This window comes from Pristiophorus japonicus, chromosome 27 (genome assembly GCF_044704955.1).
Source record: "Pristiophorus japonicus isolate sPriJap1 chromosome 27, sPriJap1.hap1, whole genome shotgun sequence".
Lineage (NCBI taxonomy): Eukaryota > Metazoa > Chordata > Chondrichthyes > Pristiophoridae > Pristiophorus > Pristiophorus japonicus.
The window spans coordinates 15,379,246-15,451,334 of NC_092003.1; the positions used below are offsets into that span (position 1 = coordinate 15,379,246).

The window sequence follows — 72,089 nt, forward strand, 5'->3', positions numbered from 1 at the left end:
AACCTTGAAATTCTGTGCTGGTGAAGCACGGACCATTGTCACTGACCAATATGTCAGGAATTCCGTGCGTCGCGAACATGGTTCTAGGGCTCTCCACAGTGGTGGAGGTGGTGCTCGAGTTTAAAATGGTGCACTCGATCCACTTTGAAAATGCATCGACGACTACGAGGAACATTTTGCCCATGAATGGGCCCGCATAGTCTACGTGCACCCGCGACCACGGTTTGGTGGGCCAGGGCCAGGGGCTGAGGGGGAACTCCCTGGGGGCATTGCTGAGTTGGGCACAAATGGTGCACCGCCGGACACAGAGCTCCAAGTCCGCGGCAATGCCAGGCCACCAGACGTGGGATCTGGCTATGGCCTTCATAAGAATGATCCCCGGGTGCTCGCGGTGGAGCTCCCGGACAAACGCCTCTCAGCCTCGCAAGGGCATAACTACTCAGCTGCCCCACATCAGGCAGTCTGCTTGTAGTGATAGTTCATGCATGTGCCTATGGAAAGGTTTGATCTCCTCGGGGCAGGCATCGCGAGCCTCTGCCCAGTCACCGGTTAAAACACATCTTTTGACTAGGGATAACGTGGGGTCGCTGGTCGTCCAGGCTCTGATTTGGCGAGCCGTCATGGTGAATCTGTGGACTCAAAGGCATTGATTGCCGTGACCATCTCAAGTCCTGTTCGTCAGACCCTTCCGTGGTCGCCGGGGTAGTCTGCTGAGCGCGTCGGCACAGTTGTCTGTGCTTGGTGTGTGCTTTATTGTGTAGTCGTCAGACGCTAGCATGAGTGCCCACCGTTGAATGCGCGCCGAGGCATTGGCGTTTATTGCCTTGCTCTCGGATAGGAGGGACATGAGGGGTTTCTGGTCAGTGTCTAACGTGAACTTGGCCCCGAAAAGGTATTGGTGCATCTTTTTGACACCGTACACGCACGCGAGCGCCTCCTTCTCAACCATATCGTACCCACGCTCCACCCGCGAAAGTGACCTGGAGGCATAAGCTATGAGTTGTAATTTACCCGCACTATTGACATGCTGTAAAACGCACCCAACCCCGTAAGCTGATGAATCACATGTAAGAACTAGCTTTTAACCTGGGTCAAAAAAATCCAAAACACTGTTGGAACACAAAAGGTTGCGTGCCTTATTGAAGGCCCCCCAAAACCAATCGCACCTCCTCCTGAGTAGCACGTGGAGAGGCTCTAGCAGTGTGCTCAAGTTCTGCATAAAGTTCCCAAAGTAATTGAGTAGCCCGAGAAAGGCGCGCAGTTCTGAGACATTCCGGGGCCTGGGTGCCAGGCGAATTGCTTCTGTTTTGGATTCTGTTGGGCAGATTCCATCAGCGGCAATCCTTCTGCCCAAAAATTCAACCTCGGGCGCGAGAAACAGGCACTTGGATTTCTTAACTCTTAGGCCTACCCGATCCAATCGCTTTCATACTTCCTCCAAATTACGGAGATGGGAGTCGGTGTCCCTGCCCGTGATGAGTATGTCATCTTGAAACACAACCGTCCCCGGGATGGACTTGAGCAGACCCTCCATGTTGCGCTGGAATATAGCAGCTGCCGACCTGATGCCGAATGGGCATCGATTGTACATGAAAAGGCCTTGATGTGTGTTGATGGTGGTGAGTAGCTGAGACTCTTCGGTCAGTTCTTGCGTCATATACGCAGATGTGAGATCTAGTTTCGAGAAAAGTTTTCCTCCAGCCAATGTAGCAAATAGGTCCTCCGCTCTGGACAGCGGGTATTGGTCCTGTAGGGAGACTCTGTTTATGGTAGATTTGTAATCCCCACAGATTCGTACGGATCCATCAGGCTTCATGACTGGGACGATGGGACTTGCCCAGTCGCTAAATTCCACGGGTGAGATAATGCCTTCCCGCAGAAGCCGGTCCAGTTCATGTTCAATCTTTTCCCTCATCACATAAGGCACAGCTCTAGCCTTGTGATGGACCGGTCTAGCATCCTGTGTGATGTAGATTTTGACTTTAGCCCCTTTGAAGGTGCCCACACCTGGCTGAAAGAGATGTTCAAATCGACTTAGAACTGTTGAGCAGGAGGTCCGTTCCTCTGACGACATGGCGTGAACATCATCCCATTTCCAATTTAGTTTTGCCAGCCAGCTTCTCCCCAACAGTGCTGGGAGATCTCCGGGGACAATCCACAGGGGAAGTCGGTTCACCGTCCCTTTGTGTGTGACTGAGAGCATGGTGCTGCCAAGGACTGGGACGATTTCTTTGGTATAGGTCCTTAGTTTGGTGTCGACCCTTGTGAGTTTTGGTCTGTTGCTTTTGTGCGGCCACAGCTGTTCAAATTGTTGGACGCTCATGAGAGATTGACTAGCTCCCGTGTCCAGTTCCATGTTGACAGGTATCCCGTTAAGTAGGACTCTCATCATTATTGGAGGCGTCTTGTTGTAGGAGCAGTGGACATTGATCGTGTTGACCCGCTGTACCCCGGCATCCCGGGCACTGTCCCCACCGTCTTCTGGTCCGCTTTCCGACCCTTCCGATTCGTATATCAGCCGAGCTGCTGTTTTTCTGTACATGCGGGCCAGATGCCCTGTATATTTGCAGTTTCTACAAACAGCATGCTGAAATCGACATCCCCTTGTTGAGTGCCTTCCCCCACATCTCCAGCACAGACCGCTTCCATTGTTTCCGAAGGATGAGCTGCGTCTGGCTGATCTCTCTTGAGTTCCTCTCATTTGTAGTTGATTGCTCACAGTGTGGGTTGAGGAGATGTGAACAGCCGTTCATGTGGCCCTTGATGGCTTCTGGCGCCACTGTCTGCTGTTGAAGGCCTGCTCTCCTGCCTTTGTCTGTGTGTGGGGGTAGCGGCTTGTTTCACGCTGTGAACCCCTTGTTCCGATGTTTCGTTAGTTGTCGTACCCGCAGTATAGATCAACCTCGTTTCTTCTTCTCCTGCCAAGAATGTCTGTGCGACCAGTGCTGCTGCCTCTAAGGTCAGGTTCTTGGTCTCTATGAGCTTTTGGGATATGCCTTCGTGGCCTATTCCTTCAATAAAAAAAAGTCTCTCAATACTTCTCTCCTTAGTTCATCGGAGAACTCACATAAACTAGCCAGCCTCCGAAGTTCCGCCACAAAGTCGGGTATGCTCTGGCCCACACAGCGTCTGTAGTTGTAGAACCTGTGTCTGGCCATGTGTAGGCTGCTCGCTGGCTTCAGGTGGTCTCTCACCAGTGTGCTCAACTCTTCAAACGACTTGCTTGCTGGTTTCTCGGGTGCCAACAGATCCTTCATTAAGGCGTATGTTTTCAAGCCACAGCTGGTCTTCTCTTGTCTGCCTTATCGTCGCCCAACCAGTCTTTGGTCACAAAGCTTTGCTGGAGCCTTTCTATAAAGTCCTCCCAATTGTCTCCAGCATTGTATTTCTCATCTGAGCCGTTGGTAGCCATTCTGTGGATTCTGTGATCCCGTAACTCGTCGCCACTGTAAAGTCCTGACCCTGCAGTACAGACTCACACGAGGCATGTAGTGAAGTCAAGATCACTCTGGACCTGCACCTTTATTTCACAGCTCTCGAGTGCCACACTTGCCTGAGACCTGCCTTTTCTAAAACTGTGTGGAACAGGTACGCAGTGTCTCCTGCAAGTGCACCCCTGGTGGTAAGGTATGCTTGTGGTTACAGGTCATAGCTAGTTACAGTCATGTATAGCATGGTAAGATACAGTTATATACAGTAGTGTGAGATACATGACAATCTGCCTTCCTGTTTTTGCCACCAAAGTGGATAACCTCACAGGAGGTGTAATGTATTGGGCCACATGGAATGGAGGGGGGGAGGGGGGAGGCGGCCAGGTTTGAACCCTGGTCTTTCCTGAGGGAACTGTTCCCTGCTGGAGCAGCTAGTTGGGTCTTGCAATCAGCTTCAGAATTGGATAATAACATTGTAAAACGTTCCAAGGTGCTTCACAGGAGCGTTACCGTAAAACATTTGCTGCCAAGCCACATAAGAAGAAATTCGCGCAGGTGACCAAAAGCTTGATAGGTTTTAAGGAGCATCTCAAAGGAGGAGCGAGAGGCGGGGTGGTTTAAGGAGGTGTAATGTGTGTCCCGGTGAGTATGGGTCACAGGTTGGTCGAGCTGTTGAGGTGGGAGGGGTTTAGCCAGTCATGTGATGTTCACAAGACTCAATAAAACCCCGGCCAGTTGGGTTCGGGGGATCCACGATGGGGCAGGTGGTTGTGAGCCTGGTGGATGAACCAGTAATGTGTAGTGTGATTGTTAAACCTTTGTTGATAAACCAACTCATTCTTAATAGCAATGTGTGACTGTGAATTCTTAAGCAAGGAACCCTTGAAGCAAATACATTACAGGGAGGAGGGGCAGCAAGCAGTTAGGAAGGCAAGTGGTATGCTGGCCTTCATTGCAAGAGGATTTGAGTATAGGAGCAAGGATGTCTTACTATAGTTATACAAGGCCTTGGTGAGACCGCACCTGGAGTATTGTGTGCAGTTTTTGTCTCCTTACCTAAGGAAGGATATACTTGCTATTGAGGGAGTCCAGCGAAGGTTCACCAGACTGATTCCTGGGATGGCAGGACTGTTGTATGAGGAGAGATTGGGTCCACGAGGCCTGTATTCACTAGAGTTTAGAAGAATGAGAGGCGATCTCATTGAAACGTATAAAATTCTGATTGGGTTGGATAGACTGTATGTGGGGAGGATGTTTCCCCTGGCTGGGAAGTCTAGAACACGGGGTCACAGTCTCAGGATACGGGGTAGGAAATTTAGGAGCTAGATGAGGAGAAATGTTTTCACTCGGAGGGTGGTGAACCTGTGGAATTCTCTACCACAGAAAGCTGTGGAGGCCAAGTCACTGAATATATTTAAGAGGGAGATAGATAGATTTCTAGACACAAAAGGCATCAAGGGGCATGGGGAAAAAGCGGGAATATGGGACTCAAATTTCCCCAAGAGTTGCCCCGTTTTTTTTTGGAGTAAGTAGCTTTTTTTGGAGTAACTTAAAAGTCGCAAATTTCCCCGTTTAACGTGATCCAGGGTCAGTCAGTTTGTTTAGTTTGTTCTCTCCAGAAGGGGGCGTGACAAGCCGCTTACGCCTCTTCTGGCCATCGATGCAAATTTGGCCAGCTGAAAGTTACTCCAAACTAACTTAGGCCAGTGTATGTGGCCACTTTTGTAGGCACAGAAAAACCTTATCTACATTTAAGAAATCAGCGCAGGTAGCCAGAGATAGTTGTGGGGGGAGGGGGGAGGTGAGGTAGAGGATTCTAAAGCACTAAAGACCTTCACAACATCAGCACAACATCACAACATCTTCAGCACAACAGCTGCACAACATCATCAAAAATAAATGAAAGATAAATCAGCGACTGAAAATAGAGCAGACCTGCCTTGCCGACTACAGAACACACTGGCTGGCCCTCCCACCTGGGCTAGGCATGCATGGCTGTAGGGGTGAGGGATTTTTACTTTTTACAGTTGGCCCTAAGTGTTGCGTGGCCTTAATGGAGGATGATTCAGTTTTAATGCAAAATATCTTTTATTGGAAATTTTACAGTGCACTTCAAACGACAACAGCAACGCCAGCAAAGAAAGTCTGCACCCATCCCTCACTCACATCTTGGGGAAAGTGCACTTCCTTATAGGGTCGGTGATGGTGATGGTGGGGGGGGCGTTGGGGGCCCAGATTGGGTCTGACCTGTGGCTGGTGCGTCGATTGAAGCGGGAGTGGCATTTGAGTCTTTGTGCCCTTATCGCAGTCGCTCCCTCGCGGCATCGGCCATCGTCTGCACAGCCTCTGACATGCCCGCCCCGACTTCCCATCTCAGTGCTGAGATTTCACCCGGCAGTGTCGCTGCCTCATCACGAACAAGGAACAGACTGGAACACAGACACAGACACAAGCAGCCTGCTTGCTCTACAGTGAAGAAATGGAGTAGTGAAGGAAACTACAAGGAATCGTCAAGGACCGACCGAGCACGAGGCCCATGAAACGGAAGGTTTTCAGCAACCAAATTGACAACCCGGGCCACCACAACCAGCGAAACGACCAACCGAAACCAACTCAGCAAAAACCAAAGAATCGACATTTATTTCCACTCTACAATCTGCTTCTGAATGACCCAACGGGTGAGAAATTACCAAAAGGGACTAACTAAACTATTCCTAACCAAAGAAAGTGGGTACTTACCCCAAACATCCAAAACGCAACTTAGCGCATCAACGGATGCACCCCAACCGAAGACTACGCAGTCCGAAGTCCTCTCCTCCGTCCGGGGTACGGCTCGCCTAGAAGGCCAAGTGCAGCGAACCCCGAAACCGCGATTCACCGGCAACTGTCTAAAGGGATAGGTGAGCATGGCCCCTGAACCCACAGAGCTATAACTTAGTTAGTTCGGGAAATTGGGGGAGGGAGGCTGGGATAACTTGTGTAAATGTATCTGCATTCTCCTTTTTACCCCATTTAGAGTTTAAGCTGTATTCTTTTCCCCACAGGCTGTACTTTGACAATTTATTTAATGTGTTGTACCCTTCAGTGTGTATTGGTCTGTGTGTGTTATTAAAGGTGTGCCTTTTACTTATTTTTAAACACAATAAAGCCATACCTGCTTCCTACCTTGAAACCGATTGTCTGTCCAAGTCTGTCACAGTCCCTTCATAATTCCAGTGTCTAGAACCAAGGGTGTGGGAGCGATTCGGAACCGCTCATATAAGGTCAGAAGGGAAAGCTGACCCCCTGAAAACTACCCCTTGGAGTGACTCGACCAATACTTCGTGGCCAACGAGCTGGAAGGGAATGAGAACGCTGCCAAATGAAGGGCGATCCTCCTCACTGTCTGTGGGGCAACAACCTATGGCCTCATGAAGAATCTTCTAGCTCCGGTGAAACCAACAACCAAATCCTATGAAGAACTGTGTACGCTGGTCCGGGAGCACCTAAATCCGAAGGAGAGCGCTCTGATGGCAAGGTATCGATTTTATACATGTCAACGGTCTGAAGGCCAGGAAGTGGCGAGCTACGTTGCCGAACTAAGGCGCCTTGCAGGTCATTGTGAATTCAGTGGATGCCTGGAGCAAATGCTAAGAGACTTTTTTGTGCTTGGCATTGGCCATAAGGTTATCCTTCACAAACTATTGACTGTTGAAACACTGAACCTGAGCAAAGCCATGATGGTAGCCCGGGCATTTATGTCCACCAGCGATAACCTCAAACAAATTTTTCAGCATAAAGATGCCTCGGCAAGTACTGTACACAAAGTAACATCATTTTCAGGCAGGAATGCATATGGCAGAATGCACACGCCTGCAGCTGCATGACCTCAGATGACTCAGAGTCCACCATCAAGTGTGAATGTGAAGCAATTAACACCTTGTTGGCGCTGTGCAGGTGATGGAGCCCATCAATGCCGCTTCAAACACTATGCATGCAAAGGCTGTGGAACAATGGGACACCTCCAGCGAATGTGCAGACGAGCTGCAAACCCTGCAAACCATCACGTTGCAGAGGAAGACCGATCCATGGTGGATCAAACTGAACTAGAGACTCGAACCGAGGACGCAGAAGTGTACGGGGTACACACCTTCACCAGGAAATGTCCACCGATCATGTTAAAAGTTGAACTGAATGGAATTCCAATATCCATGGAATTGGACACGGGTGCGAGTCAGTCTATCATGAGCAAAAATGCCTTTGAGAGGCTGTGGTACAACAAGGCACAAAGGCCCAAGCTGAGCCCTATTCATACCAAGCTGAGAACTTACACTAAAGAGCTGATCCCTGTAATTGGCAGCGCAGCAGTAAAAGTCTCCTATGATGGAGCAGTGCACGGACTACCACTAGGAATTGTACCAGAAGATGGCCCCACACTGTTTGGCAGAAGCTGGCTGGGAAAAATCCGCGGGAACTGGGACGACATCCCAGCGCTTTTGTCCTTCGACGATGCCTCATGTGCCCAGGTTTTGAGCAAGTTCCCGTCGTTGTTTGATCCACGCATCGGAAATTTCTCTGGGGCGAAGGTGCAGATCTACTTGGTTCCCAGTACATGACCCGTCCACCACAAGGCATGTGTGGTGCCATACATGATGCGAGAGAAAGTGGAGATCGAGCTGGACAGGCTGCAACGAGAGGGAATCATCGCGCCGGTTGAGTTCAACGAGTGGGCCAGTCCGATTGTTCCGGTTCTCAAGGGGTGATGGCACAGTCAGAATTTGTGGGGACTATAAAGTAACGATTAACCGTTTTTCACTGCAGGACCAGTACCCGCTACCCAAGGCAGACGACCTATTTGCGACGCTGGCAGGAGGGAAGATGTTCACCAAGTTGGACCTGACCTCGGCCTACATGACGCAGGAGCTGGCGGAATCTTCGAAAGGCCTCACCTGCATCAACACGCACAAAGGTCTGTTCAGCTACAATAGATGCCCGTTTGGGATTCGATCAGCCGCGGCTATTTTCCAAAGGAACATGGAGAGTCTGCTAAAGTCGGTTCCGCGCACCGTGGTTTTCCAGGACGGCATACTGGTCACAGGTCGGGACACCATCGAACACTTGCAGAACCTGGAAGAGGTGTGGGACTCAGGTTGAAACGCTTGAAGTGTGTTTTCCTGGTGCCGGAGGTCGAGTTCTTATTCAGAAGAATCGCGGCAGACGGCATCAGACCCACCGACGCCAAGACGGAGGCCATCAAGCACGCGCCGAGACCACAGAACGTGTTGGAGCTGCTGTCGTTCCTGGGGCTCCTCAATTATTTGGGTAATTTCCTACCCGGGTTAAGCACCTTGCTAGAACCTCCACACGTGCTGCTACGCAAGGGAGATGACTGGGTATGGGGGAAATCACAAGAGGCTGCTTTTGAGAAAGCCAGAAATCTGTTATGTTCCAGCAAACTGCTTGTTCTGTATGGCCCATGTAAACGTTTAGTGCTCGCTTGCGATGCGTCTCCGTACGGGGTCGGGCGTGTGTTACAACAAGAAAATGAATCAGGAAGCTCCGCCCCCCCGCCCCAGGCTCTGCAGCGCCATGCCGATGGATCCGGACGACAAGGGAGCGGCCAAATTAATCGGTAAATTTTTGGCACTTTTTCTGGCTCACAAAGTTGACGTGCCACCCCTAACTACGCCGCTCCAGGTGGCTGGGGAAATTTGGGCCCATGGTGTTGAGAAAGAGGACCGGGGAAAGGTCAGTCGTGAGTCCCTCCCCCCATGGCTGAATACCCTGGCGATGCTCACCGGCTGGGCTCACAAATGCAGATGGCCATTTTGCCGAGGTGGGAGCGTCTGGCGGTCCTTGTGCATGAAACACAAATAGTTAGTATGCAGGTACAGCAAGTGATCAGGAAGGCCAATGGAATGTTGGCCTTTATTGCAAAGGGGATGGAGTATAAAAGCAGGGAAGTCTTGCTACAGTTATACAGGGTACTGGTGAGGCCACACCTGGAGTACTGCGTACAGTTTTGGTCTCCTTATTTAAGGAAGGATATACTTGCATTGGAGGCAGTTCAGAGAAGGTTCACTCGGTTGACTCCGGGGATCAGGGGGTTGACCTATGAGGAAAGGTTGAGCAGGTTGGGCCTCTACTCATTGGAGTTCAGAAGAATGAGAGGTGATCTTATTGAAATTTATAAGGATAATGAGGGGGCTCGACAAGGTAGATGCAGAGAGGATGTTTCCACTCATAGGGGAAACTAAACCTAGGGGGCATAGTCTCAGAATAAGGGGCCGCCCATTTAAAGCTGAGATGAAGAGGAATTTCTTCTCTCAGAGGGTTGTAAATCTGTGGAATTCTCTGCCCCAGAGAGCTGTGGAGGCTGGGTCATTGAATATATTTAAGGTGGAGATAGACAGATTTTAGAGCGATAAGGGAGTCAAGGGTTATGGGGAGCGGGCGGGGAAGTGGAGCTGAGTCCATGATCAGATCAGCCATGATCTTATTGAATGGCGGAGCAGGCTCGAGGGGCCCAATGGCCGACTCCTGCTCCTATTTCTTGTGTCCTTATGTCTGTGGAACTGTTGACCCAGCCCAGGCAACGTGGGAGGGAGGGGGACAGAGTAAACTAGGCTGGGAAATGATTCTTCCTCAGGATCTTAGCAAGGCAGCTGCTCCAGTAATCTGCTCGAAAGCATGGACAGATATACTTCTCCCCATCTTAACCCTGTGTCTGAAGGAGTCATCTTCAAACCCCTCCGTGGCCCTCGCCCCTCCCAATCTCTGTAATCCCCTCCTGCCCCACAACCCCCCGAGATGTCTGCACTCCTCCAATTCTGCCCTCCTGAGCATCCCTGATTATAATCGCTCCACCATCGGTGGCCGTGCCTTCAGCTGCCTGGGCCCCAAGCTCTGGAACTCCCTCCCTAAACCTCTCCGCCTCTCTCTCCTCCTTCAAGATGCTCCTTAAAACCGACCTCTCTGACCAAGCTTTTGTTCCGCGGACTTAATCTCTCCTTATATGGCTCGGTGTCAAATCTTGTCCTGCAAAGTGCCTTGGGATATTTTATTACATTAAAGGTGAAATATAAATGCAAATTTATCTTTACACCTATAGATTTCTAATGAATGGGCAGCCTTGGAGGGATGGTGTGCAAGATGATATACATAATGTTGGGATTGCAAGGGTGAACTGGTTCAGTTCAATCACACCCTGTCTCCCTGTCCCTTTAACTGTGAGGGCTGTAATGAACATAAGAATTAGGAGCAGGAGTCGGCCATTCGCCCCCTCGAGCCTGCTCCGCCATTTAATGAGATCACGGCTCATCTTTGACCTCAACTCCACTTTCCCGCCCGATCTCTCGATTCCCTTAATATCCAAAAATCTATCGATCTCAGCCTTGAATATACTCAACAACTGAACCTCCACAGCCCTCTGGGGCAGAGAATTCCAAAGATTCACCACCCTCTGAGTGAAGAAATTCCTCCTCATCTCAGTCCTAAATGGCCGACCCTGTTATATATGTGAACTTGTATTTACTCTGTACAGCCACCAGAGGGCTCATTCCCCGGAATCCCAAGGGATTCCATAATCCCTTTGGAGCACAGGTATTTAAGAAGGCTTCACAGGTTGGAGAGGCACTAAAAGACTAAGGTCACACTTTGCTTTGAGCTCAGTGTGCAGTCTGACTCTTTATCCATACACAACAACTGGCGACGAGATGCAGATAGCAAACCCAAAGATGCAGAGAACAGTGGGCATCCTGGAGAAATTTTTGGAGGGAGATGATTGGGAGACTATTGTGGAGCGACTCGACCAATACTTCGTGGCCAATGAGCTAGATGGGGAAGAGAGCACTGCCAAACATAGAGTGATCCTCCTCACCGTCTGTGGGGCACCAACGTATGGCCTCATGAAGAATCTGCTCACTCCAGCGAAACCCACGGAGAAATCGTACAAGGTCCCAAGTGGCTTCCCGGCACTGTCGTGGCCAAAGAGGGGAGCAGGGTGTTTCGGATCAAACTTTCAAATGGACTCATTCACCGGAAACACTTGGACCAAATCAAACTCAGATTCATGGACTATCCTGAGCAACCCACCTTGGACCCTACCTTTTTTGATCCCCCAACACACACACCAGTGGCAACCGGCACCACGGTTAACCACGAATCAGAACCCATCATCCACAGCAGCCCAGCAAGGCCCAACACACCAGGCAGCCCAGCAAGGCCAGCTGCACAGCAGCCCAGTGAGGGCCCAACAAATGATTCAACAACACCAGCTTTCACACCGAGACGATCAACCAGGGCAAGAAGGACCCCAGATCGACTCACATTGTAAATAGTTACACTATTGACTTTGGGGGGGAATGTTGTTATATATGTGGACTTGTATTTACTCTGTACAGCCACCAGAGGGCTCATCCCCCTGAAATCCCATAATCCCTTGGGAGCACAGGTATTTAAGGAGGCTTCATAGGTTGGAGAGGCACTCTGGAGACCGGCAATAAAAGACTCAGGTCACACTTTACTTTGAGCTCAGTGTTCAGTCTAACTCTTTCTCCATACACAACAGACCCCTTATCCTGAGATTGTGACCCCTGGTTCTAGACTCGCCAGCCCGGGGGGAAACACCCTCCCTGCATCTACCCTGTCAAGCCCTGTAAGAATTGTGTCTGTTTCAATGAGATTACCTCCCATTCTTCTAAAGTCCAGAGAATATCGGCCTAGTCTGCTCAATCTCTCCTCATAGGAGAATCCACCCATCCCAGGAATCAGTCTGGTGAACCTTCGTTGTACTCCCTCAATGGAAAGTATAACCTTGTCTTATGAAGAAAGGCTGAGCAGGTTGGGCCTGTACTCATTGGAGTTTAGAAGACTTAGCGGTGAACTTATTGAAATGTATAAGATTCTGAGGGGGCTTGACAGGGTAGATGCAGAGAGGATGTTTCCCCTCGTGGGGGAATCTAGAACTAGGGGGCATAGTCTCAGAATAAGGGGCCGCCCATTTAAAACTGAGATGAGGAGGAATTTCTTCTCTCAGAGTTGTAAATCTGTGGAATTCTCTGCCCCAGAGAGCTGTGGAGGCTGGGTCATTGAATATATTTAAGGTGGAGATAGACAGATTATTGAGCGATAAGGGAGTGAAGGGTTATGGGGAGCGGGCGGGGAAGTGGAGCTGAGTCCATGATCAGATCAGCCATGATCTTATTAAATGGCGGAGCAGGCTCGAGGGGCCATATGGCCGACTCCTGCTCCTATTTCTTATGTTCTTATGTTCTTCTTATGTTGTAAAAACCCATCTGGTTCACTAATGTCCCTTTAGGGAAGAAAATCTGCCATCCTTACCCGGTCTAGCCGATATGTGACTCCAGACCCACAGCAATGTGGTCGACACTTAACTGCCCCCTGAAATGGCCCAGTGAGACACTCCGTTCTATTCAAGAAGGTGGTTTCACGGGGCGATTAGGGATGGGCAATAAATGCTGGGCCTTGCCAGCGATGCCCACATCCCGGGAATGAGTGAAATAAAGGTCGCAGATCAGCCTGGATCTCATTGGATGGCAGGACAGGATCGAGGGGCGGAATGGCCTCCTCCTGTTCCTAATGTAACAGGCTCGAGGGGCTGAATGGCCTCCTCCTGTTCCTGTGTAACAGGCTCGAGGGGCTGAATGGCCTCCTCCTGTTCCTGTGTAACAGGCTCGAGGGGCTGAATGGCCTCCTCCTGTTCCTAATATAACAGGCTAAAGGGGTTGAATGGCCTCCTCCTGTTTCTAATATAACAGGTCGAGGGGCTGAATGACCTCCTCTTGTTCCTAATGTAACAGGCTCGAGGGGCTGAATGGCCTCCTCCTGTTCCTTTGTAACAGGCACGATGGGCCGAATGGTCTCCTTCTGTGCCATATCATTGTGAGATTCTGTGATTCCAGGACACTGCAGTGAGTCAACGCGTGAGAGAAATGTCTTGGATTGTTTTTGGCTATTAGTTAAAAAAAATATAGAAGATTCGGGGGTGGGGGGGGATAGGACTGTTTGACTTCAGAGTCAAACATCGACCAATCGGGTAACGGAGAGTCTATTGCCTTACCGATTGGCCATGGGGAAGGCGGGGCCTCACGAGGATGGACAATTCGGGCGGTCAATGGCAGGAGGGTGAGGGGGGGGCAGGGCGGTTGGAGGTGAGAGGTCATGTAATAAAACCTCCAGGAATAATGTCCAACCAGCATTGGTGACCCGACTGGGAAGTGGAGCTGAGCCCATGATCGGATCAGCCATGACCTTATTGAATGGCGGAGCAGGCTCGAGGGGCCGAATGGCCGACTCCTGCTCCTATTCCTTGTGTTCTTTCTTGTGACTGCTGGAGCATGAATTAGTCCGTGGGACGTCCGCCGTTTGCCTGCCTGGGACTCCGGAAAGAATTCCCCAGATGTGCTTGGGGATGGGACGAGTCAGATCCAGATCCTGAGATGGTTGCGCTCTGTCAGCACACAGACCGACGTGCCTCTCTGTGATTACAGGGATCTTGGCAGAAGGAGCATGGCTTATTTGTGGGACAGGCAGCTTGAGCGGGGGGTACAGAATTATCGTACTTCTCCAAGGCCAGGGTTCTGGCTGATGGGGTGACGCTAACTGCGCTCATCCAGAGGCTGAACTCCAGGACATAGTCGACGTATTTACTGAGATGTATGAAAGCATGGGCCTTATGTTAAACATCCGTAAGACAAAGGTCCTTCACCAGCCTGTCCTCACCACACAGCACTGCCCCCCCCCAGTCATCAAGATCCACGGCGTGGCCCTGGACACCGTGGACCACTTCCCTTATCTCGGGAGCCTCTTATCAACAAGAGCAGACATCGACAACGAGATCCAACACCGCCTCCAGTGCGCGAGACCAGGCCTCAAATCTACCACCAAGCTCATGGTCTACAGGGCTGTAGTGATACCCGCCCTCCTGTATGGCTCAGAGACATGGACCATGTACAGTAGACGCCTCAAGTCGCTGGAGAAATACCACCAACGATGTCTCCGCAAGATCCTGCAAATCCCCTGGGAGGATAGACGCACCAACGTTAGCGTCCTCGACCGGGCCAACATCCCCAGCATTGAAGCCCTGACCGCTGTAAGGGGGTGGTCTCTATGAGGGGGTCAGGTTCCCTTCTGACCAACTTGTACTCTGGATTTATTTGGGGGGGGGGGGTGACAAAAGTGCAGAGGACACTGTTTGATGCAAAAGAACTTTGTTTTTATTACAATCAAGGTAATGCAGGCTTATTACTCTAGTAAGAAAATACATGGCGAAACTTACAATCACTCTAATAAAGAACAATACAAGGAAAGGTACAAGGTTAAACTTATAACCATTCTAATAAAAGAACCGTACACTACACATTCAAAGGGGGTTACAATAAAATTACACCTCCTACCTCCCAGTGCCTAATTCTAGCGAGGTTGGATTCCAGGGCAGGCAGGGACTATGCTTACCAATCCTTTTGACAGCTAACGGTAGATCGCGCTTGGTTTTCCGTTGATACCACGTTGACTGTGGTCGGTTGCTGCCTCGATGGTGATGTTCTTCCTTCCTTCAGGACTTCAGGACTTCGAGGCTGGAGAAGTTCATTTACAACTGTCGCATTGGTTTCTCTCCTTGTCTTGGTGACACAGCGTAGTGTGGTACTAGTCTGTCAGTCAAAGTGTCATCGGAGGTCATAGCAGCCTTGTAGCTACCTAACAACCTGGTGTAGTATGGCCTACCCTCTGTTGGGACAGGGGCCAGTTATACGATTTCAGTGTTCTAATCTTGCTGCCAAATCTGTTCAAATTCCTTTGTATAATTTTGGCAGGCTTGGTTCTTTTTTTATAATATTTTGGCGGGCTCGTTAAAAGTTGATATGTTTTGGGTGGGTTGATGTTCGAAAACTGTGGAAATATTAGTTTGGTAATTGCAATGTCCTTTTGTGCTTAGTCTTTCGCATGCAGGCTGGATTAGGCCTCTTTGTGATGTATACGCTGAAATGGTTGTCCACACCCATGTTGATGGGTAGCTACCTCTGGGTGATTTTGTGATGTAAATGTTTCTTGTGGGGTAAGGATTTTCGAATACTCATCCCTCCAGACAGGTTAACTCAGTCCTCACACCCAGGTAGCTTGACTTAATTAGTCTCCTGCTAGTTCCTGAGGTCCGCCCACAGCCTTGAATTTGTCTTTTAAAATCCAGAATTCTATTAAAGTTCGTAGTTTCTTTCATAAGCACTTTAGAGTTCCAAACTTTTCGGTAGATAGTCCCAAATTAAATTTCCTTTCAAATGAGCCCAAACACAGGGGGGGTTACTTGTGAATTTTGCACCTGCTACACCACACTTGATCAGCCCCGCTGGGCGGGCCACATTGTCCGCCTGCCAGACACGAGACTCCCAAAGCAAGCACTCTACTCGGAACTCCTTCACGGCAAACGAGCCAAAGGTGGGCAGAGGAAACGTTACAGGGACACTCTCAAAGCCGCCCTTATAAAATGCAACATCCCCACTGACACCTGGGAGTCCCTGGCTAAAGACCGCCCTAAGTGGAGGAAGTGCATCCGGGAGGGCGCTGAGCACCTCAAGTCTCGTCGCCGAGAGCGTGCAGAAACCAAGCGCAGGCAGCGGAAGGAGCGTGCGGCAAACCAGACTCCCCACCCACCCTTTCCCTCAACCACTGTCTGTCCCACCGGTGACAGAGACTATAATTCCCGTATTGGACTGTTCAGTCACCTGAGAACTCATTTTAAGAGTGGAAGCAAGTCTTTCTCGATTCCGAGGGACTGCCTGTGATGATGATGTGTTGACTGTTGGGGAAGTCACCGAGAATGGTTCTGGAGGCCATGGTTGGGTTTCCTTTGCTGTCTTTAGGGAGGAAACGGCAGTCTGGGTTATAATCTCTCTGCTCCCTAGATTGGAGGAACCTCGATCGTTGGCATCAAAAAAGGAGGAATTTACTTTCTACTAAAGCTAACTGTACAATTGTTTCTCTGTCATAGTTGACGTCTGCATAGCCCCATGTCGTGTGGTGGTGACTAAGGTCTCGGAGATGGATGCATGGACGTTGACCAGGAGGGAGCGGTGTGTCAGGCCAATGTACAAGTGGGGGTTTGCAGACGTGGGAGATAGTGAGAGTTCAGAGAAGGTTCACGAGGTTGATTCCGGAGATGAGGAGGTTGACTTCTGAAGAAAGGTTGAGCAGGTTGGGCCTCTACTCATTAGAGTTTAGAAGAACGAGAGGTGATCTGATTGAAACGTAGAAGATACAGAAGGGGCTTGACAAGATGGATGCAGAGAGGATGTTTCCCCTCGTGGGGGAATCTAGAACTAGGGGGCATAGTCTCAGAAAAAGAGGCTGCCCATTTAAAATTGAGATGAGGAGGAATTTCTTCTCTCCGAGGGTTGTAAATCTGTGGAATTCTCTGCCCCAGAGAGCTGTGGAGGCTGGGTCATTGAATATATTTAAGGCGGAGATAGACAGAATTGTGAGCGATAAGGGAGTCGAGGGTTATGGGGAACGGGCGGGGAAGTGGAGCTGAATCCATGATCAGATCGGCCATGATCTTATTAAATGGTGGAGCAGGCTCGAGGGGCCGAATGGCCGACTCCTGCTCCTATTTCTTATGTTCTTATGTTCTTAGCTCTCCTGCGATTACTCCGGCAACACTGCTACGCTGGAGTTCAGGGCAGTGTTCGATGTCGTGTTTGACCCGATATGCCAGGCCATATTTGGGATGGTTATTGCAAGCGATTAGGCCAAAACCTGCGATACGTCCTCTCGTGTCGAACTGCTGGATGTGTTCGATGTGTTTGTTCACGGACCAAGACATGGGACTGAGTGCAGACACGCTTTCAGAGAGAGGACACATGGGCGATGGGCTGAATGTCCGATTCCTGTATTGGGGCTTGTGAGTTCCTCAAAAGGTAAAAGGCACATTACTGCTGTGATTTCACACACTCCCTCCGGTGAAGGAAGGGTCTGTATCTGAAATAATCACCTGCCTTCTCCATTCAGAGGGAGCTTTATTCTGTATCTAACCCCCTGTACCTGCCCTGGGAGTGTGTGATGGGACAGTGTAGAGGGAGCTTTACTCTGTATCTAACCCCATGCTGTACCTGCCCTGGGAGTGTTTGATGGGACAGTGTAGAGGGAGCTTTACTCTGTATCTAACCCCCTGTACCTGCCCTGGGAGTGTTTGATGGGACAGTGTAGAGGGAGCTTTACTCTGTATCTAACCCCCTGTACCTGCCCTGGGAGAGTTTGATGGGACAGTGTAGAGGGAGCTTTACTCTGTATCTAACCCCCTGTACCTGGCCTGGGAGTGTTTGATGGGACAGTGTAGAGGGAGCTTTACTCTGTATCTAACCCCCTGTACCTGCCCTGGGAGTGTTTGATGGGACAGTGTAGAGGGAGCTTTACTCTGTATCTAACCCCCTGTACCTGCCCTGGGAGTGTTTGATGGGACAGTGTAGAGGGAGCTTTACTCTGTATCTAACCCCCTGTACCTGCCCTGGGAGTGTTTGATGGGACAGTGTAGAGGGAGCTTTACTCTGTATCTAACCCCCTGTACCTGCCCTGGGATTGTTTGATGGGACAGTGTAGAGGGAGCTTTACTCTGTATCTAACCCCCTGTACCTGCCCTGGGAGTGTTTGATGGGACAGTGTAGAGGGAGCTTTACTCTGTATCTAACCCCCTGTACCTGCCCTGGGAGTGTTTGATGGGACAGTGTAGAGGGAGCTTTACTCTGTATCTAACCCGTGCTGTACCTGCCCTGGGAGTGTGTAATGGGACAGTATAGAGGGAGCTTTACTCTGTATCTAACCCCCTGTACCTGCCCTGGGAGTGTGTAATGGGACAGTGTAGAGGGAACTTTACTCTGTATCTCTCTTCCCGTTCTTTCAGTAGCCGTAAGCTCTACTCCGTCATTTTGAGCCTGAGGGTTTGATGTGTGAATTACTCATACGAGACCTTTCACTATTGGTGTGTCTGAATCCTGGCTTGTGAGCCGTCACGGTCTGACTGGAACTGACCAAAGCTTCAATCCCCCGTGGCAGATTCTCTCGCTCTCGGTCCTGCTCACTACTTTCGGCCCGTGCCTCTTCCTGTAAGCCGCTCTCAGCCCCACTTCCCGCCCTGGCGCCCGCCTAGCTTGCCGGGACTCCCCGGCCCTGAGGCACACAGAACAGCACGATCCCACTTCCCAATCCCAGCCTGACCTGAGCCCCTGAGCGGGTTGGGGGAGGGGTGGGGGGGGGGGGGGGGGCGGTGGTAAGGGTGGTGGAGGTGCGATGGGAGGGGGGGGTGGGGAATATAAATCAATGATCGCGAAGCCCCCCCCCCCCCCAGTCGAATAGCCAGCGGCGCTGTTTAGGCACAAGCACCAAGAATGGCCGCTTGGGTGGGGTGCTCGGCAGCTTGTGGAACCCGTCTCGCCAGTAATGGGCAGCACCTCCCACCTCAGCCCCTCCCTCGCAAGATCTGCGTCCCACAGCGGCCCCGATTGCCAGAGGCAGATAGTCTTTGCGTTCCGTCTCAATACCCGTCAAACACTGCAGTGCAGTGAGGGAGCACCACACTGTCGGAGGGGCAGTACTGAGGGAGAGCTGCACTGTCGGAGGGGCAGTACTGAGGGAGAGCTGCACTGTCGGAGGGGCAGTACTGAGGGAGTGCCGCACTGTCAGAGGGGCAGTACTGAGGGAGAGCTGCACTGTCGGAGGGGCAGTACTGAGGGAGTGCCGCACTGTCAGAGGGGCAGTACTGAGGGAGCGCTGCACTGTCAGAGGGGCAGTACTGAGGGAGCGCCGCACTTTCAGAGGGGCAGTACTGAGGGAGTGCCGCACTGTCAGAGGGACAGTACTGAGGGAGCGCCGCACTGTCGGAGGGGCAGTACTGAGGGAGCGCCGCACTGTCGGAGGGGCAGTACTGAGGGAGCGCCGCACTGTCGGAGGGGCAGTACTGAGGGAGCGCCGCACTATCAGAGGGACAGTACTGAGTGAGCGCCGCACTGTCGGAGGGACAGTACTGAGGGAGCGCCGCACTGTCGGAGGGGCAGTACTGAGGGAGCGCCGCACTGTCGGAGGGGCAGTACTGAGGGAGCGCCGCACTGTCGGAGGGGCAGTACTGAGGGAGCGCCGCACTATCAGAGGGACAGTACTGAGGGAGCGCCGCACTGTCGGAGGGACAGTACTGAGGGAGCGCCGCACTGTCGGAGGGGCAGTACTGAGGGAGCACCGCACTGTCGGAGGGGCACTACTGAGCGAGCGCCGCACTGTCGGAGGGGCAGTCTTTCGGATGATACATTAAACCAAGGCCCTGTCTGCCCTCTCGGGTGGATGTAAAAGATCCCAGGGCACTATTGGAAGAAGAGCAGGGGGAGGTGTCCTGGGGCCAATATTTATCCCTCAACCAACATCACTAAAACAGATGATCTGGGTCATTATCACATTGCTGTGTGTGGGAGCTTGCTGTGAGCAAATTGGCTGCCACGTTTCCCACATTGCAACAGTGACTGCACTCCAAAAGTACTTCATTGGCTGTAAAGCGCTTGGGGACGTCCGGTGGTCGTGAAAGGCGCTATATAAATGCAAGTCTTACTCTCTGTTTCACCTGTCGCTAGCAACTTTAGCTGCGGTAGTTCTTCACAGACACAGCTTGATCGACACGTGGAACGCACTCCCAGCGAGAGTGATGAGGTTGAAAGCCCCCAGGGTCATTTGAGAACCAATTGGAGTCGGTCAGGTGTCTCTGGGTGTACAGAACACACAGCGGGTAAAGGGGGAACGATTCACTCCCGTCTGCTACTGTACGGCCCGTATGTGCCTCACACCTGTTTGACTGTTTCCCCCGAGGGCAGGGTTCAGTGATAAACAAGCTGCCAGGCTTCCCTGGGACCGCCAGTGTCAATCCTGAAACAATGCTCCACACTCCCGGGGATGCACAGCAGAGGGAGCCAGACACCAAAAGTAAACAAAAGACTTGCATTTCGATAGCGCCTTTCACGACCGCCAGACATCCCAAAGCGCTTTACAGCCAATGAAGTACTTTTTGAAGTGCAGTCACTGTTGTCATGCAGGGAACAAAACAACCAATTTGCACACAGCAAGCTTCCACAAACAGCATTGTGATAATGGCCAAATAATCTGTTTTTTCTTACGTTGATTGAGGGATAAATATTGGCCCCAGGACACCGGGGAGAACTCCCCTGCTCTTCTTCGAAATAGTGGCCGTGGGATCATTTACATCCACCTGAGAGGGCAGCGCTCCCTCAGCAGCACCCCTCCGACAGTGCGGCACTCCCTCAGTACTGCCCCTCCGACAGTGCGGCACTCCCTCAGTACTGCCCCTCCGACAGTGCGGCACTCCCTCAGTACTGCCCCTCCGACAGTGCGGCACTCCCTCTGTACTGCCCCTCCGACAGTGCGGCGCTCCCTCAGTACTGCCCCTCCGACAGAGCGGCGCTCCCTCAGTACTGCCCCTCCGACAGAGCGGTGCTCCATCAGCACTGCCCCTCTGACAGTGCGGCGCTCCATCAGCACTGCCCCTCTGACAGTGCGGCGCTCCCTCAGCACTGCCCCTCCGACAGTGTGGCACTCCCTCAGCACTGCCCCTCCGACAGTGAAGCACTCCCTCAGCACTGCCCCTCCGACAGAGCGGCGCTCCCTCAGCACTGCCCCTCCGACAGAGCGGCGCTCCCTCAGCAGTGCCCCTCCGACAGAGCGGCGCTCCCTCAGCACTGCCCCTCCGACAGTGCGGCGCTCCCTCAGCACTGCACCGGGAGTGCCAGCCTAGAATCCTGTGGTTAAGTCCCTGGAGCGGGACTCGAACCCAGAACTTTCATGACATCAGAGGCGAGTGTGTTACCCACTGAGCCAGGGCCGAGCCTGCCGTGAGAGGGAGCTGTTGCAATGAGAGCGCTTGTGGTTTGCCTGACTGCGCGTTAAAGGGGAAGGAAGCTGGCTTGAACCTCGCCTTTAATGTCATTGGCGGGGAGCCACCAGGGAGGGGGCGGGCGAGGAACGGGCAGGGGAGGAGGGCTTCTCAGGGGGAAGTTCCAGACTTGCAGGACTTGTTTCGGGACCTGGTGTGTGTGTGTGCGTGTGTGTGTGTGCAGACGCAGGCTGTGAGCAGAAGGCAGCGGCTTCGAAGAGAAGCAAGCCTGCGAGCTCCACAACAAGCGGGGCAAAGCCGGTTGCGGAAATGGCCCTGACCCTGGGCAGCGGCGGCAAGGGCGGCGAGGCATCGGCGAAGGCGGGGGAGCACGGGTGGCGATGTGACTCGGGGCTCGGGGGCGAGGCACAGCCCCAGCAGCAGCCCTGGGGACCAGGCCCCAGCCTGAGCCTCCAGTGCCACTCGGCGGAGGAGTGCTGCAACTCGGCCTACGACTCGGCCTACGACTCGGGCCTGCTGGACAGCTTCGACTCCCGATGCTCCCTGGGGCCCAGCGACAAGGCTCCGGCCCAGGAGGGGCACTTCGACCCCTGGGGCTACCTGAGCGAGGAAGGAGACACGTAAGTTGCCCCAGTTCTTTCAGCCCTCGGCTCCAGCAGGGAGGCAAGCCTGCGTCGCCCGGGTAAAGTGAACCATTTCACTCCTTCCACCTGAGAAAGACGTGCATTCATCTAGCGCCTTTCTCCACCGCTGGGCTTCTCAAAGCGCTTCACAGCCAATGAAGCACTTTGCGAAGCGTGGTCGCTGTTGTAATGTGGGAAACGCGGCAGCCCATTTGCGCACAGCAAGCTCCCACCAACAGCAATGTGATAATCACCAAATAATGTTTTTTAGTGATGTTGATTGAGGGATAAATATTGGCCCCAGGACACCGGTGGGAACTCCCCCTGCTCTTCTTCGAAATAGTGGCCCTGGGATCTTTTACATCCACCCGAGAGGGCAGACGTCTCATCCGAAAGACGGCACCTCCGACAATGCGGCGCTCCCTCAGTACTGACCCTCCGACAGTGCGGCGCTCCCTCAGTACTGCCCCTCCGACAGTGCGGCGCTCCCTCAGTACTGCCCCTCCGACAGTGCGGCGCTCCCTCAGTACTGCCCCTCCGACAGTGCGGCGCTCCCTCAGTACTGCCCCTCCGACAGTGCGGCGCTCCCTCAGTACTGCACCTCCGACTATGCGGCGCTCCCTCAGTACTGCCCCTCCGACAGTGCGGCACTCCCTCAGTACTGCCCCTCCGACAGTGCGGCGCTCCCTCAGTACTGCCCCTCCGACAGTGCGGCGCTCCCTCAGTACTGCCCCTCCGACAGTGCGGCGCTCCCTCAGTACTGCCCCTCCGACAGTGCGGCGCTCCCTCAGTACTGCCCCTCCGACAGTGCGACGTGCCCTCAGTACTGCCCCTCCGACAGTGTGGTGCTCCCTCAGTACTGCCCCTCCGACAGTGCGGCGCTCCCTCAGTACTGCCTCTCCGACAGTGCGGCGCTACCTCAGTACTGCCCCTCCGACAGTGCGGCACTCCCTCAGTACTGCCCCTCCGACAGTGCGGCTCTCCCTCAGTACTGCCCCTCTGACAGTGCGGCGCTCCCTCAGCACTGCCCCTCCGACAGTGCGGCGCTCCCTCAGTACTGCCCCTCCGACAATGCGGCGCTCCCTCAGTACTGCCCCTCCGACAGTGCGGCGCTCCCTCAGTACTGCCCCTCCGACAGTGCGGCGCTCCCTCAGTACTGGCACTGGGAGTGTCTGCCTGGACTATGGGGCTGGAGTCTCTGGAGTGGGACTGGAACCCACGACCCTCTGGCTCGGTGGCGAGAGGGAGAGAGACGCCCAGTGTGCCAGGGCTGATACCTAAGGCAGCACACGATGGTTCTGGGTGTGGAGTTTGGGATTTTCGTGCCCCTAGCCCGGCCATTTCCACCTTCCATGACCCCGGGTCACCCAGTTAGAAATTCTGGCCCGTCATCATCCTCGCCTCTGAGTCAGAAAGTCGCGCCATTGGCATGATGCTGGAGGTCTGGGCCTGTACCACCTCCCATGGGATCAGTGCAGGCCAGGGAGGCCATTCAGGCCCTCTTAGCCTCACCCCTCAGAATGGCCCTCCGCTTCTCCCCTCCGTCACAGCGTGCCAATCGGCTCTGGTATGAGTCCTGGAGGCAGTGGGGCCCACTGCTCTCCAGGGGGGGTCCCTTTAACCTGTCGCTCGATCGCTGTGCAGAGCAGAACCTGCAGCTATCACTCCCCAAGTTACTTCTTACTGATTTCATTCTGTTTCACCACCCCCCCCCTGCCTCCGCTCCCGATTTAAGATACAGGAGTCAAAAACCGACGGAGGGGAGGGGAGTTGGCCGGAACTTTAGTCCGTTTCGCAATCTTTACTTTCATTCTCGTGAGCTTTCTGCAGTCACCATCACAGGCAGCCCCTCGGAATCGAGGAAGACTTGCTTCCACTCTTAACATGAGTCCTGAGGTGGCTCAACAGTCCAATACGGGAACCACAGTCCCTGCCACAGGGACAGTCGTTGAAGGAAAGAGTGGGTGGGACAGGTTTGCCGCACGCTCCTTCCGCTGCACACTCTCGGCGACGAGACTCGAGGTGCTCAGCGCCCTCCCGGATGCACTTCCTCCACTCAGGGCAGTCTGGTCTTTGGCCAGGGACTCCCAGGTGTCGGTGGGGGATGTTACACTTTATCAGGGAGGCTTTGAGGGTGTCCCTTGTAACGTTTCCTCTGCCCACCTGGGGAACGCTCGCCGTGAAGGAGTTCCGAGTAGAGCGCTTGCTTTGGGAGTCTCGTGTCTGGGGCATGCGGACGATGTGGCCCTGCCCAGCGGAGCTGGTCGAGTGTGGTCAGTGCTTCGATGCTGGGGATGTTGGCCTGGCCAAGGACGCTGATGTTGGTGCGTCTGTCCTCCCAGGGGATTTGCAGGATCTTGCGGAGACATCGCTGGTGGTATTTCTCCAGTGACTTGAGGTGTCTACTGTACATGGTCCATGTCTCTGAGCCATACAGGAGGGCGGGTATTACTACAGCCCTGTAGACCATGAGCTTGGTGGCAGATTTGAGGGCCTGATCTTCAAAACACCATCTTCCTCAGGCGTCCGAAGACTGCACTGGCGCACTGGAGGTGGTGTTGGATCTCGTCGTTATTGCCTGCTCTTGTTGATAGGAGGCTCCCGGAGTATGGGAAATGGTCCACGTTGTCCAGGGCCGTGCTGTGGATCTTGATGAGTGACAATTAGCGTTGAGGTGGAAGGTGAGGGGGAGGAGGGGGCTGGGGGTGTATGTGTCGTGGTTTGAGATCAGGATGGAGGGTCCTTGAATAATGTAATTACGTTCCCCGTCCTGCCCAGGCTGGGCCAGTGAACTGGATTCTGTTTCACTTTCAAATGAAATATTCGTGCTTGTACCTTCAGGAAAAGTGGGTCTGCAGGTCCAGCAAGGGTCAGGGAGGCCATTCGGCCCCTCATACTCATCCACCTAGAGACGCCCTACCGAGCCCCATCGCAGTGTCTGATTGGTTCTCAGGTGACTCCATCTTTGCGCCCACTACCATCCATCTTGGAGTCCGTTCCATGTGTCGAACCCTTTCACTGTGTGAAAAGCGCCCTGGTCTCATCACAGAAACTTACAGCACGGAAGGAGGCCATTTCGGCCCATCGTGTCCATGCCGGCCGACCAAAAGCTACCCAGCCTAATCCCACTTTCCCGCTCTTGGTCCGTAGCCCTGTCGGTTACAAGTGCACATCCAAGTACTTTTTAAATGTGGTGAGGGTTTCTGCCTCTACCACCCTTTCAGGCCGTGAGTTCCGCCCCAGACCCCCACCACCCTCTGGGTGAAGACATTTCCCCTCAAATCCCCTCTAAACCTCCCCCCAATTACTTTAAATCTATGCCCCCTGGTTGTTGACCTCTCTACCAAGGGAAACAGGTCCGTCCTATCCACTCTATCCAAGCCCCTCATAATTTTATACACCTTAGTGAGTCCCAGTTCTCTCTCCTGCTTTGAACCTGTGTTCCCTTGTCCTCCTCTCCCAATCTAAACTAATCCCGATTTATCGATTTCCCCCGGCCTGCCCCACGCTATTTTACGTCCCTCTGTTCGATCACCTCTCTGTGCTTCATTTAAAGGCTCGAACCCTCATCCATCCTGTTATCTCCAGGCTCATCTCATCCAACGCCTCCCATCCTCCACCCCACATAAACTTCAGCTCATCCCAAACCATGCTGTCCTAACTCGCACCGAGTCCCGCTCACCCATCACCCCCTGTGCTCGCTGCCCCGTGTCCTAACTCGCACCCAGTCCCGCTCACCCATCACCCCCTGTGCTCATTGCCCCGTGTCCTAACTCGCACCGAGTCCTACTCACCCGTCACCCCCTGTGCTCGCTGCCCCATGTCCTAACTCGCACCAAGTCCCGCTCACCCATCACCCCCTGTGCTCGCTGCCCCCGTGTCCTAACTCGCACCGAGTCCCGCTCACCCATCACCCCCTGTGCTCGCTGCCCCGTGTCCTAACTCGCACCGAGTCCCGTTCACCCATCACCCCCTGTGCTCGCTGCCCCGTGTCCTAACTCGCACCAAGTCCCGCTCACCCATCACCCCCTGTGCTCATTGCCCCGTGTCCTAACTCGCACCGAGTCCCGCTCACCCATCACCCCCTGTGCTCACTGCCCCGTGTCCTAACTCGCACCGAGTCCCGCTCACCCATCACCCGCTGTGCTCACTGCCCCATGTCCTAACTCACACAGAGTCCTGCTCACCCATCACCCCCTGTGCTCACTGCCCAGTGTCCTAACTCGCACCGAGTCCCACTCACCCATCACCCCCTGTGCTCATTGCCCCGTGTCCTAACTCGCACCGAGTCCCGCTCACCCCATCATCCCCTGTGCTCGCTGCCCTGTGTCCTAACTCGCACCGAGTCCCGCTCACCCATCACCCACTGTGCTCACTGCCCTGTGTCCGAACTCGCACCAAGTCCCGCTCACCCATCACCCCCTGTGCCCGCTGCCCCCGTGTCCTAACTCGCACCCAGTCCCGCTCACCCATCACCCCCTGTGCTCATTGCCCCGTGTCCTAACTCGCACCGAGTCCCGCTCACCCATCACCCCCTGTGCTCACTGCCCCGTGTCCTAACTCGCACCGAGTCCCGCTCACCCATCACCCCCTGTGCTCGCTGCCCCCGTGTCCTAACTCGCACCGAGTCCCGCTCACCCATCACCCCCTGTGCTCACTGCCCCCGTGTCCTAGCTCGCATCGAGTCCCGCTCACCCATCACCCCCTGTGCTCACTGCCCCCGTGTCCTAACTCGCACCGAGTCCCACTCACCCATCATCCCTTGTGCTCGCTGCCCCCATGTCCTAACTCGCACCGAGTCCCGCTCACCCATCACCCCCTGTGCTCGCTGACCTGCATTGGCTCCCGGTCTGGCAACGCCTCAATTTCAAAATTCTCATCCTTGTTTATAAATCCCTCCGTGGCCCTTGCCCCTCCCTATCTCTGTAATCTCCTCCAGCCCCACAACCCCCCGAGATGTCTGCGCTCCTCAAATTCTGCCCTCCTGAGCATCCCTGATTATAATCACTCCACCATCGGTGGCCGTGCCTTCAGCTGCCTGGGCCCCAAGCTCTGGAACTCCCTCCCTAAACCTCTCTGCCTCTCTCTCCTCCTTTAAGATACTCCCTTAAAACCGACCTCTTTGACCAAGCTTTTGGTCACCTGCCCTAATACCTGCTTATGTGGCTTGCAGTCTGTAATGTGTGCCCCCGTGAGCATGCTCACAGGCTGGTAGAGCTGTTGAGGTGGGAGGGGCTTAGCCAGTCACCTGATGTTCACAAGACTCAATAAAACCCCGGCCAGTTGGGTTCGGGGGATCCACGATGGGGCAGGTGGTTGTGAGCCTGGTGGATGAACTGATAATGTGTAGTGTGATTGTTAAACCTTTGTTAATAAACCGACTAGTTCTTAATAGCAATGTGTTGCTATGGATTCTTGAGCAAAGAACCCATGAAGCAAATACATTACAAGGTCAATTTAGTATCTGCTTTTGCTCCGGCAAAGAGCATTGGGATGTTTTACTTGGTAAAGGAGCAAGTTATTGAACATGCTGAGGTTCGATGGTCTCCCCTCGAACCCCCTCCCCCAGCATGACGTACCTATTGTGTTCCTAACACAGATGAGACAGCACACAAGGAGGTTAAAGTAACAGTGACCTCAGTCTTTAATACGACACTCCAGAGTGAGGAACAGGCCTTAGGGGCCGGCTTATAAACAGTGATCCCAAGGGATGCTGGGATCCCTTGGGACTTCAGGGGATGCGCTCCCTGGTGGCGGAACATGGGAGTGCATGCTTTACAGATACACAACATCACTCCCCCCCCAAAGTCAAAGTGAAAACTATTTCCAAGGTGAGGCGGTCGGGAGCCTTTCTTTCCCTGGTGGACCGCCTCGGTACAAATGTCTGTTCTGGTGTGTTGGCTGTGCCCTCGCTGGGCTGGCGTGTTATTGGCCCTGCAGGGCTGCTGGGTGAGCCTGGCCTTGCTGGGCTCTTGGGCGTGATGGGTTCGATTCCCTGGTCCGGGGTGGTGTCGTTGATCGTTTGGGTGTGTGTTGTGGGCTCGATAAAGGTGGTTTCTGCTGTGGGTTGTTCAGGGCAGTCTGTGAACCGCAGCCTCGTTTGGTCCAGGTGTTTTCTGCAAATTTGTCCATTGTCTAGTTTGACTACAAACACCCTATTCCCTTCTTTAGCTATCACCGTGCCCGCGATTCACTTGGGACCATGTCCATAGTTTTGCACATACACAGGGTCATTCAGATCAATTTCCCGTGACACAGTGGCGCGACCATCATTTACATTTTGCTGCCGCCTGCTCTCTACCTGATCATGCAGGTTGGGGTGAACCAGCGAGAGTCTGGTTTTAAGTGTCCTTTTCATGAGTAGCTCAGCCGGGGGCACCCCTGTGAGCGAGTGGGGTCTCGTGCAGTAGCTGAGCAGTACTCGGGACAGGCGGGTTTGGAGTGAGCCTTCTGTGACTCGTTTAAGGCTCTGTTTGATTGTTTGTACTGCCCGCTCTGCCTGCCCATTGGAGGCTGGTTTAAACGGGGCCGAGGTGACATGTTTGATCCCATTGCGGGTCATGAATTCTTTAAATTCGGCACTGGTGAAACATGGCCCGTTGTCACTGACCAGTATGTCAGGCAGGCCGTGGGTGGCAAACATGGCCCTCAGGCTTTCAATGGTGGCGGTGGTGGTGCTTCCCGACATTATTTCACATTCAATCCATTTTGAAAAAGCATCCACCACCACCAGGAACATCTTACCAAGAAACGGGCCCGCATAGTCGACATGGATCCTCGACCATGGTCTGGAGGGCCAGGACCACAAACATAGTGGTGCCTCTCTGGGCGCGTTGCTCAAGTGAGCACACATGCTGCATTGCCGTACACAGGACTCTAAGTCAGAGTCGATACCGGGCCACCACATGTGGAATCTTGCTATTGCTTTCATCATTACTATACCGGGTATGTGCTGTGGAGATACGAGATGAACGTCTCCCTGCCCTTTTTTGGTAGCACTACGCGGTTACCCCACAACAGGCAGTCTGCCTGAATGGACAGCTCGTCCTTTCACCACTGGAACGGTTTGATTAGCTCATGCATTTCAACGGGGATACTGGCCCAGCTCCCATGCAGTACATAGTTTTTTACTAGGGACAGCAGAGGATATTGGCTGGTCCAAGTCCTAATCTGGCGGGCCGTGACAGGTGATTCATCATTTTCAAATGCTTCCATGATCATCAACAAGTCTGCGGGCTGCGCCACCATCAACAAGTTTGCAGACTGCGCCATTTCCACCCCCGTGGTGGGCAATGGTAGCCAACTGAGAGCATCTGCACAGTTCTCGGTGCCGGGCCGGATGGTATAGTTATAGGCTGATAGCGCGAGTGCTCACCTTTGTATTCGGGCTGAGGCATTAGTATTTATCCCCTTGTTTTCAGCGAACAGGGATGTGAGGAGCTTGTGATCGGTTTCCAGCTAATTTGAGGCCAAACAGGTACTGATGCATTTTCTTTACCCCGAACACACACGCTAATGCCTCTTTCTCAATCATGCTGTAGGCCCTCTCAGCCTTAGACAAGCTCCTGGAAGCATAGCCGACAGGTTGTAACTTCCCCGCAACATTAGCTTGTTGTAATACACACCCGACTCCGTACGACGACGCGTCACATGCTAGCACAAGTCTTTTACACGGGTTATACAATACAAGCAGCTTGTTGGAGCATAAAATGTTTCTGGCTTTCTCAAAAGCAATTACTTGTTTTTTTCCCCATACTCAGTTCTCACCTTTGCGCAATAACACATGTAGGGACTCTAAAAGGGTGCTTAACCCCGCTAGGAAGTTACCAAAATAGTTGAGGAGTTCCAGGAACGACCGCAGCTCCGTGACGTTCTGTGGCCTGGGTGCATTCCTGATAGCCTCTGTCTTGGCGTCTGTGGGCCGAATGCTGTCCGCCGCGATCTTTCTCCCCAAAAACTCCACTTCTGTTGCCATGAAGACGCATTTCGACCTCTTCAGCCGCAACCCTACGCGATCCAGTTGCTGGAGATCCTCCTCCAGGTTTTGTAAGTGCTCGGCGATGTCCCGACCCGTGACCAATATGTCGTCCTGAAAGACCACCGTGTGTGGTAACGACTTGTGTAGGCTCTCCATGTTTCTCTAGAAGATTGCTGCAGCCGACTGAATTCCAAACGGGCATCTGTTGTAGATGAACAGTCCCTTGTGCGTGTTGATGCAGGTGAGGCCTTTCGAAGACTCCTCCAGCTCCTGCGTCATGTAGGCCGAAGTCAGGTCAAGCTTGGTGAATGTCTTGCTTCCTGCCAGCGTCGCAAATAGGTCGTCTGCCTTAGGTGGTGGGTATTGGTCCTGTAGCAAGAAACGATTAATAGTTACTTTAGAATCGCTGCAAATCCTGACCGTGCCATCACTTTTGAGTACTGGAACAATCGGGCTGGCCCACTCGCTGAATTCCACTGGGGAGATGATGCCCTCGCGTTGCAGCCTGTCCAGCTCGATTTCCACTCTCTCCCTCATCATGTGAGGTACCGCTCGCACCTTGTGGTGAATGGGTTGTGCCTCTGGGACCAAGTAGATCCGCACCTTCGCCCCGGAAAAGTTTCCAATGCCTGGCTCAAAAAGGTACGGAAATTTGTTAAGAACCTGGGTACATGAGGCCTCATCGACATGTGATAGCGCTCAGATGTCATCCCAGTTCCAGCGGATTTTGCCCAGCCAGCTTCTTCCAAGCAGTGTGGGGCCATCGCCCGAGACAATCCAGTGTGGCAGTTCGTGCACCATGCCCTCGTAGGTGACCTTGACCATGGTGCTGCCCAGGACAGTGATAAAGTCTTTGGTGTACGTTCTCAGTTTCGTGTGGATGGGGCTCAGGGCTGGTCTGAATGCCTTGTTGCACCACAATCTCTCAAACATCTTTTTACTCTTGATGGATTGGCTAGCGCCAGTGTCCAGTTCCATGGCTACGAGTAAGCCATTCAATTTTACGTTTAGCATTATAGGTGGACATTTCAGCATCTGCCTCCTCTCTCTGAGGCTCGAAATTGCTTTGATCCACCATGGACCGATCTTCCTCTGCCACGTGGTGGTTAGCAGGTTTTGCAGAGCTTGCAGCTCGTCTGCAAGCTCGTTGTAGGTGCCCCATTGTTCCACAGCTCTTGCAAGCATACCCTTTGAAGCGGCATGAATAGGCTGAATGAAAACCTCCACAACGCCAACAAGGTGTGATTTGCCTTGCATTCATCCTTTGTTGCGGACTCTGAGTCATCTGGGTCACCTGAGGCCTGCTGGCAGTTGCAGACTCGTGGGTTCTGCCCTGTACACTTCTGCTCGCAAACACAGTTCCAGTTATTTTATGAACATTGCTAGCACTTGTGTGCTGAGCGATTTGCTTGGTGTTATCACTGGTGGACATAAACGCCTGTGCTCTCCAATGGCCTTACTGAGGGTCGGTGTCTATACAGTCAAAAGTTTTCGTAGGATGGTCTCGTGGCCAATGCCCAGTATAAAACAGTTTTTGAGCATTTGCTCCAGTTAGCCATCAAACTCACATTGTCCTGCGAGTCACCTTAGCTCGGCGATGTAGCTCGCCACTTCCTGACCTTCAGATCGCTGGCACGTGTAGAACCGATACCTCGCCATCAGCACGCTCTCCCTCGGGTTAAGATGCTCGCCAACCAGTGTACACAGCTCCTCATACGACTTATCTGTGGGTTTCACCGGAGCCAGAAGATTTTTCATGAGGCTGTAGGTCGATGCCCCGCAGACTGTGAGGAGGACCGCTCTCCTTTTTGCAGCGCTTCCTTCTCCGTCCAGCTCCTTGGCTACAAAGTACTGGTCTAGCCATTCGACATAGGCTTCCCAGTCCTCACCCACTGAGAACTTCTCCAGGATGCCCACAATTTACTGCACATTTGCGTTGGATTCATATTCTCGTCGCCAGTTATTGTGCTCCTAATACAGATGAGGCTGCACACAGGGAGGTTAAAGTAACAGTGGCCTCAGTCTTTAATAAGACACTCCAGAGTGAGGAACAGGCCTGAGGGGCCGGCTTATATACAGTGCTCCCAAGGGATGTTGGGATCCCTTGGGACTTCAGGGGATGAGCTCCCTGGTGGCGGAACATGGGAGTGCATGCTTTATAGATACACAACAGTATCAGACTTTAGGAGCTCAGCCATGATTGGGAATGCTGTCCGGGCTGCATCTGCTAACACTGACCGATCCCTCCGTCATCCCTGACTATAATCTGCTTTTTGGACTGACTCTCACCAAGGACACACTGTCCCCGTATCCCCATCGCTGGGGGACACTCACTGTTCCGCGGGAGCGAGTGTCCACTCGTCAGGGTGTGTGTCCGTAGCTACGATTCCTGACTCGGTGCCTCAGCAACTCTCTCTCTTCCTCGCCTCTAAGTCAGAAGGTCGTGGGTTCGAGTCCCACTTCACAAACTTGAGCACATAATCCAGGCCCACACTCCTGTGAAGTACTGAGGGAGCGCCGCACTGTCGGAGGGGCAGTACTGAGGGAGTGCCGCACTGTCGGAGGGGCAGTACTGAGGGAGCGCAGCACTGTCGGAGGGGCAGTACTGAGTGAGCGCCGCACTGTCAGAGGGGCAGTACTGAGGGAGCGCCGCACTGTCGGAGGGGCAGTACTGAGGGAGTGCTGCACTGTCGGAGGGGCAGTATTGAGTGAGTGCCGGACTGTCGGAGGGGCAATACTGAGGGAGCACCGCACTGTCGGAGGGGCAGTACTGAGGGAGCGCCGCACTGTCGGAGGGGCAGTACTGAGGGAGCGCCGCACTGTCGGAGGGGCAGTATTGAGTGAGTGCCGGACTGTCGGAGGGGCGGTACTGAGAGAGTGCCGCACTGTCGGAGGGGCAGTACTGAGGGAGCGCCGCACTGTCGGAGGGGCAGTACTGAGGGAGCGCCGCACTGTCGGAGGGGCAGTACTGAGGGAGCGCCGCACTGTCGGAGGGGCAGTACTGAGGGTGTGCTGCACTGTCGGAGGGGCAGTACTGAGGGAGTGCTGCACTGTCGGAGGAGCAGTACTGAGGGAGCGCGCACTGTCGGAGTACCTTCACGGATTGCTGCACAGCCTCGCTCCTGTGCAGCTGACAGGGACCAGCTGCGAGGGTATCTCGGGGGGGTAAATGGAGTGAAGCTGCAAATCAGCCGTGGGGTGATTGAAGGGGGGAAAGTGCTGCATGATTTAAGTGTAACAAAGTCTCGAGGGACTGAATGGTGCAACATAATTATATTCAACCGACACGTCTGTAATTACATAGTTGCTCCCTCCATCCCTTCTTAAATAACAGAATATCATTTGCAAATCTTCCAACCTAAAGGCACAATTCCCAAATCTAGAAAATCATGACTAATATGTCTATAAGATCCTCACTTACTTCCCCTACAACTATGGGGTGGAAACCATCAGATCCCGAAACTTTGACAATCTTAAGTCCCATTATTTTCTCCATTAACATTTTTTAACTACGTTCATCCCCTTGTACCGCTGGTATGTTGTCCGCTGCCTCGGCTGTGAAAACGGACACAAAGGTACTCATTTAACAAGTCTGCCATTTCCTTGTTGTCCATTAGAGTAGATCGGGAAGAAACAGCTCCCAGGGGCAGGAGGGTCGGTAACCAGAGGGACACAGATTGACGATAATCGGCGATGGAACCAGAGGGGGAGATGGGGAGAATGTTTTTACGCAGCGAGTTGTTGTGATCGGGAACAGATTCAATAGTGACTTTCAAACAGGAATTGGATAAATACTAGAAGGGGAAATATTTGCCGGGCTGTGGGGAAAGGACAGGGGGAGTGGGACTGATTGGGATTATTGCATCGCTTGGATAGCAAGTTTGCTGATGATACAAAGCTCGGTGGGAATGTAAGTTGTGAGGGGGATGCAAAGAGGCTTCAAGGGGATATAGACAGTGAGTGGGCAAGGACATGGCAAATGGAATATAATGTGGAGAAATGTGAAGTTAGCCACTTTGGTGGGAAAAATAGAAAAGTAGAGTATTTTTTAAATGGTGATAGATTGGGAAGTGTTCAGAGGGACCTGGGTGTCCTTGTACACCAATCACTGAAAGTTAACCTGCAGGTACAGCAAGTGATTAAAGCAAATGGTATGTTGGGGTTTATTACAGGAGGATTTGAGTGTAAGAGTAAAGACGTCTTACTGCAATTATACAGGGCCCTGGTGAGACCACACCTGGAGTATTGTGTACAGTTTTGGTCTCCTTACCTAAGGAAGGATATACTTGCCATTGAGGGAGTGCAACGAAGGTTTACCAGACTGATTCCTGGGATGGGGGGATTGTCCTATGAGGAGAGATTGAGCAGACTGGGCCGATATTCCCTGGAGTTTAGAAGAATGAGAGGTGATCTCATTGAAACAGACACAATTCTTACAGGGCTTGACAGGGTAGATACAGGGAGGGTGTTTCCCCCGGGCTGGGGAGTCTAGAACCAGGGGTCACACAGTCTCAGGATAAGGGGTCGGCCATTGAGGACTGAGATGAGGAGGAATTACTTCACTCAGAGGGTGGTGAATCTTTGGAATTCTCTGCCCCAGAGGGCTGTGGAGGCTCAGTCTCTGAGTATATTCAAGGCTGAAATCGAGAGATTTGATATTTAGGGAATCGAGGGATATGGGGATCGGGCGGGAAAGTGGAGCTGAGGTCGAAGATCAGCCGTGATCTTATTGAATGGCGGAGCAGGCTCGAGGGGCCGAATGGCCGACTCCTGCTCCTATTCCTTATGTTCTTTCAAATAGCCGGCACAAGCACGAAGAGCCGAATGGCCTCCTAATGTGCTGTATAAGTCTATGGTTCTCGAGAAGCAAATTGGACACGTTGGCCCAAAACTGAAAGATGGTTATCTGGGCCGCGGCTTAAAGGGGCACTGATGGGGCTCCCTCTTCATAAAATGAACGGAGGCACAGTGGCACGGTGGTTATCCGACTGAACCAGTAATGCCGAGGCCTGTGCTAACGTTCTGCCGAGACCCTGAGTTCGAATCCCACCACGGCAGTTTGAGAATTTAGATTTCAGTTTGAACTAGCCTGGGAGCAGCAAAAGTGACCTTGAAGCTGTCATAAACACCCAGCCGGTTCACTGATGTCCCTTTAGCGAAGGAAACCCGCTGCCCTTACGCCGTCTGGGCCTACACGTGACTCCAGTCCCACACCAACGCGGTGACCGTAGGCTGCTCGATGAAATGGCCAAGCATGGCACACAGTTGCATCAAACCATCAGCGGCTCACCACCACCTTCTCACGGGCAACTGGGGAGGGGCAATAAATGCCAACGTTGCCAGCGACTCCCACATCCCGGGAATGAGCGTGTAAGGAGTGTTGCTGGGTTGTTCCATAGTACGAGGGTTTGGGAAACCAACATTCCTGCCTTTTACTAACACTTAATTCTACCTTTTTTCAGATTCCTCCATCTCTGCATTATTCACGAGGCTGAGGCGCTGGCCCTGGCTCTCATCAGACAATCCAAGGCGGAGTATCTCGACTGGCAGAACGACCTATTTCAGGTAAATAGCCTTGAACAGGCCTCGTCAGCAATGGTTCAGTGGATATCTCTTTCGCTCTTGCCTCTGAGTCAGAATTGAGCCCATAATCCAGGCCGACATTCCCATTGCCAGTGCTGAGGGAGCGCCGCACTGTCGGAGGGGCAGTACTGAGGGAGCGCCGCACTGTCGGAGGGGCAGTACTGAGGGAGCGCCGCACTGTCGGAGGGGCAGTACTGAGGGAGCGCCGTACTGTCGGAGGGGCAGTACTGAGGGAGCGACGCACTGTCGGAGGGGCAGTACTGAGGGAGCGACGCACTGTCGGAGGGGCAGTACTGAGGAAGCGCCACACTGTCGGAGGGGCAGTACTGAGGGAGCGCCGCACTGTCGGAGGGGCAGTACTGAGGGAGCGCCGCACTGTCGGAGGGGCAGTACTGAGGGAGCGCCGCACTGTCGGAGGGGCAGTACTGAGGGAGCGCCGCACTGTCGGAGGGGCAGTACTGAGGGAGCGCCGCACTGTCAGAGGGGCAATACCGAGGGAGCGCCGCACTGTCGGAGGGGCAGTACCGAGGGAGTGCTGCACTGTCAGAGGGGCAGTACCGAGGGAGTGCCGCACTGTCGGAGGTCCTGTCCTTTGGATGAGACATTAAACCGAGGCCCTGTCTGCTCTCTCAGGTGGATGTAAAAGACTCCTCGGCCTATTGGAAGAAGAGCAGGGGGGAGTTCTCCCCGGTGTCCTGGGCCCAATATTTATCCTTCTGCCAACATCACTAAAACCGATGATCTGGTCATTATCACATTGCTGTTTGTGGGAGCTTGCTGTGCGCGAAACTGCTTGCCGTGTTTCCCACATTACAACAGTGACTACACTTTAATAGTACTTCATTGAGTGTAAAACACACTGGGACGTCCGGTGGTGGGGGAAGGCGAGAGTGAAGCCTTTGTTTCGTGGGCTGAGGAGCTCGGGGCTGGGCGTGTAACTGAGACGCTCAGTTACAGTGTGGTTTCCCGGCATTGCGCTGAACAGGGAGACTCCCTGAGGAAAGCCCCCGCCCTCAAGCCGTGTCTGAGGTGAGTTATACCGTGAGGCGAGAGACGGAGGGAATTTCAATCGGCCAGACCCAGGCCGTGTGATATTGGAGCATCCCTGCGCCTTACTCCTGGCAGAATGTCCCGAGGCGCGTCACGCACCGATTTACCTTGGCGTTAAGCGGGCAAACGCCTTCAGTCATTTTGTGCATAGCACGATCCCACAAACAGCGATGAAATGAACAACCGGTCCATCAGCCTTCGGTGCTGTTGCTTAAAGAACTGTGGCCAAGGACACCAGGAGAACTCGCCCTGCTCGTCTTCCAATCCGGTGGGATTTAAGATTTTATGTCTTGACTTGAAACAGACCTTCAGCCCCATGTAAACACCTTTCTCTCACCTCATCCACAAAACAATATTCTCGCACGCCAGGATGCTTCATGTTGTTTGAAATAAAATCTCACCTCTGCTCTTCCCAGAAGCATTGACATTTTCAGGAGATCATTCGGCCCATCATGTGTGTGCTGGTTCTCTGCTAGACCAATCCCAAACTAATCCAACTCTCTCCCCATAGCCCTGTATCAATCCCAAACTAATCCCACTGCCCCGCTCTCTCCCCATAGCCCAGTATCAATCCCAAACTAACCCAACTCTCTCCCCATAGCCCAATATCAATCCCAAACTAATCCAACTCTCTCCCCATAGCCCTGTATCAATCCCAAACTAATCCCACTGCCCCGCTCTCTCCCCATAGCCCAGTATCAATCCCAAACTAATCCAACTCTCTCCCCATAGCCCAGTATCAATCCCAAACTAAGCCAACTCTCTCCCCATAGCCCAGTATCAATCCCAAACTAATCCAACTCTCTCCCCATAGCCCTGTATCAATCCCAAACTAATCCCACTGCCCTGCTCTCTCCCCATAGCCCTGTATCAATCCCAAACTAATCCCACTGCCCTGCTCTCTCCCCATAGCCCTGTATCACTCCCAAACTAATACAACTCTCTCCCCATAGCCCTGTATCAATCCCAGACTAATCCCACTGCCCCACTCTCTCCCCATAGCCCTGTATCAATCCCCAAACTAATCCCACTGCCCCGCTCTCTCCCCATAGCTCTGTATCAATCCCAAACTAATCCCACTGCCCCGCTCTCTCCCCATAGCCCTGTATCAATCCCAAACTAATCCCACTACCCCACTCTCTCCCCATGGCTCTGTATCAATCCCAAACTAATCCCACTGCCCCGCTCTCTCCCCATAGCCCTGTATCAAACCCAGACTAATCCCACTGCCCCGCTCTCTCCCCATAGCCCTGTATCAATCCCAGACTAATCCCACTGCCCCGCTCTCTCCCCATAACCCTGTATCAATCCCCAAACTAATCCCACTGCCCCGCTCTCTCCCCATCGCCCTATATCAATCCCAGACTAATCCCACTGCCCCGCTCTCTCCCCATAGCCCTGTATCAATCCCAGACTAATCCCACTGCCCCGCTCTCTCCCCATAGCCCTGTATCAATCCCAAACTAATCCCACTGCCCCGCTCTCTCCCCATAGCCCTGTATCAATCCCAGACTAATCCCACTGCCCCGCTCTCTCCCCATAGCCCTGTATCAATCCCAGACTAATCCCACTGCCCCGCTCTTTCCCCATAGCCCTGTATCAATCCCAAACTAATCCCACTGCCCCGCTCTCTCCCCATAACCCTGTATCAATCCCCAAACTAATCCCACTGCCCTGCTCTCTCCCCATAGTCCTGTATCAATCCCAGACTAATCCCACTGCCCCGCTCTCGCCCCATAACCCTGTATCAATCCCAGACTAATCCCACTGCCCCACTCTCTCCCCATAGCTCTGTATCGATCCCCAGCTAATCCCACTGCCTCGCTCCCCATAGTCCTGTATCTTCCTCTGCTGCAATACCTATCCAATTTTCCCTGAAAAGGTACAATGGTCTCTGTGTGACCCACTCTTTGTCAGAAAGCATTGCACGCTCGAACAGCCCTGGGTATGCAGACGTTTCCTGCAGCCTCTCTGCTCACTCTCACTGAGAATGTTAAACTGATGATCCCTTGTCAGTGACTCTCCAACCAGAGGCAATAACCTTTCCCTGCTCATCACATCAAAACCATTTGTTTTTAAATCTGTATTACTTCGCCTCTCAGCTTGCTCTGCTCTGGTGGAAGTATCTCAAGTCTGTCGACCCCCAGCCCGGGCACCATGCTGGTGAATCTACCGCACCCACCGCCTTCAACACTCACTCCCTCCACCACCGGCGCCCCCTGGCTGCAGTGTGCACCGTCTACAAGATACACTGCAGCAACTCGCCAAGGCTTCTTCAGCAGCATCTCCCAAACCCGCGACCTCTACCGCCTAGAAGGACAAGGGCAGCAGGCGCATGGAAACACCACCACCTCCACGTTCCCCTCCCAGTCACACACACACCATCCCGACTTGGAAATATATCGGCCGTTCCTTCATCGTCGCTGGGTCACAATCCTGGAACTCCCTCCCTAACAGCACTGTGGGAGCACCTTCACCACACGGACTGCAGCGGTTCAAGAAGGCGGCTCATCACCACCTTCTCAAGGGGCGATTAGGGACGGGCAATAAATGCTGGGCCTTGCCAGCGACGCACACATCCCGGGAATTTTTTTTTTAATGTTCTTTCTATAATGGGGATCGCTAAACTGCACACAGTTCTCTAACGGAGTTAGGTGTCGAATATGGCTCAGTTGTTATCGCTCACTCGCTCGCCTTTGAGTCAGAAGGTTGTGGGTTCGAGTCCCACTCCAGAGACTTGAGCACAAAATCTAGGCTGATAATACCTGAGGGAGCACCGCACTGTCGGAGGGGCGGTACTGAGGGAGCACCGCACTGTCGGAGGGGCAGTACTGAGGGAGCACCGCACTGTCGGAGGGGCAGTACTGAGGGAGCACCGCACTGTCGGAGGGGCAGTACTGAGGGAGCGCCGCATTGTCGGAGGGGCAGTACTGAGGGAATGCCGCACTGTCTGAGGGGCAGTACTGAGAGAGTGCCGCACTGTCAGAGGGTCAGTACTGAGGGAGTGCCGCACTGTCTGAGGGGCAGTACTGAGGTAGTGCCTCACTGTCGGAGGGGCAGTACTGAGGGAGTGCCGCACTGTCTGAGGGGCAGTACTGAGAGAGTGCCGCACTGTCGGAGGGTCAGTACTGAGGGAGTGCCGCACTGTCTGAGGGGCAGTACTGAGGTAGTGCCTCACTGTCGGAGGGGCAGTACTGAGGGAGTGCCGCACTGTCTGAGGGGCAGTACTGAGGGAGTCCCGCACTGTCGGAGGGGCAGTACTGAGGGAGCCCCGCACTGTCGGAGGGGCAGTACTGAGGGAGCCCCGAACTGTCGGAGGGGCAGTACTGAGGGAGCCCCGCACTGTCGGAGTGGCAGTACTGAGGGAGCGCTGCACTGTCGGAGGGGCTGTCTTTCAGTTGAGACCTTAAACTAAGATCCCCTTCTGCCCTCTCAGGTGGACGTAAAAGATCCCACGGCCACTATTTCGAAGAAGAGCAGGGGGAGTTCTCCCCGGTGTCCTGGGGCCAATATTTATTCCTCAGTCAATATCACTAAAATAAATCAGCTGGGCATTATCACATTGCTGTGTGTGGGAGCTTGCTGTGCGCAAATTGGTCGCTGCATTTCCCACATTACAACAGTGACTACACTCCAAATGTATTTCATTGGCTCTAAAGTGCTTTGGTGCGATGTAATACAGAGCTCCCCCTAGTGGCCCACTGTTCCCCATGTTGTGGCCTACTATGGTACTGCAACTACTGTATGTAATAAAAAGATCATGTGACAAGTTGCCGTGCAGCCATTTTGTTAGTGTTTGTGATGTTGTGGAGAATATATCGCAGCCCTGAGGCTGTGTCCAAATTGCAAATTCTTTCTTTCTGCCTGAGCACTGTTCCCTGTGGATTTCAGACGCCCCTGCACCTGGCCATGTACACGCGGCAGGCGGGCATCGTGCGCCGGCTCGTGCTGGCGGGATCGGACACGGCGCTGCAGGACCGCAACGGCAACACGGCGCTGCACCTGGCCTCCCTGTACCGCCTGGAGGAGTGCGCCCGGGCGCTGACACGCCCCGTCACGGACAAGGAGCGGGCGCAGCTCGCGTGGGACGCGCCCACCGCCCCCGCAGCCCCGCGGGCTCGCAGCCTCGAGCGATACAACTGGCAAGGTACTGCGTCCACGGGGGAGGGCGAACGGGTACAGCGTTCCGTGAACACGACCGTCGTCGCCGCCAAACGTATCGGGCAGGATTCGCGGTTGTGGTTTCTTCGGGACGGTAAAGTTAGCGCCCGGGAACGGTTTGCCCCTCAGTGGGTGAGTTTGGGCAGCTGGGCCCTGAGTCAGGGGGCGCTTCGCTCAGGGAGGCGTTGTACACCCCTCTCGTGGGGCGTTAGGGGGGGGAAACTCCCGAGCTAAAGAGCTGGGCCGGGAGCGCTCCCAGAGACTGTCGGAGGGGCAGTGCTGAGGGAGCGCCGCACTGTCGGAGGGGCAGTACTGAGGGAGCGCCGCACTGTCGGAGGGGCAGTACTGAGGGAGCGCTGTACTGTCGGAGGGGCAGTACTGAGGGAGCGCTCCCAGAGACTGTCGGAGGGGCAGTACTGAGGGAGCGCCGCACTGTCGGAGGGGCAGTACTGAGGGAGCGCTCCCAGAGACTGTCGGAGGGGCAGTACTGAGGGAGCGCCGCACTGTCGGAGGGGCAGTACTGAGGGAGCACCGCACTGTTGGAGGGGCAGTACTGAGGGAGTGTCGTGCTGACAGAGGGGCAGTACTGAGGGAGCACCGAACTGTCGGAGGGGCAGTACTGAGGGAGCGCCGAACTGTCGGAGGGGCAGTACTGAGGGAGCGCCGCACTGTCGGAGGGGCAGTATTGAGGGAGTGCCGCACTGTCGGAGGGGCAGTACTGAGGGAGCGCCGCACTGTCGGAGGGGCAGTACTGAGGGAGCACCGCACTGTCGGAGGGGCAGTACAGAGGGAGCACCGCACTGTCGGAAGGGCAGTACTGAGGGAGCGCCGCACTGTTGGAGGGGCAGTACTGAGGGAGTGTCGTGCTGTCAGAGGGGCAGTACTGAGGGAGCACTGAACTGTCGGAGGGGCAGTACTGAGAAAGTGCCACACTGTCGGAGGGGCAGTATTGAGGGAGTGCCACACTGTCGGAGGTGCCGTCTTTCGGATGAGATGTTAAACCGAGGCCCTGTCTGCTCTCTCAGGTGGATGTAAAAGATCCCAGGGCACTATTTTGACGAAGAGCAGGGGGAGTTCTCCCCGGTGTCCTGGGGCCAATATTTATCCCTCAATCAACATCACTAAAACAGATTATCCGGTCATTATCACATTGCTGTGTGTGGGAGCTTGCTGTGCGCAAATTGGCTGCTGCGTTTCCCACATTACAACAGTGACTACACTCCAAAAGTACTTCATTGGCTGTAAAGCGCTTTGGGATGTCCTGAGATTGTGAAAGGCGCTATCTAAATGCAAGTCTTTCCGTTATAACACACACGTACGGTGGGCAACGATACTTGGACCGCGGTTGTGATTGGCTAACGCTGGTATAGAGCTTTACGCGACTGACCCTGAGGGAAGGCTTGCCCCGGGAGGGTCCAAACCAGGCCCTGCCTTCCTCACACTCACCTGGCCGCAGTGCGGAGTGGCACAGTGCGATCCCGCTTGTGTCCAGGTTCCTGACTGACTTGTGTCTTTGTGATTCCTTTGGGCAGGGATGACCTGTTTACACGTGGCCGTGCTCTGCCGCAACGTTGCAATGGTGGAGCTCCTGCTGGCCTCAGGGGCGAGAGTCAACACCCAGGTGAGACTAAGCACCAAAACGCTGCACACCCACCTCACCGATCACACACCCACCTCACCGATCACACACCCCCTCACCGATCACACACACCTCACCGATCACACACCCGCCTCACCGATCACACACCCACCTCACCGATCACACACCCCCTCACCGATCACACACACCTCACCGATCACACACCCCTCACCGATCACACACCCCCTCACCGATCACACACACCTCACCGATCACACACCCCTCACCGATCACACACACCTCACCGATCACACACCCCCTCACCGATCACACACCTCCTCACCGATCACACACTCTCTCACCGATCACACACCCCCTCACCGATCACACACACCTCACCGATCACACACCTCCTCACCGATCACACACCCCCCTCACCGATCACACACCCCCCTCACCGATCACACACCCCCTCACCGATCACATACCTCCTCACCGATCACACACTCTCTCACCGATCACACACCCCCTCACCGATCACACACCCCCTCACCGATCACACACCTCCTCACCGATCACACACTCTCTCACCGATCACACACCCCCTCACCGATCACACACACCTCACCGATCACACACCTCCTCACCGATCACACACCCCCCTCACCGATCACACACCCCCCTCACCGATCACACACCCCCTCACCGATCACATACCTCCTCACCGATCACACACTCTCTCACCGATCACACACCCCCTCACCGATCACACACCCCCCTCACCGATCACACACCCCCTCACCGCTCACACACCCCCTCACCGATCACACACACCGATCACACACCCCCTCACCGATCACACACTCCCTCACCGCTCACACACCCCCTCACCGATCACACACACCGATCACACACCCCCTCACCGATCACACACCCCCTCACCGATCACACACCCCCCTCACCGATCACACACCCCTCACCGATCACACACCCCCTCACCGATCACACACCCCCCTCACCGATCACACACCCCCTCACCGATCACACACCCCTCACCGATCACACACCCCCCTCACCGATCACACACCCCCTCACCGATCACACACCCACCTCACCGATCACACACCCCCTCACCGATCATACACCCCCTCACCGATCACACACCCCCTCACCGATCACACACCCCCTCACCGATCACACACCCACCTCACCGATCACACAGCCCCTCACCGATCACACACCCACCTCACCGATCACACACCCACCTCACCGATCACACACCCACCTCACCGATCACACACCTCCTCACCGATCACACACCTCCTCACCGATCACACACCCACCTCACCGATCACACACCCCCTCACCGATCACACACCCCTCACCGATCACACACCCCCTCACCGATCACACACCCCTCACCGATCACACACCCCCTCACCGATCACACACCCCCCTCACCGATCACACATACCTCACCGATCACACACCTCCTCACCGATCACACACCTCCTCACCGATCACACACCCACCTCACCGATCACACACCCCCTCACCGATCACACACCCCCTCACCGATCACACACCTCCTCACCGATCATACACCCCCTCACCGATCATACACCCACTCACCGATCACACACCCCCCTCACCGATCACACACCCCCCTCACCGATCACACACCCCCCTCACCGATCACACACCCCCTCACCGATCACACACCCACCTCACCGATCACACACCCCCCTCACCGATCACACACCCCCCTCACCGATCACACACCCCCCTCACCGATCACACACCCCCATCACCGATCATACACCCCCTCACCGATCACACACACCCACCTCACCGATCACACACCCCCTCACCGATCACACACCCCCCTCACCGATCACACACCCCCCTCACCGATCACACACCCCCCTCACCGATCACAAACCCCCCTCACCGATCACACACACCCACCTCACCGATCACACTCCCCCTCACCGATCACACACCCCCTCACCGATCACACACACCCCCTCACCGATCACACATCCCCTCACCGATCACACACACCCCCTCACCGATCACACATCCCCTCACCGATCACACACACCTCCTCACCGATCACACACACCCCCTCACCGATCACACACCGTTCACCGATCACACACCTCCTCACCGATCACACACCTCCTCACCGATCACACACCCCTCACCGATCACACACCCTTCACCGATCACACACCTCCTCACCGATCACACACCGTTCACCGATCACACACCTCCTCACCGATCACACACCCCTCACCGATCACACACCCCCTCACCGATCACACACCCCTCACCGATCACACACCCCCTCACCGATCACACACACCTCACCGATCACACACCCCTCACCGATCACACACACCTCACCGATCACACACCCCCTCATTGATCACACACCCCCTCACCGATCACACACCTCCTCACCGATCACACACACCTCACCGATCACACACCCCCTCACCGATCACACACCCCCTCACCGATCACACACACCTCACCGATCACACACCCCTCACCGATCACACACACCTCACCGATCACACACCCCCTCATTGATCACACACCCCCTCACCGATCACACACCCCCTCACCGATCACACACCCCCCTCACCGATCACACACCCCTCACCGATCACACACACCACACCGATCACATACCCCCTCACCGATCACACACCCCCTCACCGATCACACACCCCCCTCACCGATCACACACCTCTCACCGATCACACACCCACCTCACCGATCACACACCCACCTCACCGATCACACACCCACCTCACCGATCACACACCTCCTCACCGATCACACACCCCACTCACCGATCACACACCCCCCTCACCGATCACACACCCCCCTCACCGATCACACACCCACCTCACCGATCACACACCCACCTCACCGATCACACACCTCCTCACCGATCACACACCCCACTCACCGATCACACACCCCCCTCACCGATCACACACACCCCCCTCACCGATCACACACCCCCCTCACCGAACACACACCCCCTCACCGATCACACACCCCCTCACCGATCACACACCCCCCTCACCGATCACACACACCCCCTCACCGATCACACACCCACCTCACCGATCACACACACCCCCTCACCGATCATACACCCCCTCACCGATCACACACCCCTCACCGATCACACACCTCCTCACCGATCACACACCCCCTCACCGATCACACACCCCTCAACGATCACACACACCCCTTCACCGATCACACACCCCCTCACCGAGCACACACACCCTCACCGCTCACACACCCCCTCACCGATCACACACTCCCTCACCGATCACACACCCCTCAACGATCACACACACCCCTTCACCGATCACACACCCCCTCACCGAGCACACACACCCTCACCGCTCACACACCCCCTCACCGATCACACACCCCTCAACGATCACACACACCCCTCACCGATCACACACCCCCTCATCGATCACACACACATCACCGATCACACACCCCCTCACCGATCACACACACACCTCACCGATCACACACCCCTCACCGATCACACACCCCTCAACGATCACACACACCCCTCACCGATCACACACCCCCTCACCGATCACACACACCTCACCGATCACACACCCGCTCACCGATCACACACCCCTCACCGATCACACACCCCTCACCGATCACACACCCCTCACCGATCACACACCCCTCACCGATCACACACCCCTCACCGATCACACACCCCTCACCGATCACACACCCCTCACCGATCACACACCCCTCACCGATCACACACCCCTCACCGATCACACACCACTCACCGATCACACACCCGCTCACCGATCACACACCCCTCACCGATCACACACCCCTCACCGATCACACACCCCTCACCGATCACACACCCCTCACCGATCACACACCCCTCACCGATCACACACCCCTCACCGATCACACACCCCTCACCGATCACACACCACTCACCGATCACACACCCGCTCACCGATCACACACCCCTCACCGATCACACACCCCTCACCGATCACACACCCCTCACCGATCACACACCACTCACCGATCACACACCCGCTCACCGATCACACACCCCTCACCGATCACACACCCCTCACTGATCACACACCCCTCACCGATCACACACCCCCTCACCGATCACACACCCCTCACCGATCACACACCCCTCACCGATCACACACCCCTCACCGATCACACACGCACATCACCGATCACACACCCCCTCACCGATCACACACCTCCCTCACCGATCACACACACACATCACCGATCACACACCCCTCACCGATCACACACCCCTCACCGATCACACACACACATCACCGATCACACACCCCCTCACCGATCACACACCCCCTCACCGATCACACACACCCCTCACCGATCACACACCTCCTCACCGATCACACACACACCCCTCACCAATCACACACACCCCTCACCGATCACACACCCCCTCACCGATCACACACCTCCTCACCGATCCACACACCCCTCACCGATCACACACTTCCCTCACCGATCACACACCCCCTCACCAATCACACACCTCCCTCACCGATCCACACACCCCTCACCGATCACACACTTCCCTCACCGATCACACACCTCCCTCACCGATCACACACACCCCTCACCGATCCACACACCCCCTCACCGATCACACACTTCCCTCACCGATCACACACCCCCTCACCGATCACACACCCCCTCACCGATCACACACTTCCCTCACCGATCACACACCTCCCTCACCGATCACACACCCCCTCACCGATCCACACACCCCTCACCGATCACACACTTCCCTCACCGATCACACACCTCCCTCACCGATCACACACCCCTCACCAATCACACACACCCCTCACCGATCACACACCCCCTCACCGATCACACACCTCCTCACCGATCCACACACCCCTCACCGATCACACACCCCCCTCACCGATCACACACCCCCTCACCGATCACACACCCCTCACCGATCACACACCCCCTCACCGATCACACACCCCCTCACCGATCACACACTTCCCTCACCGATCACACACCTCCCTCACCGATCACACACCCCCTCACCGATCCACACACCCCTCACCGATCACACACTTCCCTCACCGATCACACACCTCCCTCACCGATCACACACCCCTCACCAATCACACACACCCCTCACCGATCACACACCCCCTCACCGATCACACACCTCCTCACCGATCCACACACCCCTCACCGATCACACACTTCCCTCACCGATCACACACCCCCTCACCGATCACACACCTCCCTCACCGATCACACACCCCCTCACCGATCACACACCTCCTCACCGATCCACACACCCCTCACCGATCACACACTTCCCTCACCGATCACACACCCCCCTCACCGATCACACACCCCCTCACCGATCACACACCCCTCACCGATCACACACCCCCTCACCGATCACACACCTCCTCACCGATCACACACCCCCTCACCGATCACACACCCCCTCACCGATCACACACCCCCTCACCGATCACACACACCCCCTCACCGATCACACACCCCCTCACCGATCACATACCTCCTCACCGATCACACACCCCTCACCGATCCACACACCCCTCACCGATCACACACGCCCTCACCGATCACACACCTCCTCACCGATCCACACACCCCTCACCGATCACACACCCCCTCACCGATCACACACACCCCTCACCGATCACACACCCCTCACCGATCACACACCTCCTCACCGATCACACACACCCCTCACCGATCACACACACCCCTCACCGATCACACACACCCCTCACCAATCACACACACCCCTCACTGATCATACACCCCTCACCGATCACACACCCCCTCACCGATCACACACCCCCTCACCGATCACACACCCCCTCACCGATCACACACACCCCTCACCGATCACACACACCCCTCACCGATCACACACACCCCTCACCGATCACACACCCCTCACCGATCACACACACCGATCACACACCCCCTCACCGATCACACACCCCCCTCACCGATCACACACCCCTCACCGATCACACACCCCTCACCGATCATACACACCTCACCGATCACACACCCCCTCACCGATCACACACCCCCCTCACCGATCACACACCCCCTCACCGATCACACACCTCCCTCACCGATCACACACACCCCTCACCGATCACACACCTCCCTCACCGATCACACACCTCCCTCACCGATCACACACCTCCCTCACCGATCACACACCTCCCTCACCGATCACACACCCCTCACCGATCACACACCTCCCTCACCGATCACACACCTCCCTCACCGATCACACACCCCTGATCGATCACACACCTCCCTCACCGATCACACACCCCTGATCGATCACACACCTCACTCTCCAATCGCACCCAACCCCCACTCACAAATCACACCCAGTGTGAGTGTGCCGGGAGTGAGTGTGTCAGTGTGTTTGAGTGTGCTGAGAGAGTGCCACACTGTCGGAGGGGCAGTACTGAGAGAGTGCCACACTGTCGGAGGGGCAGTACTGAGAGAGTGCCGCACTGTCGGAGGGGCAGTACTGAGGGAGCGCCGCACTGTCGGAGGTGCCGTCTTTCGGATGAGATGTTAAACCGAGGCCCTGTCTGCTCTCTCAGGTGGATGTAAAAGATCCCATGGCACTATTTCGAAGAAGAGCAGGGGAGTTCTCCCCGGTGTCCTGGGGCCAATATTTATCCCTCAATCAATATCACTGAAACAGATTATCCGGTCATTATCACATTGCTGTGTGTGGGAGCTTGCTGTGCGCAAATTGGCTGCCGCGTTTCCCATATTACAACAGTGACTACACTCCAAAAGTATACCTCATTGGCTGTAAAGCGCTTTGAGACGTCCGGTGGCCGTGAAAGGCGCTATATAAATGCAAGTCTTTCTTTTTGTTTTAACATCTGAGGGTTACGGGGGGAGGAGGGGATAACTCTGCCTCCCGCCTAATCCCTTGCCCTTCCCTTGTTGGCCCCCAGGAGGCGACGAGCGGGCGGACAGCCCTGCACCTGGCGGTGGAGCTGGGCGCGGTGGGCCTGGTGGCGCGGCTGGTCCGCGCCGGAGGAGACGTGGACGCGGTGATGTACAACGGCTGCACCCCCCTGCACCTGGCGGTGGGCCGGCTGGACGCGGGCATCGCTGCCACCCTGTGCCAGGCCGGGGCTGACCCACAGCTGCCCAACCTGGAGCAGGAGACTGCCCTGGACCTCGCCAGCAGCAACTGGAACGTAGGTGACCTCTTCCTGGCGAGGGGCGGGGGGGGGGGGGTGAGGGGGGAGTGAGGGGGGGGGAGGGGCTGGAGGGGAGGGGGAAATGAGGGATAAGGAAGGGGTGTGTGGGGGGGAGGGGAAGGGAGGGGAGGGGGTAGGGAAATGGAGGGGGAAGGAAGGGGGAGTGGAGGGGGTGGGAGGAGTGGAGGAAGGGAGGGGAGGGAGCGGAATGGGAATGGAGGGGGTGGGGAGGAGGAAGGGAGGGGGAGGGTGTGGGGGAGGGGGCATGGAGGGGAGGGGGTGGGGAAGAGAGAGGGAGGTGGAGGGTGGGGAGGGTGTGGGGGAGGGGGAAGAGAGGTGGGAGGGGGAGGGGGAAGAGAGGGGGAGGGAGGGGAGGGTGTGGGGAGGGGGAAGGGCGGGGAGGGGGAGGGGGAAGGGGTGGAGGGAGGGGAGGGGGAGGGGGAAGAGGTGGAGGGAGGGGAGGATGTGGGGGAAGGGGAAGAGAGGTGGGAGGGGGAGGGGGAAGAGAGGGGGAGGGAGGGGAGGGTGTGGGGAGGGGGAAGGGCGGGGACGGGGAGGGGGAAGATGTGGAGGGAGGGGAGGGTGTGGGGGAAGGGGAAGAGAGGTGGGAGGGGGAGGGGGAAGAGAGGGGGAGGGAGGGGAGGGTGTGGGGAGGGGGAAGGGCGGGGAGGGGGAGGGGGAAGAGAAGGGGAGAGAGGGGAGGGTGTGGGGAGGGGGAAGGGTGGGGAGGGAGTCTCCGCAAACCAGGACTGGGTCTTACTTCATAAAAAAACGCCCCCTCCCCCCCTTTGTCACGCACTTCCCATTCAGTTCCAATATCAGAAGGACCTCAGGCAAGTGTCCTCTCTCTGCCTCGTGCCTCCAATTTACAAAAAAAAATATTTAAATCAAGGATAAATCCACATCCATCTGTAATATATTCAAAGTCTTACAGCTGCTCGCATTTTCCCCGTTCTGAAACTCCTATTTCCACATTGATAATGGAAAACTGCCATGTGAACGTGTCACGCTGTAGTTACACTCTCTCACCAATGGTGGTGCTAGCTGTGGTTCCAACGTGACACGTTTACATGGGAATTTTCCATTTTAAATATGGACGTAGAAATCTAGCATTGGAAATGATTGACTACAGTGGTGTAGTGGGTATATTATTGGACTCGTAGCCCCCAGAGAGCTGGATTTAAAACTCCAGAGACCGTCAGTTCGAATCCCGCCGTGGCAAGTTTGAGAATTTGAATTCAGTTTTAAAAATCTGGGAATAAAAAGCCGGTCTCAGTAAAAGTGAAGCTGTCAGATTGTCGGAAAAACCCAACCTTTTGGGAAGGCAACCTGCCGTCCTTACCCGGTCTGGGCCTACACGTGACTCCAGTCCCACACCAACGCGATCGACTCTTCACCAGTCTCTGGAGTGGGCCCAGCAAGACACTCAATTTGTATTAAAACTGGTTCAAAAGGCGGCTCACCGCCACCTTCTCAGGGCAATTAGGGATGGGCAGTAAATGCTGGGCCTTCAGTTTCTCGATCTCTTTCACTCTCTCTCTCTGGCTCTCCCAATCTCTCTTTATCTCTCACTGGACCTTGTCTAACGCGCTCTCTATCTCTTTCTAGATCTCTCTCACTCTCTCTCTCTCTGCACCTCTCTATCTCTTTCTGCACCTCTCTATCTCTCTGGATCACACTCTATCTCTCTCTGCACCTCTCTATCTCTCTCTTTCTCTCACTCTCTCTCTCTCTATCTTGCTCTCTCTCTCTCTGTTGCTGGACCTGGATATCTCTCTATCTCTCTTGATCTCTATCTGTCTCTGGACCTCTATCTCGCTCCATCTCTCTCTCTCTCTCGCTCTCTCTCTATCTCTCTCTTGCTCCCACTCCCTCGCTCTATCTTGCCCTCTCTATCTTTCGCTGGATCTCTCTATCTCGATCTGTCTCTGGATATCTCTCTATCTGTCTCTGGACCTTTATCTCGCTCTATCTAACTCTCTCTCTGGATCTTGCTCTATCTCTATGTCTCTCTCTGGATCACTATCTTGCTCTCTCTATCTCTCCCTTGCTCTCACTCTCTCTCTCTTTCTTGCTCTCTCTCTCTCGCTGGATCTCTCTATCTCTATCTGTCTCTGCACCCCCCTCTATCTCTCGACCGCTCTTTTCCTAGGTCCCAATCTCTCTGTCTCTTTCCCCCTCTTTCTGTTGGCCTCTGTTCCCCAACCTCCCTGTTTCTCTCCCTTCCGATTCCTCTCTGCATCTGCTTCTCTCTCTGCCTCACGCCTTCTCTCCAGCTCTCTGTCTTGTGTTTTTCCCTCCCTCTGAACCTCTCCCTCTCCACGCACCCTTCCCCTCTCTCACTCCACCTCAGCGCGGTGCTCACATTAAAACGATGATGCAATCTTCATTAAAACTTAATGAAGCGGATATTTCTGTGACCCGACAGGAATGTGGGAGACTGAATATTTACTGGGACAGGGAGCTGTGGAGGAGCGGAGAGATTAAGGGGTCCGTGTACACAAATCACTAAAACCTGGTGAACAGATAGAAAAAAAATCATTAAAAAGGCTAACAGAATGTTGGCCGTTGTCTCGAGGGGGCTGGAATACAACGGGGAGGGAGTTATACCACAGTTTATATAAAACTCTGGTCAGAGCCCCATCGGGTGACTGGGTTCAGCTGTGGGCCCCGCCCCTCAGGGAGGATATATTGCCCTCGGAGGGCGGGGGGGGGTGACGGAGATTCCCCAGAATGATACCGGGACGTAAAGGGTTAAATCCCGAGGGAAGGTTGCACAGACTGGGCGTGCTTTCCCTCGAGTGTAGAAGGTTAAGGGGCGATCTAATCGAGGTGTTGAAAAGAAATCGATGGGGTAGACCGAGAGAAACTACTCCCTCGGGTGGGGGCGGAGCCCAGAACAAGGGGGGCGTCACCTTAAAACCACAGCCCGGCCGTTCAGGGGTGATGTCAGGAAGCACTTCTTCACACAAAGGCTGCTGGGAATCTGCAACTCTCGCCCCCCCCCAAAAAGGCTGTGTATGTGTATGCTGGGGGTCAATTGGAGCTTTCGAGACTGAGATCGCTAAATTTTTGTTGGGTGATGGTGTCACAGAATCACAGAAATTTACATCACGGAAGGAGGCCATTTCGGCCCATCGTGTCCGCGCCGGCCGACCAAGAGCTACCCGGCCTAATCCCACTTTCCCGCTCTCGGTCCGTAGCCCTGTAGGTTACAAGTGCACATCCAAGTACTTTTTAAATGTGGTGAGGGTTTCTGCCTCTACCACCCTTTCAGGCAGTGAGTTCCGCCCCAGACCCCCACCACCCTCTGGGTGAAGACATTTCCCCTCAAATCTCCTCTAAACCTCCCCGCAATTACTTTAAATCTATGCCCCCTGGTTGTTGACCCCTCTGCCAAGGGAAACAGGTCCGTCCTATCCACTCTATCCAGGCCCCTCATCATTTTATACACCTCAATCAGGTCTCCCCTCAGCCTCCTCTGTTCCAAAGAAAACAACCCCAGCCTATCCAATCTTTCCTCATCGCTAAAATTCTCCAGTCCGGGCAACATCCTCGTAAATCTCCTCTGTACCCGCTCCAGAGCAATCACATCCTTCCTGTAATGTGGTGACCAGAGCTGCACGCAGTACTCCAGCTGTGGCCTAACCAGTGTTTTATACAGTTCAAGCATAACCTCCCTGCTCTTGTATTCTATGCCTCGGCTAATAAAGGCAAGTATTCCGTATGCCTTCTTAACCACTTTATCTCCCTGCTACCTTCAGGGATGTGTGGACCTGCACTCCAAGGTCCCTCCGTTCCTCTACACTTCTCAGTGTCCTACCATTTAGTGTGTATTCCCTTGTCTTGTTCGCCCTCCCCAAATGCCTTAAGACCACCTTATCTAGCTGGCCTGCTACCTTCAGGGATCTGTGGATAGGATGTATCTGTACCAAGAGTTAGGGTGCAGAGGCAGGCAAGATGGAGTTGAGGAGCGAGATGGGCAATGGGTGGTAGAAGAGGCCTGCTCCCTGATCCTTTGTCTCGTGACATGCCCACCTTCTTGTTTCAGGTTCTCGACTTGTGTCCGTTCGACGACGTGAGGTTGCGGGGGCAGCCGGTGGTGTGACAGGACCAGCGGACGTCAGTCTGTACATAATGCAACTGAAAAGCAGGGGGGGCCCCGAGGCCTAGGGCCCTCCAACCGGTGGGGTGTCCGCACGGGTGGGGGGGTGGGGGGTGGGAGGTGAAGAAGCCTATCCCACCCCGCCTCCTTCCAAACTGACCCCGCGACCTCCGCTCCCCGGGCAACCTGAGCCAACGCGGGGGGGGTCAGCCGTGACTGCTGAGGTCGTCGCTATGGCAACAGAAGGGCCTGGTGCCCTGCCAGACCAGACAACATGGGAAGAGGCTGCACGGCATCATGGGAGAAACCGATGGATTAACGGGATAAGCGGTACTTAAGAAGGAAGCTTCCGCAGGAGACGCCTTGTGTCAGGAGAGATGTTGAGCCGGGGCCGGTGAATTGTACATACTGATAGTTTTTCCTTTTGTAACTGGTTCAATTTATGATCTTCAAATCCCTCCATGCTCTCAGCCCACTCTACCCCCACACTCTTCTCCAGCCTCCGCACACTTCAGGCCCCTGTGTCTGGCCGTGTGTCGTCCGCCATTGGTGGCCTTCAGGAGACTCCGCCCAACACGCTCGACCTTCCTCCAAAAACCACTCCAACTCTCTAACTTCAAAAGCCCGGACCACTTTGGCCAATCTTTCAGCCAGCGCTCCTTTTCCAGCCCCACTCCAGAGACTCGAGACCGATAATCCAGGCCGACACTCCCAGTGTCAGTACTGAGGGAACGCTGCACTGTCGGAGGGGCAGTACTGAGGGAGCGCCGCACTGTCGGAGGGGCAGTACTGAGGGAGCGCCGCACTGTCGGAGGGGCATTACTGAGGGAGCGCCGCACTGTCGGAGGGGCAGTACTGAGGGAGCGCCGCACTGTCGGAGGGGCAGTACTGAGGGAGCGCCGCACTGTCGGAGGGGCAGTACTGAGGGAGCGCCTCACTGTCGGAGGGGCAGTACTGAGGGAGTGCCGCACTGTCGGAGGGGCAGTACTGAGGGAGCGCCGCACTGTCGGAGGGGCAGTACTGAGGGAGCGCTGCACTGTCGGAAGTGCCGTCTTGCGCATGAAACATCAAACCGTGACGCCCATCTGCCCTCTCAGGTGAATGTACAACGTCCCACGGCCACTCGTGGAAGAAGAGCAGGGGGAGTCGTGACCAACATTTATCCCTTACCCAACATCACTGAAACAGATGATCTGGTCATTATCACATTGCTGTGTGTGGGAGCTTGCTGTGCGCAAATTGGTGGCTGCGTTTCCCACATTACAACAGTGACTGCACTCAAAAATATAAAGCACTTTATGATGCCCTGAAGGGCGCTATATAAATACAGGTTCTTTCTTCCTTCTCCTTTTACCTCCTTGTTCCCCAATTTTTCAACTGCTTTGGGATTTCACTGAAATTAAAGATGCTAAATGAACTCGAGTGGTCGTCTGATGTCATACCCCTGGCTCATCACTCTGGGTGTTACATTGGGAGTGGCTCAGCCAGTCACGTGATGTTCACAAGACTCAATAAAACCCCGGCCAGTTGGGTTCGGGGGATCCACGATGGGGCAGGCGGTTGTGAGCCTGGTGGATGGACCGGTAATGTGTCGTGTGATTGTTAAACCTTTGTTAATAAACCAACTCGTTCTTAATAGCAATGTGTGGCTGTGAATTCCTAAGCAAACAATCCACTGGGATTCCTGCTTTCTCCCCTTTAGTCTTGGATTTCAACCGTGGGAAGCAAATGGTACAATTTTAAAGGGGGTCCAGGAACAGAGAAATCTGGGGGTATATGTGCACACATCTTTGAAGAAACATAGAAACATAGAAAATAGGTGCAGGAGTAGGCCATTCGGCCCTTCGAGCCTGCACCACCATTCAATAAGATCATGGCTGATCATTCCCTCAGTACCCCGTTCCTGCTTTCTCTCCATACCCCTTGATCCCTTTAGCCGTAAGGGCCATATCTAACTCCCTCTTGAATATATCTAACGAACTGACATCAACAACTTTCTGCGGTAGAGAATTCCACAGCTTCACAATTCCCTGAGTGAAGAAGTTTCTCCTCATCTCGGTCCTAAATGGCCCACCCCTTATCCTTAGACTGTGACCCCTGGTTCAACATCGGGAACATTCTTCCTGCATCTAACCTGTCCCGTCCCGTCAGAATTTTATATGTTGCTATGAGATCCCCTCTCATCCTTCTAAATTCCATTGAATATAAGCCCAGTCGATCCAGTCTCTCCTCATATGTCAGTCCAGCCATCCCGGGAATCGGTCTGGTGAACCTTCGCTGCTCTCCCTCAATAGCAAGAATCTTCGAAGGTGACAGGGCAGATTGAGAAGGCTGTTAAAAAAGTGCATGGGATCCTTGTCTTTATAAGCAAAGGCACAGAGTACAAAAACAAGGAAGTTACGCTAAACCTGTATAAATCACTGGTTAGGCCCCAGCTGGAGGATTGTGTCCAATTCTGGGCCCCGCACTTTAGGAAGGATGTCAAGGCCTTGGAGAGGGTGCAGAGGAGGTTTACCAGAATGGTTCCAGGGATAGGGGACTGTAGTTACGTGGGGAGACTGGAGAAGCTGGGGTTGTTCTCCTCCGAGCAGAGAAGGTTAAGGGGAGATTTAATCGAGGTGTTCAAAATCATGAGGGGTTTTGATGGAGTAGATGGGAAGAGACTGTTCCCGGGGGCAGGAGGGTCGGTAACCAGAGGGACACAGATTGACGATAATCGGCGATGGAACCAGAGGGGGAGATGGGGAGAACGTTTTTACGCAGCGAGTTGTTGTGATCGGGAACGCACTGCCTGAAAGGGCGGTGGAAGCAGATTCAATAGTGACTTTCAAACCGGGAATTGGATAAATACTGGAAGGGGAAATGTGCCGGGCTGTGGGGAAAGAGCAGGGGGGAGTGGGGCTGATTGGATCGCTCCGTCACAGAGCCGGCACAGGCTCGATGGGCCCAATGGCCTCCCGCTGTACCGCGAGATTCTATGAGTGAAGCAGCGAAGGAGTTGGAGCGGGAGGGCACGGGACAGGCGCTCAGTGGGGACGTGGGAACGACAAAGGAAATGATCCCTCCACAGGCCGGTGTGATGGGGAGGGCCCAGAATCCACTCCCGACCTGTGCCCACCTTGGATTGCTGAAACTGGCTTCAGCATCCGGGGCCAGGGGGTGATGGAGGGCGGGGGGAGGGGGAGACCAGCCAAGGCTTCCCACTCCCACTGGTTACCCATGAGTGCAAAAGTGCATGCACGTACAGGCGGACATTGTGAAGCCCTTCCTGGTTGAGGAGCCCGCCTTTATGGGCCTGGTGAGTTTCCAGTGGGTTGGTGTTTAATCACAGAACAATGCTCCACTAGGAACTGCAATTATACAGGGCCCTGGTGAGACCACACCTGGAGTATTGTGCACAGTTTGGGTCTCCTTACCTAAGGAAGGATATACTTGCCATTGAGGGAGTGCAACGAAGGTTCACCAGACTGATTCCTGGGATGGGGGGATTGTCCTATGAGGAGAGATTGAGCAGACTGGGCCGATATTCTCTGGAGTTTAGAAGAATGAGAGGTGATCTCATTGAAACACACACAATTCTTACAGAGCTTGACAGGGTAGATGCAGGGAGGGTGTTTCCCCCCGGGCTGGGGAGTCTAGAACCAGGGGTCACACAGTCTCAGGATAAGGGGTCGGCCATTTAGGACTGAGATGAGGAGGAATTTCTTCACTCAGAGGGTGGTGAATCTTTGGAATTCTCTGCCCCAGAGGGCTGTGGAGGTTCAGTCGTTGAGTGTATTCAAGGCTGAGATCGATAGATTTTTGGATATTAGGGGAATCGAGGGATCGGGCGGGAAAGTGGAGTTGAGGTCGAAGATCAGCCGTGATCTCATTGAATGGCGGAGCAGGCTCGAGGGGCCGAATGGCCGACTCCTGCTCCTAATTCTTGTGTTATGTGCTTAATCTAGAGGGAGAGGAGGTCCTCTCTGATTGTGACTGTTGTCCATTTATCCCTCAACCTCTCCACGCTGAGAAACATTGCCGAGGCAAAATGGAGGCCGAGGTGGCCACAGATGAGCCTGAAAGTTGCCAGGACCCCGCGCACGCACAGTTCAGTTCCACTGCCGCCCCCTCGCCCTCACAGCCGTCGACTCTCCGAGCCAAAATACATTTCTCTGCAAACCGCAGTTTTTCGGTTTCACTCCAACTGACTCAACCCGAAAATGTGAAGGGAAAAAAAAAACGAGAGATGAAATGAAAGGGAAGGGCGATAACCGGCTCCCTCCGCACCGACGGGCCTTGCTCTCAGCCGAGCCTGATCCGGCTGCTCGCCTGCAGCGGCGTCGCCGCGGGTTCCTGGAAACGGCCGTGCCTGCCAGCTGTACGCCCACCTCCTCCCACGGGTGTGTGGAAATGATACGCAGTGCTTTCCCTTGAAGCAGGAGCAAGTGGGTTCAGCTTGGCACCAAGAGATGCATCTTAACCCTTGCCCGGGCTCTGCGCTCGATCGAGACATGGTTTGGGACAGCAACACAGCAATACAGCCCCTTCTGTTCCATGTGTATCTTAACTCCCGCCTACCCGCCTTGGTCCTCTAACCCTTCGTACCCGTCCCTGTCCTGGGGGCCAATATTCATCCCTCAATCAACAGATCAAACAACACATTATCTGGGTCGTTATGAATGGTGCTATCGAAATGCAAGTCTTTCTCTCTTTCACCAACAATTTCAGTTTTGACAATTTATAATTGCCCCCCCCGCCCTCAACAGCTTTTTGGGGGAGAGAGTTCCAGATTCCCAGCACCCTTTGTGTGAAGAAGTTCTTCCTGACATCATCCCTGAATGGCCAGGCTCTGATTTTAAGGTGGTGGCCCCCTTGTTCTGGACTGCCCCCCCACCCCGCCAGAGGAAACGGTCTCTCTCGATCCACCCCCTATCGAATCCTTTAATCATCTCAAACACCTCGAGTAGATCACCCCTTGACCTTCCACAATCGAGGGAATACAAACCCATTCTGTGCAAGCTGACCTTGTCATTTAACCCTTTCCGTCCCGGTATTATTCTGGGGAATCTGCACCGCCCCCCCCCCCCGCCCCCAGGCCAGGAAGAATGTTCCCGATGTTGGGGAAGTCCAGAACCAGGGGTCACAGTCTGAGGATAAGGGGTAAGCCATTTAGGACCGAGATGAGGAGAAACTTCTTCACCCAGAGAGTTGTGAACCTGTGGAATTCCCTACCACAGAAAGTTGTTGATGCCAGTTCGTTAGATATATTCAAAAGGGAGTTAGATGTGGCCCTTACGGCTAAAGGGATCAAGGGGTATCGAGAGAAAAAGGAATGGGGTACTGAGGTGACTGATCAGCCATGATCGTATTGAATGGTGGTGCAGGCTCGAAGGGCCGAATGGCCTGCTCCTGCACCTATTTTCTATGTTTCTATCCTTCCGGAGGGGCAGTGCGTTTAGCATTGCTAATCCTCCAGAATTTCCTTCTCTCAGAGGGTTGTAAATCTGTGGAATTCTCTGCCCCAGAGAGCTGTGGAGGCTGGGTCATTGAAATATATTTAATGTGGAGATAGACAGATTTTTGAGCGATAAGGGAGTCGAGGGTTATGGGGAGTGGGCGGGGAAGTGGAGCTGAGTCCACGATCAGATCAGCCATGATCTTATTGAATGGCGGAGCAGGCTCGAGGGGCCAAATGGCCGACTCCTGCTCCTATTTCTTATGTTCTTATCACCCGGGGGTCTCCAGGAATTGAAGACCTATCTCCAGGAGCAACAAAGAATGAAGTGTTTTAAAAAATGTGATTGAAAAAAAAAATTCTTCGAACTTTATTGTTTATTGGCGATGAAAAATATCGTCCGCCTGGACAAAGACTGTGCATGGTCAAGAACCATCCAATCGGGTATCGAAGAGTCTATTCGCTTTCCGATTGGCTGTGGGAAGGCGGGACATGTCGGGTGGCCAATAACGGGAGAGTGGGGGCGGGGTGGTTCGAGGTGATAAAACCTCCAGGAATACGTCTAATGTATTATTTTCATGGGCTCTTTGCTTAAGAATTCACAGCAACACGTGGCTATTAAGTTGGTTTATTAGCAAAAGGTTTAACAATCACACCGCACATTACCGGTTCATCCACCAAGCTCACAACCACCTGCCCCAACTGGCTGGGGTTTTATTGAGCCTTGTGACTGGCTAAGCCACTCCCACTCAACAGCTCTACAACTATTTTAGATAGAACTTTTAAAACAAGTTCCCCCTTTTAGTAAGGGCGCTAGAACCCACAGATTTCCAAATCAACTGGAAATTTTAACAAATCAAATTAAAAGTTGGGTTGCCGGGGGTGATGATGCACTCCAGTCCCTCCGGCGCCCACCTCTCGCGGAAGGCCGCGAGCGTACCGGTGGACACCGCGTGCTCCATCTCCGGGGACACCCTGACTCGGATGTAACCGCGGAAGAGAGGCGGGCAGTCGGGCTGAACGACCCCCTCGACCGCCCACTGCCTGGACCGACTGATGGCCCCCTTGGCCAGGCCCAGGAGCAGTCCCACGAGGAGGCCCTCGGACCTGCCCGCTCCCCTCCGTGTCTGGAGTAGGGCTCGAACTCACGACCTTCTGACTCAGAGGAGGGAGAGAGTGATAGCCACTGAGCGAAGTTGACGATGGTGGGGGAGGAACTGGCAGAGCCTGTCAATGGAGCACACTTCTCACGCCACACAGCGCAGTACATGGACACTGAAAGCGACGTTTTGAGTCACAGGTTGATTTGAAACTGTAAGCAAATCTTCTAACGGTAATGTCAATGAGGACAGCTCATCTCAGAAAGAGCCCGAGGGAGCAGCCCCTTCCCACAGGCTCCTCCTACTCACACACACAGCCACACACACCAACCCTCATGCTTTCGACTCATTCCACTCTAACCAGCTCCCTTACATCACCAGCCTCCATGTTGGTGCATTATTCTGACCTTCTACCGCTCCGCCCCACCCTCTTCATCCCCGGTTTACCGCCCTCCTCTCCCAAAGGTGTCCTCTCTCCTGGCAACCCAACTCGGGTCAGAGTCTGGGCACGTCGGAAAGCTATTCGACTGTGGGAAGCATCACGGAGGACCTCAATCCTGCCCTCGACCCGTGAGCACGTGTCCCAGCAATGCCGACTGCGTGGAAATGGAGGGCTAGAAGTTGGAGCCCTGGTGTTTAGAGGCCTGGGACCCTGGGCTCAATACCCCCGGACCCTGGGCTCAATACCCTGGGACCCTGGGCTCAATACCCTGGGACCCTGGGCTCAATACCCCGGGACCCTGGGCTCAGGACCCCGGGACCCTGGGCTCAATACCCTGGGACCCTGGGCTCAGGACCCCGGGACCCTGTGCTTAATACCCCGGCACCCTGGGCTCAATACCCCGGGACCCTGGGCTCAGGACCCTGGGACCCTGGGCTCAATACCCCGGGACCCTAGGCTCAATACCCAGGGACCCTGGGCTCAATACCCTGGGACCCTGGGCTCAATACCCCGGGACCCTGGGCTCAGGACCCCGGGACCCTGTGCTTAATACCTGGGACCCTGGGCTCAATACCCCCGGGACCCTGGGCTCAGGACCCTGGGACCCTGGGCTCAATACCCCCGGACCCTGGGCTCAATACCCCGGGACCCTAGGCTCAATACCCCGGGACCCTGGGCTCAATACCCCCGGACCCTGGGCTCAATACCCCGGGACCCTGGGCTCAATACCCCCGGAACCCTGGGCTCAGGACCCTGGGACCCTGGGCTCAATACCCCCGGACCCTGGGCTCAATACCCCGGGACCCTGGGCTCAGGACCCTGGGACCCTGTGCTCAATACCCCCGGACCCTGGGCTCAATACCCCGGGACACTGGGCTCAGGACCCTGGGACCCTGTGCTCAATACCCTGGGACCCTGGGCTCAATACCCTGGGACCCCTGGGCTCAATACCCCGGAACCCTGGGCTCAATACTCTGGGACCCTGGGCTCAATACCCTGGGACCCTGGGCTCAATACCCCCGGGACCCTGGGCTCAATACCCCCGGACCCTGGGCTCAATACCCCGGAACCCTGGGCTCAATACCCTGGGACCCTGGGCTCAATACCCTGGGACTCTGGGCTCAATACCCCCGGGACACTGGGCTCAATACCCGCGGAACCCTGGGCTCAATACCCCGGGACCCCTGTGCCCAATACCCCCGGACCCTGGGCTCAATACCCCGGGACCCCTGGGCTCAATACCCACGGAACCCTGGGCTCAGGACCCCGGGACCCCTGTGATCAATACCCCCGGACCCTGGGCTCAATACCCCGGGACCCTGTGCTCAATACCCCCGGAACCCTGGGCTCAATACCCCGGGACCCCTGGGCTCAATACCCCGGGACCCTGGGCTCAGGACCCCGGGACCCTGGGCTCAATACCCCGGGACCCTGGGCTCAATACCCCGGCACCCTGGGCTCAATACCCCGGGACCCTGGGCTCAATACCCTGGGACCCTGGGCTCAATACCCCGGGACCCTGGGCTCAATACCCCGGGACCCTGGGCTCAATACCCCGGGACCCTGGGCTCAATACCCCGGGACCCTGGGCTCAGGACCCTGGGACCCTGTGCTCAGGACCCTGGGACTCTGGGCTCAATATCCCGGGACCCTGGGCTCAGGACCCTGAGACTCTGCGCTCAATACCCTGGGACCCTGGGCTCAATACCCTGGGACCCTGGGCTCAATACCCCGGGACCCTGGGCTCAGGACCCCGGGACCCTGGGCTCAATACCCTGGGACCCTGGGCTCAATACCCTGGGACCCTGGGCTCAATACCCCGGGACCCTGGGCTCAGGACCCCGGGACCCTGGGCTCAATACCCTGGGACCCTGGGCTCAATACCCCGGGACCCTGGGCTCAATACCCTGGGACCCTGGGCTCAATACCCTGGGACCCCTGGGCTCAATACCCCGGGACCACTGGGCTCAGGACCCTGGGACCCTGGGCTCAATACCCTCGGACCCTGGGCTCAATACCCCCGGACCCTGGGCTCAATACCCCCGGACCCTGGGCTCAGGACCCTGGGCTCAATACCCTGGGACCCTGGGCTCAATACCCCGGGACCCTGGGCTCAATACCCTGGGACCCCGGGCTCAATACCCCGGGTCCCTGGGCTCAATATCCCGGTACCCTGGGCTCAATACCCCCGGGACCCTGGGCTCAATACCCCGGGACCCTGGGCTCAATACCCTGGGACCCTGGGCTCAATACCCTGGGACTCTGGGCTCAATACCCCCGGGACACTGGGCTCAATACCCGCGGAACCCTGGGCTCAATACCCCGGGACCCCTGTGCCCAATACCCCCGGACCCTGGGCTCAATACCCCGGGACCCCTGGGCTCAATACCCACGGAACCCTGGGCTCAGGACCCCGGGACCCCTGTGATCAATACCCCCGGACCCTGGGCTCAATACCCCGGGACCCTGTGCTCAATACCCCCGGAACCCTGGGCTCAATACCCCGGGACCCCTGGGCTCAATACCCCGGGACCCTGGGCTCAGGACCCCGGGACCCTGGGCTCAATACCCCGGGACCCTGGGCTCAATACCCCGGCACCCTGGGCTCAATACCCCGGGACCCTGGGCTCAATACCCTGGGACCCTGGGCTCAATACCCCGGGACCCTGGGCTCAATACCCCGGGACCCTGGGCTCAATACCCCGGGACCCTGGGCTCAATACCCCGGGACCCTGGGCTCAGGACCCTGGGACCCTGTGCTCAGGACCCTGGGACTCTGGGCTCAATATCCCGGGACCCTGGGCTCAGGACCCTGAGACTCTGCGCTCAATACCCTGGGACCCTGGGCTCAATACCCTGGGACCCTGGGCTCAATACCCCGGGACCCTGGGCTCAGGACCCCGGGACCCTGGGCTCAATACCCTGGGACCCTGGGCTCAATACCCTGGGACCCTGGGCTCAATACCCCGGGACCCTGGGCTCAGGACCCCGGGACCCTGGGCTCAATACCCTGGGACCCTGGGCTCAATACCCCGGGACCCTGGGCTCAATACCCTGGGACCCTGGGCTCAATACCCTGGGACCCCTGGGCTCAATACCCCGGGACCACTGGGCTCAGGACCCTGGGACCCTGGGCTCAATACCCTCGGACCCTGGGCTCAATACCCCCGGACCCTGGGCTCAATACCCCCGGACCCTGGGCTCAGGACCCTGGGCTCAATACCCTGGGACCCTGGGCTCAATACCCCGGGACCCTGGGCTCAATACCCTGGGACCCCGGGCTCAATACCCCGGGTCCCTGGGCTCAATATCCCGGTACCCTGGGCTCAATACCCCCGGGACCCTGGGCTCAATACCCCGGGACCCTGGGCTCAATACCCCCGGAACCCTGGGCTCAATACCCCGGGACCCTGGGCTCAATACCCCGGGACCCTGGGCTCAGGACCCTGGGACCCTGGGCTCAGGACCCTGGGACCCCTGGGCTCAATACACCCGGAACCCTGAGCTCAGGACCCTGGAACACTGTGCTCAATACCCCCGGAACCCTGGGCTCAGGACCCTGGGACCCTGGGCTCAATACCCCCGGAACCCTAGGCTCAGGACCCCGGGACGCTGGGCTCAATACCCCGGGACCCCTGGGCTCAATACCCCCGGAACCCTGGGCTCAATACCCCCGGAACCCTGGGCTCAATACCCCCGGAACCCTGGGCTCAATACCCCCGGAACCCTGGGCTCAATACCCCCGGAACCCTGGGCTCAATACCCCCGGAACCCTGGGCTCAATACCCCCGGAACCCTGGGCTCAATACCCCCGGAACCCTGTGCTCAATACCCCCGGAACCCTGGGCTCAATACCCTGGGACCCTGGGCTCAATACCCTGGGACTCTGGGCTCAATACCCCCGGGACACTGGGCTCAATACCCGCGGAACCCTGGGCTCAATACCCCGGGACCCCTGTGCCCAATACCCCCGGACCCTGGGCTCAATACCCCGGGACCCCTGGGCTCAATACCCACGGAACCCTGGGCTCAGGACCCCGGGACCCCTGTGATCAATACCCCCGGACCCTGGGCTCAATACCCCGGGACCCTGTGCTCAATACCCCCGGAACCCTGGGCTCAATACCCCGGGACCCCTGGGCTCAATACCCCGGGACCCTGGGCTCAGGACCCCGGGACCCTGGGCTCAATACCCCGGGACCCTGGGCTCAATACCCCGGCACCCTGGGCTCAATACCCCGGGACCCTGGGCTCAATACCCTGGGACCCTGGGCTCAATACCCCGGGACCCTGGGCTCAATACCCCGGGACCCTGGGCTCAATACCCCGGGACCCTGGGCTCAATACCCCGGGACCCTGGGCTCAGGACCCTGGGACCCTGTGCTCAGGACCCTGGGACTCTGGGCTCAATATCCCGGGACCCTGGGCTCAGGACCCTGAGACTCTGCGCTCAATACCCTGGGACCCTGGGCTCAATACCCTGGGACCCTGGGCTCAATACCCCGGGACCCTGGGCTCAGGACCCCGGGACCCTGGGCTCAATACCCTGGGACCCTGGGCTCAATACCCTGGGACCCTGGGCTCAATACCCCGGGACCCTGGGCTCAGGACCCCGGGACCCTGGGCTCAATACCCTGGGACCCTGGGCTCAATACCCCGGGACCCTGGGCTCAATACCCTGGGACCCTGGGCTCAATACCCTGGGACCCCTGGGCTCAATACCCCGGGACCACTGGGCTCAGGACCCTGGGACCCTGGGCTCAATACCCTCGGACCCTGGGCTCAATACCCCCGGACCCTGGGCTCAATACCCCCGGACCCTGGGCTCAGGACCCTGGGCTCAATACCCTGGGACCCTGGGCTCAATACCCCGGGACCCTGGGCTCAATACCCTGGGACCCCGGGCTCAATACCCCGGGTCCCTGGGCTCAATATCCCGGTACCCTGGGCTCAATACCCCCGGGACCCTGGGCTCAATACCCCGGGACCCTGGGCTCAATACCCTGGGACCCTGGGCTCAATACCCTGGGACTCTGGGCTCAATACCCCCGGGACACTGGGCTCAATACCCGCGGAACCCTGGGCTCAATACCCCGGGACCCCTGTGCCCAATACCCCCGGACCCTGGGCTCAATACCCCGGGACCCCTGGGCTCAATACCCACGGAACCCTGGGCTCAGGACCCCGGGACCCCTGTGATCAATACCCCCGGACCCTGGGCTCAATACCCCGGGACCCTGTGCTCAATACCCCCGGAACCCTGGGCTCAATACCCCGGGACCCCTGGGCTCAATACCCCGGGACCCTGGGCTCAGGACCCCGGGACCCTGGGCTCAATACCCCGGGACCCTGGGCTCAATACCCCGGCACCCTGGGCTCAATACCCCGGGACCCTGGGCTCAATACCCTGGGACCCTGGGCTCAATACCCCGGGACCCTGGGCTCAATACCCCGGGACCCTGGGCTCAATACCCCGGGACCCTGGGCTCAATACCCCGGGACCCTGGGCTCAGGACCCTGGGACCCTGTGCTCAGGACCCTGGGACTCTGGGCTCAATATCCCGGGACCCTGGGCTCAGGACCCTGAGACTCTGCGCTCAATACCCTGGGACCCTGGGCTCAATACCCTGGGACCCTGGGCTCAATACCCCGGGACCCTGGGCTCAGGACCCCGGGACCCTGGGCTCAATACCCTGGGACCCTGGGCTCAATACCCTGGGACCCTGGGCTCAATACCCCGGGACCCTGGGCTCAGGACCCCGGGACCCTGGGCTCAATACCCTGGGACCCTGGGCTCAATACCCCGGGACCCTGGGCTCAATACCCTGGGACCCTGGGCTCAATACCCTGGGACCCCTGGGCTCAATACCCCGGGACCACTGGGCTCAGGACCCTGGGACCCTGGGCTCAATACCCTCGGACCCTGGGCTCAATACCCCCGGACCCTGGGCTCAATACCCCCGGACCCTGGGCTCAGGACCCTGGGCTCAATACCCTGGGACCCTGGGCTCAATACCCCGGGACCCTGGGCTCAATACCCTGGGACCCCGGGCTCAATACCCCGGGTCCCTGGGCTCAATATCCCGGTACCCTGGGCTCAATACCCCCGGGACCCTGGGCTCAATACCCCGGGACCCTGGGCTCAGGGCCCTGGGACCCAAGGCTCAATACCCCGGCACCCTGGGCTCAATACCCCGGTACCCTGGGCTCAATACCCTCGGAACCCTGGGCTCAATACCCCGGGACCCTGGGCTCAATACCCCCGGAACCCTGGGCTCAATACCCCGGGACCCTGGGCTCAATACCCCGGGACCCTGGGCTCAGGACCCTGGGACCCTGGGCTCAGGACCCTGGGACCCCTGGGCTCAATACACCCGGAACCCTGAGCTCAGGACCCTGGAACACTGTGCTCAATACCCCCGGAACCCTGGGCTCAGGACCCTGGGACCCTGGGCTCAATACCCCCGGAACCCTAGGCTCAGGACCCCGGGACGCTGGGCTCAATACCCCGGGACCCCTGGGCTCAATACCCCCGGAACCCTGGGCTCAATACCCCCGGAACCCTGGGCTCAATACCCCCGGAACCCTGGGCTCAATACCCCCGGAACCCTGGGCTCAATACCCCCGGAACCCTGGGCTCAATACCCCCGGAACCCTGGGCTCAATACCCCCGGAACCCTGTGCTCAATACCCCCGGAACCCTGGGGTCAATACCCCCGGAACCCTGGGGTCAATACCCCCGGGACCCTGTGCTCAATACCCCGGGACCCTGGGCTCAATACCCCGGGACCCTGGGCTCAATACCCCGGGACCCTGTGCTCAATACCCCCGGGACCGTGGGCTCAATACCCCGGGACCCTGTGCTCAATACCCTGGGACCCTGGGCTCAATGCCCCGGGACCCTGGGCTCAATCTCCCCGGGACCGTGGGCTCAATACCCCGGGACACTGTGCTCAATACCCTGGGACCCTGGGCTCAATAACCCCGGGACCCTGGGCTCAATACCCCGGGACCCTGTGCTCAATACCCTGGGACCCTGGGCTCAATACCCCGGGACCCTGGGCTCAATACCCCGGGACTCTGGGCTCAATACCCCGGGACCCTGGACTCAATACCCCGGGACCCTGGACTCAATACCCCGGGACCCTGGGCTCAATACCCCGGGACCCTGTGCTCAATACCCTGGGACCCTGGGCTCAATACCCCTGGACCCTGGGCTCAATACCCCCGGGAGCCTGTGCTCAAAATCCCGGGACCCTAGGCTCTGGACCCTGGGACCCTGTGCTCAATACCCCGGGACCCTGTGCTCAAAACCCCGGGACCCTGGGCTCAGGATCCTGGGACCCTGGGCTCAATACCCCCGGAACCCTGGGCTCAGGACCCTGGGACTCTGGGCTCAATACCCTGGGACCCTGGGCTCAATAAGCCTGGGACCCTGGGCTCAATACCCTGGGACCCTGGGCTCAATACCCCGGGACATTGGGCTCAGGACCCCGGGACCCTGTGCTCATTACCCCGGGACCCTGGGCTCAATACCCCCGGACCCCTGGGCTCAGGACCCTGGGACACTGTGCTCAATACCCCGGGACCCTGGGCTCAGGACCCCGGAACCCTGGGCTCAAGACCCTGGGCTCAATACCCCGGGAATCTGGGCTCAATACTCCGGATATAAAAGGGGTCGGAGGGTCTAGTAAGGAGGAGGAACTGAGGGAAATCCTTATTAGTCGGGAAATTGTGTTGGGGAAATTGATGGGATTGAAGGCCGATAAATCCCCAGGGCCTGATGGACTGCATCCCAGAGTACTTAAGGAGGTGGCCTTGGAAATAGTGGATGCATTGACAGTCATTTTCCAACATTCCATTGACTCTGGATCAGTTCCTATGGAATGGAGGGTAGCCAATGTAACCCCACTTTTTAAAAAAGGAGGGAGAGAGATAACAGGGAATTATAGACCGGTCAGCCTGACATCGGTAGTGGGTAAAATGATGGAATCAATTATTAAGGATGTCATAGCAGTGCATTTGGAAAGAGGTGATATGATAGGTCCAAGTCAGCATGGATTTGTGAAAGGGAAATCATGCTTGACAAATCTTCTGGAATTTTTTGAGGATGTTTCCAGTAGAGTGGACAAGGGAGAACCAGTTGATGTGGTATATTTGGACTTTCAGAAGGCTTTCGACAAGGTCCCACACAAGAGATTAATGTGCAAAGTTAAAGCACATGGGATTGAGGGTAGTGTGCTGACATGGATTGAGAACTGGTTGTCAGACAGGAAGCAAAGAGTAGGAGTAAATGGGGACTTTTCAGAATGGCAGGCAGTGACTAGTGGGGTACCGCAAGGTTCTGTGCTGGGGCCCCAGCTGTTTACACTGTATATTAATGATTTAGACGAGGGGATTAAATGTAGTATCTCCAAATTTGCGGATGACACTAAGTTGGGTGACAGTGTGAGCTGCGAGGAGGATGCTGTGAGGCTGCAGAGCGACTTGGATAGGTTAGGTGAGTGGGCAAATGCATGGCAGATGAAGTATAATGTGGATAAATGTGAGGTTATCCACTTTGGTGGTAAAAACAGAGAGACAGACTATTATCTGAATGGTGACAGATTAGGAAAAGGGGAGGTGCAACGAGACCTGGGTGTCATGGTACATCAGTCATTGAAGGTTGGCATGCAGGTACAGCAGGCGGTTAAGAAAGCAAATGGCATGTTGGCCTTCATAGCGAGGGGATTTGAGTACAGGGGCAGGGAGGTGTTGCTACAGTTGTACAGGGCCTTGGTGAGGCCACACCTGGAGTATTGTGTACAGTTTTGGTCTCCTAACCTGAGGAAGGACATTCTTGCTATTGAGGGAGTGCAGCGAAGGTTCACCAGACTGATTCCCGGGATGGCGGGACTGACCTATCAAGAAAGACTGGATCAACTGGGCTTGTATTCACTGGAGTTCAGAAGAATGAGAGGGGACCTCATAGAAACGTTTAAAATTCTGACGGGTTTAGACAGGTTAGATGCAGGAAGAATGTTCCCAATGTTGGGGAAGTCCAGAACCAGGGGTCACAGTCTAAGGATAAGGGGTAAGCCATTTAGGACCGAGATGAGGAGGAATTTCTTCACCCAGAGAGTGGTGAACCTGTGGAATTCTCTACCACAGAAAGTTGTTGAGGCCAATTCACTAAATATATTCAAAAAGGAGTTAGATGCAGTCCTTACTACTAGGGGAATCAAGGGGTATGGTGAGAAAGCAGGAATGGGGTACTGAAGTTGCATGTTCAGCCATGAACTCATTGAATGGCGGTGCAGGCTAGAAGGGCCGAATGGCTTACTCCTGTACCAATTTTCTATGTTTCTATGTTTCTATGACTCTGGGCTCAATACCCTGGGACCCAGGGCTCAATACCCCGGAACCCTGGGCTCAATACCCCCGGAACCCTGGGCTCAGGACCCTGGGACCCTGGGCTCAATACCCTGGGACCCTGGGCTCAATACCCCCGGGACCCTGGGCTCAATACCCTGGGACCCTGGGCTCAATACCCTGGGACACTGTGCTCAATACCCTGGGAACCTGGGCTCAATACCCCCGGGACCCTGGGCTCAATACCCTGGGACCCAGGGCTCAATACCCCGGAACCCTGGGCTCAATACCCCCGGAACCCTGGGCTCAGGACCCTGGGACCCTGGGCTCAATACCCTGGGACCCTGGGCTCAATACCCCCAGGACCCTGGGCTCAATACCCTGGGACCCTGGGCTCAATACCCTGGGACACTGTGCTCAATACCCTGGGAACCTGGGCTCAATACCCCCGGGACCCTGGGCTCAATACCCTGGGACCCTGGGCTCAATACCCTGGGACACTGTGCTCAATACCCTGGGACCCTGGGCTCAATACCCCCGGAACCCTGGGCTCAATACCCCGGACCCTGGGCTCAATACCCCGGGACCCTGGGCTCAATACCCCGGGACCCTGGGCTCAATACCCCGGGACCCTGGGCTCAGGACCCTGGGACCCTGGGCTCAATACCCCGGGACCCTGGGCTCAATACCCCGGGACCCCTGGGCTCAGGACCCTGGGACCCTGGGCTCAATACCCCCGGAACCCTGGGCTCAGGAACCTGGGACCCTGGGCTCAATACCCCCGGAACCTTGGGCTCAGGACCCTGAGACCCTGGGCTCAATACCCCGGGACCCTGGGCTCAGGACCCTGGGACCCTGGGCTCAATACCCCCGGAACCCTGGGCTCAATACCCCGGAACCCTGGGCTCAATACCCCCGGAACCCTGGGCTCAGGACCCTGGGACCCTGGGCTCAATACCCCGGGACTCTGGGCTCAGGACCCTGGGACCCCTGTGCTCAATACCCCGGGACCCTGGGCTCAGTACCCTGGGACCCTGGGCTCAATACCCTGGGACCCTGGGCTCAGGACCCTGGGACCCTGGGCTCAATACCCCCGGAACCCTCGGCTCAGGACCCCGGGACCCTGGGCTCAATACCCCCGGAACCCTGGGCTCAGGACCCTGGGACCCTGGGCTCAATACCCCCGGAACCCTCAGCTCAGGACCCCGGGACCCTGGGCTCAATACCCCCGGAACCCTGGGCTCAGGACCCTGGGACCCTGGGCTCAATACCCCCGGAACCCTGTGCTCAATACCCCCGGACCCCTGGGCTCAATACCCCCGGAACCCTGGGCTCAATACCCCCGGAACCCTGGGCTCAATACCCCCGGAACGCTGTGCTCAATACCCCGGGACCCCTGTGCTCAATACCCCCGGAACCCTGGGCTCAATACCCCCGGACCCCTGGGCTCAATACCCCCGGAACCCTGGGCTCACTACCCCCGGACCCCTGTGCTCAATACCCCCGGAACCCTGGGCTCAATACCCCCGGAACCCTGGGCTCAATACCCCCGGACCCCTGGGCTCAATACCCCCGGAACCCTGGGCTCAATACCCCCGGACCCCTGTGCTCAATACCCCCGGAACCCTGGGCTCAATACCCCGGACCCTGTGCTCAATACCCCCGGAACCCTGTGCTCAATGCCCCCGGAACCCTGGGGTCAATACCCCCGGAACCCTGGGCTCAATACCCCGGGACCCTGTGCTCAATACCCCCAGGACCCTGGGCTCAATACCCCCGGAACCCTGGGCTCAATACCCTGGGACCCTGGGCTCAATACCCCCGGGACCCTGGGCTCAATACCTCCGGAACCCTGGGCTCAATACCCCAGACCCTGGGCTCAATACCCCGGGACCCTGGGCTCAATACCCCCGGAACCCTGGGCTCAATACCCCAGACCCTGGGCTCAATACCCCGGGACCCTGGGCTCAATACCCCGGGACCCTGGGCTCAGGACCCTGGGACCCTGGGCTCAATACCCTGGGACCC

General features: G+C 55.8%; 1 protein-coding gene across 1 annotated transcript; it reads left to right on the plus strand.

Moving 5' to 3' along the window:
- Positions 1 to 21,482: 21,482 nt before the first annotated feature.
- LOC139239349 (NF-kappa-B inhibitor epsilon-like) lies at positions 21,483 to 53,808 on the plus strand. Its single transcript, XM_070868027.1, has 6 exons — positions 21,483 to 21,926; positions 35,370 to 35,472; positions 40,432 to 40,687; positions 42,234 to 42,322; positions 49,375 to 49,623; positions 53,678 to 53,808. The coding sequence occupies exons 1-6, from the start codon at positions 21,616 to 21,618 to the stop codon at positions 53,732 to 53,734; spliced, it is 1,065 nt and encodes a 354-aa protein (XP_070724128.1). The 5' UTR covers positions 21,483 to 21,615; the 3' UTR covers positions 53,735 to 53,808.
- Positions 53,809 to 72,089: the final 18,281 nt, after the last annotated feature.

Excerpts from the sequence above, each read along its gene's own strand:
- LOC139239349 (XM_070868027.1), top strand. The coding sequence starts at position 21,616 with ATGGCCCTGACCCTGGGCAGCGGCGGCAAGGGCGGCGAGGCATCGGCG. Across the intron at positions 42,323-49,374 it reads GGGCGAGAGTCAACACCCAG|GAGGCGACGAGCGGGCGGAC; the intron begins GTGAGACTAAGC and ends GTTGGCCCCCAG. Across the intron at positions 49,624-53,677 it reads TCGCCAGCAGCAACTGGAAC|GTTCTCGACTTGTGTCCGTT; the intron begins GTAGGTGACCTC and ends TTCTTGTTTCAG.